The sequence below is a fragment of the Rhineura floridana genome, chromosome 15 (genome assembly GCF_030035675.1).
Source record: "Rhineura floridana isolate rRhiFlo1 chromosome 15, rRhiFlo1.hap2, whole genome shotgun sequence".
Classification (NCBI taxonomy): Eukaryota; Metazoa; Chordata; class Lepidosauria; order Squamata; family Rhineuridae; genus Rhineura; species Rhineura floridana.
Window position 1 is genome coordinate 1,776,729 of NC_084494.1, and position 72,089 is coordinate 1,848,817.

The 72,089-nt window shown below is 44.9% G+C and overlaps 1 long non-coding RNA gene across 1 annotated transcript; it reads left to right on the forward strand.

Annotated features, from left to right (window-relative positions):
* The first annotated feature begins 29,399 nt into the window (after nt 1-29,399).
* On the forward strand, nt 29,400-57,702 carry LOC133370891 (uncharacterized). The gene is made up of 3 exons (XR_009759206.1): nt 29,400-29,500; nt 48,862-48,998; nt 57,427-57,702. It is a non-coding gene; the product is annotated as an uncharacterized LOC133370891 (long non-coding RNA).
* Nucleotides 57,703-72,089: the final 14,387 nt, after the last annotated feature.

The following is a 72,089-nucleotide window of genomic DNA, read 5'->3' on the forward strand; positions in this document are numbered from 1 at the left end:
TAGAGATTTCAAAATTCCTATTATCAGCCGGTATAGGGGCAGCGGGCGATGTCTCGGAAAATTTATATACACAGTAATTAAATGGAACATTAAACTTCATCATGGTCTGATGGGTATGGGAAAAAACTCCCACATCACATATGGTCAACCCCTCTACGTTGCGTTTCCCTGGGCTATTAGGGAGAAGAGTAGGGGATGCTCCCACAGGCACCCCCTGATCACCCATAGACTTACCCTGGGTAATAGGGATAGACAACTGTTGACCCAACCCCCTCCTGGCTTTGTCAGGGGTACACACAACTTTAGGCTTTGTTGATTCTGGTTCTGACGCCACTGGGACTGACACCGGGTCTGACACCGCTAGGTCAGTGCCGGATGAAGATTTCTTCTTTATATAGATATTTACAAGATGTGACTTAAGTTGATCCAATCTTCTTAATATTTCAATTTGGCCTTGAGATGATAAAGAGCCGAAAGAGTCTGTCAACAGTCTTTCTTCCACGTCGAAGGGATTATTGAACGCACTGAAGTTTTGGGATCGTTCCTGTCGGTAGAAGATCTCCTTTATGGGAAGCTGTCTCGGTATTCCCGTTACCGGTATGCAAGTCAACCATGTCCAAATTGACAAGGATACCCTGCCTCGCGATCCCCTCATCTTGCTTGTACTCAGATTCTGAAAGACGGTGGGGAATTAAGGCCACTGGATGGGCCTTATTTTCGAAGAGTCTTAAAATTGCTATTCCACCCTTAGCAAGGTCATCCTTACTATTTAGGATTTGACCCACCACGCACCTTGAGGTGAAAGATACAACAGCTGGAGCTCTTATGCCACTGTAGTATAGGTAATCCACCTTTTCAATATCAGTTATTATAAATTTGTTTAGGGAAAATCTCTCTAAAAGGTCCAGGAGATGTAGTTTATGTTCTGTTTGGGATAATTTCCCTCTAGGTTTGGGATAATTTGCTAGCACCAAGTTATGGCGGTTCAGTATTAAATTCCATTTACTGGCCTGTGAGTTTTCTGCCAATGCTTGTTTTGTGTTCTCCTTTAGCAAGACATCCAACCACGGGTCCTGGCGGGCATTGTACAGATCCTGTCCATAATTGTGAGAGACAGAGTAAAATGAAGGAGTAGTGGAGTCCTCCTGGAGGTTTATAGTAATTTTCCCCTTGGGGCACTTGGAAGGTGTACTCACTCCCTTCCCCTCTTTCTGTGCAGGAGATTTATCCACCAGATTAAATAATTTCTTAAAATTAATTTTTTTACTGCGGGCAGGCTTATGATTTTTCACATTTTTACTCTTTTTCAAGTTGATAAGGCCCCTCCTGGTTTTCCTGCATACCCGTGATCTGGTCATCACCTCACTCGGGGCAGTTGATGGTATATTCTTTTGAATTGTGGGTGATTCCTTGTCTAAAACGAGTGGAGCAACCTTTTGGTGCAGTTCCACTAGCAGCGTTAGTAGATGGTTGCATTGCGACAGGAAAGCCTTTACGTGTTCAATATCCGTTACAAGCATAGACAACCATCCCAGTATTGGAAGCCCATTCCAGGGTAAATCCGCATGTTGTTCCTCAGCCAAAGGTTTTCTTTCTTTTTCCCCAATTGGGGACACTTCTTTACTTGAGGAAGTAGCCAACTCTGTAGGTTGTAACCGAACTGGGACCTCGGACACCCCATACTTAGGTGCGTCTGGTTGTGATTCACCAGCCGTTTCTTCTTCTTGGTTTAAGGAAGTCTCCATATTTGAAATGTTGAGCTGCCCTATGGGCTGTGGCAAAATGGTATCAGCAGGATATAAAGCAGGTATAGTCAGATTTGTTATCTTCGTTGCACATATACCCTCGGCTAGAGCTATTTCTGCGGCCAGACTTAAAGATGAATACTCCCTTGGAACTGGATGGGTGTTTTCCTTGCGGGTAAGAGACCAGTCATGAGGAGAGCATTTTTTACTCACGACACACTCTCGAAAAGACTGACCATACAGGCTTAGGGAATATGGCAATGCACATATTGCGGCCTGCATACTGTTTTATTCTATTGATCTATTTATCTTACATGTACAGAGAACATTACACAGATAAATAATGTAAGGTATCTTGACATGGAACATGCTTAAGGGTTTTCATTGTTTTATTTTTGTTAAGGTTTCTGGTTATTTGTTGCTGTATGGCAGTTACATGAGAAGAAAACCAATAAAATGTATACAAAAAATTGTGCACGGTGTGAAGAAAGTGGATAGTGAAAGTGGATAAAGAGAAGATTTTCTCCCTCTCTCATGATACTAGAACTGATGACCATCCAATGAAGCTGAGTGTTGGGAGATTCAGGATGGACAAAAGAAAGTATTTCTTCACACAGCACATAGTTAAGCTATGGAATTCACTCCCACAACAAGTAGTGGTGACCACCAATTCTGATAGCTTTAAAAGGGGATTAGGCAAATTGATGGAGGAGGAGAAGGCTATCAATGGCTACTAGCCACGATGGCTATGCACTACTGCCGTTGTCAAAGGCAGCATGACTCTGAATTGCTGGAATCCCAAGGCGGTGAGAGTATTCTGGCACTCAGGTCCAGCTTGTGGGTTTCTCATATGCAGACGGGTTGGCCACTGTGAGAATAGGGTGCCGGACAAAATAGGGCCATTGGCCTCATCCAGCAGGCTCTTCTTGCATTCTTATATTTGGGGAAAGGGTGACACGATGGAGGCCCACCCATTTGTATGACACAACCTTCTACCTCCAAACAGTCACCTTTCTCACAGCACTTCTGCTGTGCATCTGATAAAAGAACGATTAGGTTACAGGACGGGGCAAAAGGGGAGCCCTTTCTTTTGCCAGGCAATTACTACGGCCAATTTAGCTTCCTGACCAGAGGAGGCAGCCCAGTGATAGCTGAGAGGCCCTTAGCTGTGGCACCATCAGCCAGCTGCCATAATCAATAAGATACCAAGGATGGAGAAAGGTGAAGATAGAAACCCTCTGAGGGCTCAACAGCAGGTCACTCTTGCAGCCCACTGAGGCCTCCTGTGCTTCACGCTCAGCTCAATTCACAAGCCTTTACAGGGATTTGGGAGAGGTGTATGGAAACCGAATTGGTACACCATGAATGTGAGCAGGAGTGAGTGGGCTGGACTGAGGAGATGCCATTTACGTCTGGGGATGTGAGAGGTGGGAGTGAGAGAGAGAAAGCAGGCATGCCTCCCTCTTCCTCGGAGAGGACATCTTTCTCCTGCTTAACTCCAGCGTCTGCTGAGCTTGCTTTCTTTGCCAGGAACAAGCTCTGGGAACTTGAGTGACTCCTGGGAAGCAACCCCATGAATAGCTTCTGTGTGGAATGCTGGACCAGCCACTCACAAGCCCTCTGCTACCACCCCTGCAGTGCAGACCATGATGTGCCACAAGCAGGGAGCTAGCCCATTAACAAACAGTTCCTGTAGAGGAAATCCCCATTAAGGCCAATTCCAGTCCAATGTGTCTCTCTCTCTCTCTCTCACACACACAGAAGCTACAGCTCACAGGATCACCTGACATAGAGATTACTGTAATACAGAGATCACATGTCGCACCCCCCTGCCTGTCCTCTGGGCAGGAAACAGACCCCTTGTTCTGCAAACCCATGCATTATTAATGCAATAGAGAAGATGAACAGCTACCTTCTCTTGCCAATAAGCCACAGTGGACATATTCTGACACTAGATTTCTTTTCCATTTTTGAGGGGGGCTGCTTGTTGTTTTACCCAGATATGAGCCACATTCTGCTGGAGAATCAACATATGCCCAAACAACGGCTGCTTCGTGCACAAATTACTTCCACCCACCCAGCACTTTGCAGCAACAACTCCCTGCAGGCTCACCTGCTTGTCTTCCATCTTATGAAAGATTCATGCGTCATCATAGGGGCTATTTGTGCTTCCCATGAATGTGGATCTTCCATTAGCAACAGCAGTACTGCCATACAATGGAGAGGGGGAGAAGCGGGCCCTGGGCGAGGGGGAGACGGCTCACTTTTCTTTCCAAGAGACAGACATAAATAGCTCTTTTGCCAATGCAGTGAGCTCTTGCTGGCTGCGCAATTCGTTCTGTAGTTAGCAGCAATGGGAGCATTTAATTATGGACCATATTTTTTCCAGCTTGCTCCTGCTGCTCTTTATTTGTGTGTACACTTTCGCAGAAAAAGGAAAAACACCACACAGCACAGTCCTAGCCATATGGTTCCTTTGGTATTGAGATACCAGCCATGAGAGCAACAGATGCCAAAACAATAGAAATGACAACATTTTGTTGCTTCTCTTCTTGGAATAGTTCAAAGAGCATAAACAGAGCAGAAAACATTCAAGTGTGAGCACAGAATGAAAACCTGGAGCAGGCTCAGAAGACTTTTAATGCCGGTGTGTAGGGATGCCTGGATGAAACACTGGACACAGAAGGACTCCCTTGACCAGGTGGAGAAGAGAAATGTAGACCTTCCTCCAAGAGTGTTGTTGGCCTTTCAGGAGAAGGGGCGGTGGCAGGCTGCCCTTGGCAGGTGTCACAGGGAAGGACCATCGCTCAGGGGTGCACAGCAAGGTCAGTCCCCCGCGGCCTCTCCAGGCAGGGCTGGGAGAGACTCCTGCCTGAAACCCCGGAGAGTGGCTCCCCGCCAGTGTAGACAGTGCTCTGACTCAGCATAAGGAAGCCTCCTGTGTTCTTGTGCTTCAGGTCTGTCACGCTGGAGGTGAAAATGAAAACTGGGAGATAACTGGCAGCAGGAAGCAGAGAAGCAAACCATCCCAGCCGCTTCTCCAGCACTAAGAGCAGCAGCCCTTTGGGGCTTTGAAGGAGCCTGCAGCACTTTCAGCAGCACACAGGCCGGCAGCAACGTGGCTGGGCAAATCATCCCCATGGCTTCTCCAACTGTCACATGCAAGCTCAGGAGGAAAGCCCTTTGAGGCTTTGTGAGAGCCCCCACTGCAGGAAAGGGATGGGGGCAACAATCTCCCCCTTTTTTTCAACCTCACCCCCTGAAGCCCCTGCAGCAGGGGATTCCCAGGCCAACCGGCTGCTGGTCCTGACCACCTTTCCTCCTCCCCTTGTTGCTCATCCTGCTGGCTGACAATTCATCCTACTCCGCCGCGCCCTGCTTCAACAACCCGGATTAATATGAGAGTTTCCTGCGCTGTGCTTCGGGCTGTCAGCGAGGGACCCCTGGGTGCAGCAGCCGCTCTGCTGGGATGTGTACCCGGAGTCAAGCCAGCCGGCCCCCACAGACCCTGAGCGTATCCAGTGTCTCTGTAGCCTCGTGGTGGCTAAGGAACCCGAGCAAGAGGTGAACGTGGGGGCAGAGCACAGGGGAGGAGAGCACCACTCAACGGGCTTGCCAGGATGCCTCGTGGCTTCAGCAGCAAAGATGTGTTTTGTTTCCATGCCAAAGCTGATCCACCCGTGAGCTGTTTCATCGCCTCGGGTGAGTGACTGGCTGCCCTTGCCCTCCCCAGTAGCCACCATGCACCATGCCAGAGCTACCTGCTTCCAGTCCAGCTGGCCATGATAAGAACTGTAATTTAAGCACTGGTGCCCAAGCGTGCTTTTTCCTTGTTCTTCCCTGTCCCTTTTCCCTCATGTGTCGTGCATTTTACATTGTTAGCCTAAGAGCAGTTATTTAACTTTTGTATTGTTTTATTGATGTATTTTGTATTGTATTTTTTATATTTGTGTTTCTTGTAAGCTGCCTTGAGGGCCTTTGGCCGAAAGGTGGGGTATAAATAAATAAATAATCAGCGAAGGCGGCAGAAGGAGCAGATCCCCAGGCTTGCCTGGGTGTGTGTGGAAGGTGGCTAGTAGCAGTGTCAGCTGGTTGGGGGATGTGGATCCTGGAGGCAGCAGGGCCCTCGGCCCACCCTGCCACCTCTGCTTGCCCTGTGACACCTTCCCTCCACCCCTCTTCTCCATCCACCACTTCCGTCTCTGTCTCTTCCTCCTCCTCCAGATCCTACCCTGCTCTGCCTTCCTTCTGTCTCCTTTCTTCATCCAGGCACAGATCTGAGGATTGCCCAGGCAGTGCCATAAATGCAAATTACTTTTGTTTTATATCAGTAAATATTTTTAAGCTTTGTGGTGCACTCATTTCAGCTACAGTTTGAGGTTGTGATCCCTCTGTGGTCCTTATTCCACTGGGTTGCTGCTGAGCAAATTGAACCAGGATGGAAGGATCCAGTGAAGGCTGATGCATAGGTCAGAATTTGTCATGTTATGCATGAGCCCTGATTGAATATCTTGATTCATTGGTCAAGAGTGGCCAATTCACCAAGCATATTGAGGATCAACAAAGTATGGCTGTGGGCACCCTGGTGGCTTCAAAAGCAGCAAGAAGAGTTTTTCTGGCTGTGTTTGGAAGTGACTCTGCCCCCTGCTGGCCACACCTCCCTTCCCCACTGTGGACCTCAGACCTTTCAGGACCACCCACAGCAAAGCATTGGGCCAATCACTGTCTCTGCCTGAGCCTACAGCAAAGTGTTTACAATGGGCACACCTGGAGAGGCAATGGGTTGATCTACCAATTAGGTGGGAAATCTGTTTGAAGCTGGATTTTTTTTACAAAATTCACTTGAGCTGATCCCACCAGGTTTTAGACTAAAAAGGGGTGGAGTTCGACTAGCGTTATGGGCCCCTATTTTCAGACAAGAGAGGTGGAGATGAACAGGAACCGGAACAACAGTAGGTGTTTCTCTACCCTTAGACCCCCCTATTAAACACTTTTTTCTCAATGTATCACAATCCAGACCGTGTCTTGTAATATCTTTGTCCAGGTAGAAGCCTAGTTCATGGATGGATAGAATCATAAAGTTGGCAGGTACCTCAAGGGCCATCTAGTCCAACTCCTGCTGCTGCAGTGAATCTGCTGCCACAGCAGCCCGGTAGGTGCGCCATCCAGCCTCTGCTTCAAATGACCCTTGTGGTTTTCATGCAATACTGGAGTAGGCCAATACGGATTCAACATTACTCTGCAGAGGAGAAGTCTAGCTAACTGTCCACACCCCCTGAACTTACTAGAACTCCCAAACGGAAATCTTTGCTTATCTTTCTTTTTGCTTAGCAGATAAAGATCCCTGCAGCTTATGCTGGGATGGTTGTCCACAGGGGAGCAACAGCCGCATATATGGATTATATAGAAAAAATAAATAAATATTGAATCTGGCCAGAAGGACAAACAGGCAGCCCACCCTAGATGCTTAAAGTGTCAGACAGTGTGGCATGAGCAGAAGGGAGGGGTGCCTGTGAAGCCCAGTTATACTTTGGCATCTAATAAGAGGCAAGGAAGGCTGGCCTTAGTAGAGGGTCTGCCTCCTCTGAACAGACTTGCTTCCTCACTCGCCCATGACTTGGGGGGGGGGATCTTCTGGCGTCTGCCAGGGAAAATGGGCAGTCTGCCTGCCCATGACAGGAGCTCTGTGTCTTTGCCTGAATTGCTACTTCCATGTTTTTGCCCCAAGCATAACCCCCCTTTCCCACCCACTGCTCTTGCTCCATGTGACTGGGAGTTCTGTGACTGGAGCTCTCAATGTCCTATAAAAATCAGCCACATGTGCGGGGAGGGGCTATAGGGCAGGCATAAGGGTGCCACACCCAAAGCAGCTGTTTGCTCCCACTGGTACAGCTTATGGATTCTGTGCTTCACACATTGCATTTATTTTGATGTGCACTGCAGATGGTTTAAGTGCACGTACGTCTAAAATTTAAACGCAACAAATCCATGCTCACAAACGTGTCATCCTTGTTTACTGTGGGACTGTGTAAGTTGTGTGGAGACTGTGATGGGACTGGCTCTTGGCGGCACATTCCGCCGCCGGCTGCTGTGCAATGTTGCAAACAGTCCACAGCCGACCATTCCCCACTAGAAGGGGGCTGTCCCAGGTGGTGGGGAAGGGAGAAACCAGCTGCCCAAAGCAAGCAGACCACCAGTTTGTCCAGTTTCCTCTTCCTACTTCCTAAACAAAAGGGGGAGCTTCAAATACACTGAGCTAATTCTTCATGTAGATGCAAACCCAAGAAAGATCCCCCTTCCGGTTTGCTTGCTCCAGTGACTCCCAAGTCATTTAAAGGCTGCCAGACTTGCTAATTAGGACAGGCATTAAAAAGTGACTTGCAAACGATTTTGCATGCCCTCAAATTGGGTTTGCATTGAGTTAGTATTAGATTATTGATTACATTCGATAAGCAGTTAATTGCTCACTCTGTCTAGAAGGCAGCAGTGATGCACCTTTCCATAAAACGAAAGAGCCTCAAAGTGTGCGCGCGCCTCATTTTGCTTCTGGTGCATCTCTCCACCGAAAGCCCTGCTGTTCCCGGCCTCTCTCTCTCACTCTCTCTTCCTAGCAGCAACTACTCTGACACATAGGGCATGTCTGCACAAGGGTGTTGACACAAGTATGGGGGTACATTTGCATGCCTTTGTCCCCACACAAGTGCTTTTAGTCTTTTGCCTCCAAAATCTATGTAGGTGTCCCCCATCCACACTCGTGAGCAGCACTTGATTTGATGCCTTTGCACTGTGTGTTCTTCTCCCTTCCTGCAACTAGTGCTTCTCTGTCCACCATAAGTTCTGGAAACCAGTAAACTCTATGCAAAGCAATGTTTCAAAAATGGCCTTTGATGTCTCAGATTTGTGCAAAATAGCAGGTTAATAAATAAAGAAGGTGTGTGTGTGTTGCACCTGCCAAGACAATGACTGGCCAGGCCCAGTGGAGGAGTGATGGGGGGGGTAGCAAAAGGCAAGTGGACACTGCTTCACCTATAAGGGAGAGGGCAGAGCACTGAGTGGGTGGAGGAAAGCTCTGTGTTTTCTGACGGCCCCTCCTCCTTCTCAAGGTTTTCCCATTTTTACAGCCTAGTTGGGTTTTACTCAATTGGGAGTAAATCAGAGGTTTAATTTAAAAAGCAAAACAACCTCCATCAGCCGTCTGACGCTGGAGGTGGGCAGGATTGCTGCAGAAAACAAAAATGAATAACAGAGTGAACACAGGGCAAGGAAGGAGGAACTGTTGAGTAAATATAAGTACTTAAAAGGGCCTGCTGTATTAGGCCAGTGGCCCAGCTAGTCCAGTATCCTGTTCTCACAGTGTCCAAACAAGTGCCTATGGGCAGGGCCGGTGCCAGAGGGTGGCCAGGTTGGGCCCTGGCCAAAGGACCCTGTAGCACAGAGGGCCCCTGAAGAGCCTCTCTTTAGGGTGGTAGGGTGGCATTCCCAATCCATGATCTGTGGCAACTTGACCCTGCTGGGGGTACTACGACTCGACCTTGCTGTGGATCACAGAGAGGGAGCTCCCAGGCACTCCCCCGATACAGACAGGGCAGGTGTAAACAAGCCACATGCATGCTCCACCTACCTGATCAATGCAACAAATGTTGCTGGGCTCCGTCTGTCAGCCTCAGTCAGCATTGCCAATGGTCAGAGATGATGGGAGTTGTAGTCCCACAACTGGAGGGTCACAGATGGTGACTTTATCCACGATGGAGTCATCTCCTCAGTGGAATCTACCAGCCTTTCTGAAGGAAGGGGCCCTGATGTTGACATCAATTCCTTCATACTCATAAAATGTGCTGACATCACCTTTCCTAACCCATGTGGTGGTTTGGGATTGAAGGAGGAAAATTATCATCTAAAAAGAGGACCGAGGCAGGCTAAATCCAGCCGTCAGGAAGGAGAAAGAGAAGTGATGAACTGCAGCAGAACCCAGTCACAACTTCCAGGAACTTGGTGAACAACTGATGAACCCAGCCAATTCATCATTCAGTTGTCAGAAGGCAGCAGAGAGCTGCTGATATATTTTACCAGAGGCAACTGGACAGACACCTGTCGGGGGAAGCTTTAAGTTGTTTTCCTGCATTGAGCAGGGGGTTGGACTTGATGGCCTTATAGGCCCCTTCCGAGTCTACTATGATTTATCCCCCTTTGAGATGCATGCCTATAATCATTGGTCTTGCTCCAATCCCCTCCAGCCACAATGCCTCAGTCTCTGTGGAGATGCAGTGCACAATCTAACTGGGAGAAAAGCGTTGCTCCATTCTGTGTGGCTGTCACAGCCCAGCTTGTCCCTCTCACATTCCTTCTTCCATTCCATCTCCTCCTAGGTCTCCAGTTCTTCCAGGCATAGCCCAGAAAAAGCTCTAGTCCAAAAAATAATTTTGCTCATGTCATATTTTCACAGTAACCAAGAACGGTAGCTAAAATTTCACAGATGAGGGCACCACTTTTGAGGAAATATCTGAACTACAGCCAGTATGTTTCTTTCAAAAATGCAACTTCTGAGGGCCACATATTCCCTATCCTTGCTCTGTTTCCTCTTTCAACAAGCCTTTTAAGTTGAGACCTATCCCAGTCTGCATCTGTGTTGGAATTGCTTTTTAATATGTTCTTAAATCTTTTAAAAATGTTTTTAATCTTAGGTGATGTTTTGAAAGCTTTTTTAAAGAAATGTTTTTAAAGAGGTTTTGTTTAAATGTGTTTTAAAATTTTTAGTGTTTTTGTTTGCCACCCTGGGCTCTTGCCGGGAGGAAGGGAGGGATATAACCTGGCTTCAGTTGTCCATGCTCTGGTAAGCTCCAAATTAGATTACTGCAATGCGCTCTACGCGGGGCTGCCTGTGAAGACGGTTCAGAATCTGCAGCTTGTGCAAAATGCAGCAGCCAGATTGATAACAGGGACCAGACGGTCCAAACATATAAAACCGATTCTGACCCGCTTGCTGTATGTATGCTTCTGAGCTCGATTCAAGGTGCTGGTTTTGACCTATAAAGCCTCACACGGCTTGGGACCACGATACCTGATGGAACGCCTCTCCCGATACGAACCCACCCGTACACTACTTTCAAGATCAAAGGCCCTCCTCCGGGTGCCTACTCCAAGGGAAGCTCAGAGGGTGGCAACAAGGGAGAGGGCCTTCTCAGTGGTGGCCCCCAAATTATGGAGTGATGTGCCTGACGAGGTGCGCCTGGTGCCAACACTGTCATCTTTTCGGTGCCAGGTCAAGACTTTCCTCTTCTCCCGGGCATTTTAGCATGTGTTTTTAAATTGTTTTTATATTGTTTTGAATTTTAAAATTGTGTTTTAAATTGTTTTTAAAATATGTTTTTAAATTGTGTATTTGTTTGAATGTTTTTGGTTGCTGTAAACCGCCCAGAGAGCTTCAGCTATGGGGCGGTATACAAGTGCAATAAATAAATAGAATAAATAAATCAAATAATAAAGAAATAAATATTTCCCAAGGTGAGGTGGGGATGGAATCGAATATAACTTACTCTTCTTTGGGATACCCAAAGTGTGTTCTTCCTTAGAGCCCTGTGATTGTTTGGGGAGGCATTTCATTGACCTTGATGCCTCTCAAGTTAGATTGTTCTTGTTCAGTTACATAACAGATAGCTCCACAACAGAAAGTTATCTCTCTAGTCAGGGGGAAGTGGTTGAGTCATCATATGGGGTTGTCATACATTATTCACAGTTTTCTGCAGCAATTCAACAGTGTGTGTACATACCTGAAACAACCTCTTCCTCATCACTAGATGAGCTGACCAGAAGCAAGAAAAGACAAGGCACGAATGTGGTCAGGGGTGGGCAATATACCAAAAAGTCTTATTATTGGGCTGTTCTGCATGCAGACCAGAAGAGGCAAAGAATCTAGGGATTTTTGCACTCTGGAGGCTGTGCACCTGAGGCACATGCTGCTGGGAAGTTCTCTTGTACTGTATAGGCCTCGTTGAAATGCAGTAGTGGAATTTTCTGTGCTTTCCAGGAGATCCCCCCCCTCGGCTCATTTTTCTGCCCAGAGAAGCCCCTCTCCTTTTCCTCTTCTCAGCAGCATGTCAGAAAATGCGGCTTAAGGTGGCTGTCTTTCCAACAGTCTCAGTTTAGCCAGGATTTTCAGAGCCCCCTCCAGCAACATCCTCCCCTTGATTCTTTCATCCTGTTTGACAAAGTTTAACTCTTCCCCCTTTTTTCATTATATGTTTCTATGTTAACTAAAAGAGAAGCCAGGTGAATAGGCAACAAAACAAAAGTTGCATATTAAAAACCTCTGTATAGCTGATATGCTTTCCGTTACGGCGATGCCAATAACTATAAGTCCTTACCAAAGCAAAGAAGCTGGTGTAGAACGTATTCTTTCAAATGAAAATTCTGATTTTCCCCAATGCATTGGAGGAAATTAAATGCTTTCACTGTTGGCTAGTTCTTTCTGCTTCTCCCAGCTCACTGAAGGCTCATCTACCTGGTGGTTTACTGTGTGTTTGGTGCCACTCTCATCTCCTTTTAATTTGCATGATGTTACTGGCAAACAGAAGCTATCATGCAGTTTTCCCCTTGTAAATCCATTGTAATCCAATCTGCTGATAATATGAAAAGTTTAGAACAATACGGCTCCACTCCACTCCACATGTTTTTGCAGATGGTTTGTTTCGATGGTTTTTAGTGGGCAGGTGAATCGTCACTTTCAGCTACTCCCCTTTCTCCACCCACTAACTCTCCCACGAATTCCATTTTGTTTCCGGTGGTTTATCTAGCAACTTCCAACTGCTTTGTCCTCCCCCCTTCACAGTTTGCTGCAGCCCTCCCTTCTTTACTCCCTTCCTCCCCGAGTAAACTTCCTTCACTCCTTGTAACTAGTGATGACAATTGCCATTGGATTTTATCATTCTTTCTCATATTCTCTATCTTTGTGGATAGTATTTTGAAGTAACATCTCTCCATGCCTGGTTTTCGTCCCCCCCCCATAAAAAATCCAAAGTGGATTTAAAAAAAAAAGTTCCCTCAAAAATATTGATATTAATATTGATATTTTCTCAAAATATCAGTATTGATATTGTTATTTTATTTAAAATATCAATATTATACTAATTTGTTTTTCCAGCAGGGAAAAATTAACTCAGAAAAAGCAAGGGGCAGTGGAGAGAAAATGGTTCCTGTGAGTTATCTTCTTTTCAACTGCCAAACTTCAGGAAGTGGTGGGGGCAAGAGGCAGTGGAAGTACTGTGCAGGTCAAAAATATTTGCACATGCCCAGTAACTGAGCAACTGGAAGGCGTAAAAATGTAAAATTCTTCCCAGAGGGATTCCTGCTTGTGTGAATGGAAAACAATGGATTTGAAGCTACCATTGAGCATGAAGTGTGGACCTTGCACATCTATTATGAGAGTAATAGCAGTGTATTTGCTATGAAGAAATGCTCCCATGTGGATAAGCCCTGAGATTGGGAAAGATGGACAGGAGTAGATGGCAGGCTGAGAATGTGAAGGATAGCGTGATTGACTGGATGATGAAGAAAATATGCAGCTCTCTTTTGAAATTTGCACTTCTCTGAATTTTGCAATGCTGTTATCCAGCCAAATAATGTGGACAAAAATGTGCATGGTAGGGGAAAGTGTAGATAAATAGATATATATTAGTGAAAGCACACAAAAATGCATTATATTAAGGAAAATTGCTTGCAGTAGACAAAATTGCATTAAAATGTGCACACTAGAGATGCACAATAAAATATGCATTTTAGAAATGATGGATTTTCATCAGACCTTAAATCACAAACTGATGGGGAAAGGTGAACAACTGAATGTAAGATTGAGAAACTGAAGGAAACAGACAGATTTGTCCATCTGTACTGCTGGTGCTGCTAGATCAAAAGGGGGCTGAGGTGAGATCTGTGTTCCCAGCTACAAGGGCTGCTGTGTTGATCACTGCCTTTACTCTCCACAGTGGATGGGAGGGACATCCCACTTTCCTCAAATTCTGAAACTTTTAGGATGCAATCTTGTACTCATGCTATCCCAGCTGAGGGGCCCTAGAAAGGGATGTTAAGCACTGAATGGCCGAGATGGCACTCCCTTGGGGGAATGTGATATGCTAGCCAGGCTAGCCGCACCCAGCACCAACGTTGCCTCTTCCCTTTCCTGTATATGGTCAGAGCTGCCATGTCAGATATAAGATGCTGGAGACTATGGACACAAACACACTCCTTGTTCTGCCAGTTCCAGTGCGTCTCCACCTCTCTCTTCTGAAGACGGGGGCACACAACCCTAGTCAAACCCCACCCCTTTTATTGTAAAACCTGGTCAGATCAGCTCAAGTGCCTTTTTTAAAAAAATCAGCTTCAAAGAGATTTTGCAACTGATCAACAGATCAACCCGTTGCCCCTCCAAGTGTGGCCAATGGAAACGCTTTGCTCTGGCGACTAGTGTGTTCACTGCCCATGTTTGAGTCACAGTAGTATAAGGAGCGCTGCCCAATTCATTGTGCCTTCTCAACTGGTACAGTCAGTTCTCAAGCCTCAGAAACAAGGCAGACTATTCAATTGCAAAGAAAATGAATAAAGGAAAAAGAAGAGTCTTCAGCAAGGCACAATTGGGAGGCAAGGCTGGAGGCGAGGATGTGAGTTTAAGGGAAGGACACGCACACCAGAGCGTCCCAGTTGTCATCATCTGGGAATGGCTGGAGGCCATGAGTCAGTTCTGGAAAACAAGATCCATAGACTTTGGCTGGGAAGGCGGACACCATTCAGAAACAGGCATGCAGTTTGGGCACCTTATTTGGCATAGCTTCCCTCTATGCACATGCTACTTCTAGCAGCAGAAGCTTGTTAGTCTGTTGCAGCAAAACAACAAAAAAGACCTCGATGCATTTTAAAGGCTAACTATTATCTATATCTATATCTCCCACCCTTCCTCCCAGCAGGAGCCCAGGGCGGCAAACAGAAGTGCTAAAACACTCTAAAACATCATAAAAACAGACCCTAAAATACATTAAAACAAAAAAACATTAAAAAAAAGCTTTAAAAACATCTTTAAAAAAACACATATTAACAAGCAATTCTAGCACAGACGCAGACTGGGATAGGTTTCAACTTAAAAGACTTGTTGAAAGAGGAAGGTCTTCAATAGGCACCAAAAAGATAACAGAGATGGCACCTGCCTAATATTTAAGGGGAGGGAATTCCACAGGGTAGGCGCCGCCACACTAAAGGTCTGTTTCCTATGTTGTGCAGAACGGATCTCCTGATAAGACGGTATCTGCAGGAGGCCCTCACCTGCAGAGCACAGTGATCAACTGGGGATATAAGGGGTGAGATGTTCTTTCAGGTATCCTGGTCCCAAGCTGTATAGGGCTTTGGACACCAAAACTAGAACCTTGAACTTGGCCCAGTAGCAAATGGGCAGCCAGTGCAATTCTTTCAGCAGCAGGGTGACATGTTGGCGATACTCTGCCCCAGTGAGCAGTCTCACCACCGCATTTTGCACCAGCTGCAGCTTCTGGACCAACCTCAAGGGCAGCCCCACATAGAGCACATTACAGTAATCCAGCCTAGAAGTTACCAGTGTGTGGACAACAGTGGTCAGGCTATTCCGGTCCAGAAATGGCCACAGCTGAAGCTGGTAAAAGGTACTCCTAGCCACTGAGGTCACCTGGGCCTCTAGCAACAAAGAGGGATCCAGGAGCATCCCCAGACTACGGATCTGCTCTTTCAGAGGGAGATGACCCCATCCAATGCAGGCAACTGACCAATTGTTTGAACTCGGGAACCACCAACGCACAGCGCCTCTGTCTTGCTAGGATTCAGACTCAGTTTATTGGCCCTCAACCAGCCCACCACCGAGTCCAGGCTCTGTTTTTCATGGCTCGCACGGCCTTTCCTGATTCAGATGTTATGGAGAATCAGTGTGTTTCCATCTTTAAACTACTACAAGACCGTTTATTCCTTTTTTTCATCCAGTGCTCATGTCAAGGTGCAGGAGAGGAGCCCCTGCCTACCTGAGGAAGGAATTGGCTGCTCTCCTCATGTCCCTGCCTCTAGCTCCTAAGAATGGTTTCACTTGGGATTTACTGTTTCCATAAACCTCCAGCTCTGGTCCAAGTCTTCTTTGGGAACATGACTGGTTTCCCCCCTGACTACTTTTTCTCTCTGCAATATTCAGCTGGCCAAGAAGAGCCTGCCTCAAAGGCCACAATATTTTGCTCAGCACAGTGCACTGGAGCCCCCTAGTGATTGAAGACAGCACCTCAACCTTGTGCAGCAGAAGGAAATACTTCCAAGAGCTACACCTCTCACAGAGGGTGCAACTAGTTGAGATAGTGAGAAAGCTGTAAGTTAAAAGCACCCGTATAGTTGGTTGTGCCTCCCAACTGAGGACAAGCAAACCCATGTGAGCCAAAAACATCAGCTTGCAGGTCATACCTCTAAAGTGAGAGGTAAAACATGACCCAAGGTGAAAGTCAACCCAAGTGAGTGCAAAAATGTGAGCTGTGTGGCTCATTGCTAAAGTGAGGGCAGGCATGGGACCTGCAGATGAAACTGCGCCATATGAGGGCAAAAAACATGATCCATGTGGTGAAAGCTATAAAAGTGACTGCAGTCTGTCAATCCTCTGAAGTGAGAGCAAAAACATGACCTACCCAAGTGAGGTTGAAAAACAGAGCCCATAGTATAAGCCAACAGAAGTGAGGACAAAAACGTTATCTCCAGGAGAAGCCAACCCAAGTGAGGACAAATTGTGACCCATGGATCATGTCTCTCAAGTGAGTGTGAACACAGGACCTTGGGGTGAAGCTGGCCCAAGTGAGGATAAAAACGTGACCAGTGGGCACAGCCTCCCAAGTGAAGGTGAAACTTGCAGGTCGTACTGATCCAAGTGAGGGTGGAACATGGCCGGTGGGTGAAGCCTGCTCACATGAGAGTCAATGTCATCCACGGGTCACATCAATGCACGTGAGGTCAAAATGCCACCTGAAATGTGACCCACGTGTCCTGCCAATACCAGTGAGGGCAAAACACCACCGGCAGGTAAAGCTAGCCCAAGTGAAGCCAAAATATGATCTGTGCATAAAGCCAACCCAAGTGACAGCAAAACACCACCTGTGGGTGAAGCTGACTGAAGTTAGCTGAAAAAGTCACCCCTGGGTGAATCCAGCTTCCAAGCCTGGGAGAATTGCCAGGGAAACATGAGCCTGCAGGTTAAACTGATGCAAGCGAGAGCAAAACACCACCCATGAGTGAAGCCAGCCAAAATTTATTTATTTATTTTATTTATTTAATTACATTTTTAAACGGCCCTATAGCAACAAGCTCTCAGGGCGGTGTACAAAAGATAAAAACAGGTTAAAACACAAATAAACATGAAAACAATACAGTATAAATATATATATAAACAAAATTAAGACAAAGACAAATTAAAGTAGAATTTAAAATGCCTGGGCAAAGAGGTAGGTCTTTACCTGGCGCCGAAAAGATAACAAAGAAGGCGCCAGGCGTATCTCGTCAGGGAGGGCGTTCCATAACTCGGGGGCCACCACCGAGAAGGCCCTAGCTCTAGTTATTACTCTCCGGGCCTCCATATGCGTTGGAACCTGGAGAAGGGCCTTCGACGTCAGGCGCAGTGAATGGGCTGGTACATAGCGGGAGAGGCGTTCCACCAGGTATTGTGGTCCAATGCTGTTAAGGGCTTTATAGGTAAGAACCAACACTTTGAATCTGGCCCGGAAACATATTGGTAGCCAGTGCAGCTGGGCCAGGACAGGAGTTATATGATCATATTTTTTAGTCCCGGTAAGAACTCTGGCTGCAGCATTCTGCACTAGCTGAAGTTTCCGAACCGTCTTCAGAGGTAACCCTACATAGAGTGCATTACAGTAGTCCAATCTAGAGGTTACCAGAGCATGGATAACTGTGGCAAGGTTCTCCCTGTCCAGATAGGGTCGTAGTTGGGCTACCAGCCGAAGCTGGTAGAACGCATTCCGTGCCACCGAGGCTACCTGAGCCTCCAGTGACAGGAGCGGATCTAATAAGACCCCCAAACTACGGACTTGCTCCTTTAGGGGGAGTGTAACCCCATCTAGGGCAGGTCGGACATCAACCATCTGGGCAGAGAGCTCCCCCACCAGCAGCATCTCAGTCTTGTCAGGATTGAGTCTCAGTTTATTAGCTCTCATCCAGTCCATTATCATGGCCAGGCAGTGGTTTAGTACATCAACAGCCTCACCTGAAGAAGATGAAAAGGAGAAGTAGAGCTGCATATCATCAGCATATTGCTGGAAACGCACTCCAAATCTCCTTATGACCTCTCCCAGCGGCTTCATATAGATATTAAAAAGCATGGGGGACAGAACCGAACCCTGCGGGACCCCATATTGGAGTACCCAGGGATTCGAGTAATGCTCCCCAAGCGCCACCTTCTGGAGATGATTCTCGAGGTAGGAGCACAGCCACTGCCAAGCAGTGCCTCCAACTCTCAAGTCCGCAAGATGTCCCAGAAGGATACCATGGTCGATGGTATCAAAAGCCGCTGAGAGGTCCAGGAGAACCAATAGAGTTACACTCCCTCTGTCTTTCTCCCGACAGAGGTCATCATACAGGGCGACCAAGGCTGTTTCTGTACCAAACCCCGGCCGAAAGCCCGATTGAAATGGATCCAGATAATCAGTTTCATCCAGGAGAGCCTGGAGCTGGCGAGCGACCACACGCTCTAAAACCTTGCCCAGGAATACAACATTTGCTACCGGTCTATAGTTGTCAAGGTTTTCAGGGTCCAAGGAGGGTTTTTTTAGGAGCAGTTTCACCACTGCCTGTTTCAGACAGAGTGGTACCACTCCCTCTCGTAAAGAGGCATTGATCACCTCCTTGGCCCATCCGGCTGTTCCATTCCTGCTAGTTTTTATTAGCCACGAGGGGCAAGGATCCAGAGCAGACGTGGTTGCCCGCACCTGTCCAAGCACCTCCTCGAGCTGTCCACATCCTCGAGCTGTACCAACTGAAATTCATCCAATAAAACAGGACAAGACTGTGCTCTGGACACCTCATTAGGATCAACTGCTACAATATTGGAGTCAAGGTCCCGGCGGATGTTCGTGATCTTACCTTGGAAGTGTCTCACAAACTCATTACAGCGAGCTGTTGATGATATTATTGCGTTCTGAGGACCAGAATGTAAGAGTCCCCGAACAACTTTATAAAGCTCCGCTGGGCGGTTGGAAGATGACTGAATGGAGGCAGCAAAGTACTGCTTCTTTGCTGCCCTCACCGCCTTCACATAGAGCTTGGTGGAGACCTTCACAAGTGCAAGGTTACAGCCGTCGGGAGTTCGTCTCCATTTGCACTCAAGCCGTCTCCTTTCTTGCTTCATCACTCTTAGCTCCGGGGTAAACCACGGAGCCCGTTGAGCTCTGCAAAGGAGAGGGCGCATTGGGGCGATCGTGTCAGCTGCCCGGGTCATTTCCGTATTCCACAGATTGACCAGGGTTTCGACAGAAGCGTCAGTTTTATCAGCCGGAAAATGAACCAAGCGAGGGTGAACTGCGACCCTGGATCACACCTACCCTAGTGCGTGATGCCCCAGGTGATGGTAAGCATGACCAGCAGTTAAAGCTGACCAAAGTGAACACGACTTGTTACTCATGGGAGAAGCCAGGTGAAATGTGATCAGGTGAAGGCAAAGTGCCATCCACAGCTGCAGCCAGGTGAAACATGACCCATGGCTCATCCTGATCTAAGGGTGATTCTGACCTATGGATGAAGCCGACTGTAGTGAGGGCAAAACACCATTGAAGGGTGAAAGTGGTTGAAACGTGACCTGTGGGTGACACCGGCCCAAGCAAGGGTGAAAGACTACCTGTGGTTGATACATGAACACTGTCCGAATGAAGTGAGCATGCAATGCCACCCACAGGCCTGTACCAGAGCTTCACAATGATTGTGTGCCCACCATTGGCCTGAATCCAGGCCAGTCCAACAGCAGTGTGTTAGGCCCTGTAAAACCATTTTTTTTGTAGTAGATATAGGATGTCTAACATTTGAACATGTTTTCAATTGTGGTCTGCTGGGTCAGAAAGGCTTCCTTTTCTTCCTTTCCAATGTGGCCATGGAATTTGGTTTGTTTGCTATTTTACTGGGCTTGCTGGAAAATAGCCTCACCCATTAGCCACACAGAAAACATCCCACCTGCATTGGCTAAATTGCAAAACACCACAGTGAAGTTGTGTTAGCTTTGGAACATCAGGAAATATTGCTGAATAATCCTCAAATAATTATTTTGTAACTAGTACAAGAATTCAAAAATTTAGCGGTGTCTTAAGAGAGCATATTTACAACAGAAGAACATTTCCTTTAAATCTCATCAGCATGTAACAGATTAAAGGTAAACAGGCATTCATCAAAGGGAGAATTGTATTCCATTGTTAAACCAAATTGACTTGAGACAAATCTGACAGATTTAGCTTGTCATAAAGGCAGGAGCACTCCAGAATATGCCTGCATGCCTTTCATAGAGGAAAACACCTCTGCAAATCAAGGGTATCACATATTCTATCTGAAAGTATAGGCATTAAGGGGGGAAATGGTTTAATCTCAGCTAGTCAGTACCTGAGCCAACAGCTTCATCCTTGCCCCTGGTTCAAGCTCTGTCTGGTTCTTATTGAAGGCAACATCAAGACCAGCCAGCTCTACTGGGCTTGAGTCACCGAGTAGTCCTTATTATCAAAAGGAATATGAGAGCTGGAAGGGAGCCCCAGTTGATGAAGCATCTCTACCCCAATGACAACATGTCAAGGTGAGTCAAGCAGCCAAGCAACAAGAGGGTAAGTAATACCAATTTATTTAATTAAAGCAAGAGGTCATACAAACAAGGGCACATCAAGGGCACAGTGTGCTTAGGAGCCAAAGCCTGAAATAGCTTACAGCTCAGAAGCTAAATTCTAGGGATGGTAAGCATGTAAAAACCTAGCATTCAGCTCTATCCTATGTGGGAAGCTTGAGGGGCCATAGTAAACAGGAAAACTAGACTAAATCCCAGTTTTGGAAAAGGGGTAAAAAGAAACCCCAATAATAAATTGTTCCACACAATGCAGATCTAACTAGTGGGAGAGTCAGCTTAGATTTTAAAAAGGGACTCATAGCCTTTAAAAACAAATTCAGAATAGAGGTCAGTTTTCATAGCTTAAAGGTTTTTCAGACTTTTTTTAGGTGGAAAAAAGCTGAAAGTTTCAGCTTTCAAGTCAGTTGAAAACCAGTTAAAAACTAGTCTATTTTATCCAACTTATAGTGAAAATTACAACTTCAAACTACAAAGTAACTTGCACTTTAAAATGCTTTCAGGTCAGTATAAAATTAGGTAGAAGCTAGATAGTTTTTATTTTTTAAAGTTTTTAAAGAAGTTTTCCACAGAGAGTTAATCCCCAGGCCATTGTCTACTCCTCACTTGATTATTGAAAACCCCTCCCCACTCCACTCTTCCACAGCAAGGAAGGAATCTGCTTACTCACTGGAATTTGAGCCACTTTCCTGACCTCATTAACTGCAGCAGCAGCTGAGTGGAGTTGGGCAGGCATAGAAATTTAGAAGACCCGAGTGAGGGGAGCCACCTCCATGCATTACAGGGATCCCAAGCTGATGAGTGGCTCTGCCCCAGTGACAAACTGTCAAGGCAAGTAGCTGAGCAAATTGGGCAGCGGGCCAGATCACCTTATTCTGCCCCTCCTCTCTTTCACTCAAACAAATCCCAAGTGCCCAAGTAAAGTAACTCAGCAAGCTAATAGAAACCAGTTATGCAGGTGGAAAGCTAGCAAGGCTGTGGGGGCTTTACAGTGTATTGCACTGTTTCATGTATGTCTGTGTGCGTGTTGGACAGAAGTTGTGGGTGTGCCCTTGAAGCAAGGAGCTCCTGGCTCTGCAGGAGCAAGTCTGTTCTCATGAAGTCAAGGTGGCTGATGTGGAGATGCTGGGTGAGGCCTTCGGGGATGTTACATCCGACTCCTGGATGATCGTTTCCATGCTGTCATGGAAAAGGAGGGTGTCCTCTGAGGAAGAGGGAAACAATCCTTTAGAAAGGACCCATTTCTTGGGAAATGAGCAGGTATCTTCTCAGGCGGAGGACACTCCTCCAGGGGCTGGAGGGATTCTAGTAGTGGGTGATCTGATCATTAGGAACAAAGAAAGTGGGGTGTGTGATGGGTGTGCAGGCTGCAGGGTGAATTGCATGGCTGGCTGGAAGATTGCACATTTTGCCCATTGTCTAGCTAGCCCAGCAGATGAGGTTGGGGAGGAGTCAGGAGTCATGGTGTGTGCTGACATCAATGACCAGGGGAAATGTAGTTATGAGGTCCTGGCGGTGAAATTTAGATTGCAAAGTAGGATGTTGAAACTATGAATTTTGCTTCCAAAAAAAGTAGCCACCAACTGATGGCTGTTGATTGAAGGAGCTTGGCTTAATAACTGCTGAGTTTAACTATCAGCAACTGTGTTTGCTGGAAGTTCCATACTTGATCCTGGCTCCTAACTGATCAGAGGAAGCTGAATCAGCTGGTTCAGGGGAAATAACAGTGAGCCAGCTCTTGGAGAGCAAGGGAACAGGGAGAGCTAACAGGAGTTTGACAGCAGAGGTATAGCCAGAAAGAGAGAAGGGCAAAAAGGTGAGTGAGCTGGAGTAACCTCAGAAGGCTGTCTCTTCTGAGTCACTGTGCACTCAGTAGCAGAGCTTGGAAAAGTTAGTTTGTTGAACTACAACTCCCATCAGCCCAATCCAGTAGCCATGCTGGTTGATGCTGATGGGAGCTGTAGTTTAAAAAAGTAACTTTTCCAAGCTCTGCTCAGTAGGTAGAAAGACTGAAAGACTCCATAGCAGTTTGAGTGGAAGGGGTGTGTCCTGATAGCTGTTGATTGAAGGCACATGGCCTGATAACTGCTGTGTGCAACTATCAGTAGTGGTGTGTGCTGGGAGTTTCATTCTGTTTCCTAACTCCTAACTGAGCAGAGCAGCAGAAGCTGCCTTAGCTGGTCTAGAGGGTATACAAGTGAGCCACCTCTTAGACAGAGTGCGAACAGGGACAGCTGACAGGAGTCTGGCAGCAGAGGTCAAGGGGGGAAGGTCCCTAACAAAAACTTGTCTTGCAGTGTGTATCATAGACCCATGGGAGGACAGGACTACAGTTAGAGTTCTCATATTAAAATAATTTAAAATCTCTTTTTGCTGTAGCCACAAGGGCTTTCGTTCTGCCGTTGGTTTTTTAATCTCTATTGCTTTTACAATCCCTTTTTTCCCCTTGTGGAAAAAATAGCTGATGCTCTCTTTGGTTTTGTATTTAAATGTGAATGAGATAGTTAATTGCCCATCAGGCCTGTCTCTTGCCCCAGGCTTTCTGTCTTTTTGAAGACTGTCAACAAACTCTCTACCTCCCAATTAAACAATTTGAATTTATTTTATTTTCAGCAATGTGATGTAAATTTGCAAGTTGAAAACTGAACCACTGCTGAGTTCAACTTCTTGTCCTTACATTTAGCCTGAATGAAGTGTTAAACATCCAAAGCTAACCAGCCAAAAATTGTTATTGCTGGATCCACCACGCAGCAATGAATGATCATGTTTTGAAATAATTTTTGTTTTTTAAAAAACCCTTCTGCTCCCATATCCCCAATTTCTTGCTTCCCTGTGATACTTGCAGCCCTGGATAGTGCGATTTCCCTACTGTCACCCAAGGCAATCACTCTAACTGTCCCAGCCTTAGGGAACTTCTCTATGGAGCTGTGTGATCCTAACCCCACATATCTGGGAGGAAGTCCCATTGCACTCAGTGGGATTTACTTTAGAGTAGGCAGGTGGGTAGTGTGCTGTGGGAGACTTGATAGACCAGTAGTTTAAATGCACAGCTGATGTTTTCAAATATTATTTGTGGGTGGGGGTTATTTTTAATCTTACTAACCATGCAGTACTGTAACAGAAAGCTGTTGCATTGTAGAAAATTGTTGTATAGTACAAAATTTTAAAGTGAAATCAAGCAATAGTTTGTGTTTAGATCTGTCCTGTGTCTGGGAACTGAGAAATCTACATTCCATAGTAATTAGTTGAGGCCTCTCTGCTATCTGGCAAGGCTACTGTATGCAGCAAAAAAACTTACCTCAAAAATACTAAACAAAAATGCCAAGAACACAAATTCAGATTGGATTCTAAATAAATGTTGGGGGCTGGGGGGGGGGAGAGAAAACCTTTGCTGAAAGATAAAGCATTGCTCTTCTACTACAAAATATAATGAAATAACAAATACTTTCTTTTCAGTCCTTTCTAATCCCAGAACAATTCTTATGTGATCTTGAAGTTCTGGCATTAGAGGAATAAGGGTGGGTGGGTTTTTAAAAGAAATTTTATTGTGTAAATTCATACTAACCCAATTTAAAAAATTACCTTCTTTATGTTACTGCAAAACAGAAATAACCCCCAAACGTATTTTTATAATACCACAAAAGTTGTGTTTTGACCAATTTTTCTTAGTAGGAGTGATAGCTGCAGTGGGTAGCTTGGGAACTGGCTGAAAATTAGTGCAAGAACAGTAGACCCTACTGGATACATCATTTTTAATAGTTTTTTTTTAAAAAAAAAACAATGATGGTTGTGCACAAAACCCCCTCTCTGAGATATTGTACTGCCCTTCAAATTTGTAAAAATGCAAACACAATTTGGGTTGGTCTTTCATAATCCAATCCACTTCCTGTGTAGCTTAGAAGAATTTGGGGGGGGGAGGAGATGGGAGGTAAGGGGATAGGAGGGAGGAGGAGGTGAGGGAGGTTGGGTCATTTGCCTCCAGTGGAGAGTCCACCACCTTCCTAGGCCATTGGTCCCATTGTCGTACTGCCCCAACAGTTAGGAAGTTTTTCCTGATGTTCAGTTGAAATCTGGCTTCCTGCAACTTGAGCCCATTATTCCATGGGATGATTGAGAAGAGATCCTAGCTGTCCTCTGTGTGGAAACCTTTCAAGTACTTGAAGAGTGCTATCATATCTCCCCCTCAGTCTTCTACTGAATCTTCCAACATTGGATGTCCCCAAGATCTAGTATTATGAGAAAGAAAAGCTTTTCTCTATCTACGCCACACATAATTTTATACATCTCTGTCATGTCCTCCATTATTTGCCTTTTTCCTAAACCAGAAAAGCCCAAACATTGTAACACTTTACTCATTAGAGGAGTTGCTCTGGCCACTTGATCATTTGGTTGTGAACCTTTTCCAGTGCTACAGAATAACTTTGAGACAAGGCGATGAGAAGTGTACACAGTATTCCAAATGCCATCACACCATAGATTTATACAATGGCATTATGATATCAGGAGTTTTATTTTCAATTTCTTTCCTAATGATCCCTAGTATGGAATTTGCATTTTTCACAGCTGCTGCACGCTTATTCATTCTGACCCCAAGGTCGTGTTCTTGGTCAGTTGCCGCCAACTGAGACCCCATGAGCATATATGTGAAATTAATTTTGTTTTTGCTCTGATATGCATTACTGTACACTTGCTTACATTCAGTTGCATTTGCCATTTTACTGCCCGTTCACTCAGTTTGGAGAGGCCCTTTTGAAGCTTTTCACAACCCCCTTTTCTTTAATGACCCTGAACAACTGATTCTTGGGGGACTCCACTTTCCACATCCCTCCAATGGGAGAACTGTCCATTTATTTGTACTCTGCTTCATGTTTCCTAACAAAATCCTGATCCACGAGAGGATCTCTCCTCTAAGGACTCATCTACACAGGGTTTTACTGTGTGTCTGGTGCTACTTGCATCCACTTTTCATTCACATGGTTCACATGATGTTACTGGCAAACAGAAGCTATCACACAGTTTTCCCCCTGTAAATTCATACTAACCCAAGCCTCTGATAATCCAAAAAGGGAAGGAAAAAAGTCTTCAATCCGTATCTCTAGTGCTTGCAGACGCTTTGCTCCGATGCTTATAGGTGGGAGTGTTAATCCTTCTCCTCTCCACACCCACTCCCTCCTCCTCCCTTCATTCATTTTGTTTCCTGTGGGCTCTCTCCCATTCTGCAAGCCTTTTTTATGTTGCTGCAAACGGTGCCTTATTTTTCTTTCCCCCTAACTTGTGTGCAAAACATAACACTGCTCAAATAAATATTTGTTTCACCTGGATTGTACCAGTGGAAATACAAATAATTGCACTTCTGAGGGTTTTTTTTTAAATGAAACTTACTGGTAGAACAAACAGAGTATGCTTGGTTGCCAAGCAACCGGAGGGAGTAGAAATGTTAAATTAGAGGGTGTGGTCATTAGGAAACCGCATGATTGATCCTTCCCCTCAGTGTGACTAGAAAACACTATGTTTGCAGCTGGGATTGAGCCCTTACTGTGAACAGTGCAAACAGAAAAAGATAAAAACAGCGTCTTTAGTATGAAGTAATGCTCCCGTGTGGATAAGCCCTTATTCTTTGATTGCTACGTGGGCAGAGCAATCCAACTCAGGAGAACCAGGTGGAAGTGGAGCTGGCACGGGAGGTGCTGGTGGAAAGGTCTGCTGCATCAGGTGCCCTTTGGGAGTCTCTGGGCCAGTTGAACATGCAGGGACCAGAGAGCACCAGCCTGGGCTCCCAAATACCCCTACTGGGGAGTTAGAACCACGAGATGCTAGTCCACTCATCCCCAGGAGTTTGCGGGCTGGATGGCAGGGAAACAACAGGCTCCTGCCAGAGCACCTGTTGCCATGGCAGCAGCAGTAGCCACTCCTGGGGGAATACGGGGGAAGCACCCCATGCATCTTGCCAATGCCTGCCACAAACAGCCAGAAACTTCACACACAGCCACTGGCAAGTGCCCCAGAATTAGCAGTAGTGGAATGCACGCGCATAGAGACATGCACCATGGAGTCAGGGTGACTGTGCAGCAGCCACCCTGGCAGCAGAGCATAGCACCCCCCCAGCATGCACACCAACTGCCCGCTCCACCACTTGCATGCATGCACACTCAGCACGACCAGGAAAACAAACACATGTGGAGTCCACCACTGTGCATATACACCCATCATACCTGAGCGCACACATTCTCAGCACCCCCCCCACGCAGCACCCCAAAGAGCATGCACAACACAGGGGAAGATGCAGAAGGACTGAAGGCCCCAGCACAGCCCTGGCACAGAAAGCAGCTGGGGAGGAAACCCCTCATCATACCCCCCCAGACACCATGGCACATCCTCACAGGTGCCTCATGCTGGAATAGCCCCAAGGACGTCACCACCACCTCCTCTCCCCCTCCAACTCAAGCAGTGGCTCCATCCCTCCCGCAGCCAGCCTTCACACATTTGCATGCCACGCCCACAGACATGTCCAGCCCCATCGCCTTGTGCAGCCTCCAGCAAGGCATGGAGGGAGGGTCATCGCAAACACTTGGTGATGCGTGGGCTCCCATACAGGCTGAGGGATCGCGTGCCACCCGCCATCCAAGTAACAGCTCCACCCTATCCACAGTGCCAGCCAAAAGGCCCACTCTGGTCTCCCTTTGCCGCTGCACCTGCCTATCCTCCTGGCTTACGTCCTCAACCAGCAGAGACATCAGAGTGCGCAGGCATCACAACATCCCACTGCATCTGCTGGCCCTGACAGACCTGTTGTGCCGCCAGTTCTTCCATCTGCACAGGGAGGCCATCGAGGAGCTGCACTTGACACTGGCTCCCCACCTGGAAGCCTGGCGCCATGCCCACATCAACATCCCCCCTGGTGCCACTGCTTTCCCCTCTGCCCCTGTTCAACCTCTACCTGCCATCCTCCTGACCCACATCCTGGACCGGCAGTCGTGTTGTAGGGTGAGGAGGCATCACAACAGTCCCCCATGCCTGACAGTCCCGCCCTGACCAAGCTGCAGAGCCACCTGCTCTTCCATCTGCACAGGCAGGCCATCGAGGAGCTGTGCTTGACACTGGCTCCCTACCTGGAAGCCTGGCGTCATGCCCGCAGCAACGTCCCCGTGCGTCAGGAGGTGCTCCTGGGTCTGCCCTGCCTGGCCCAGGGGGACCCCAGTGGGACATCGGCTGGGGCGCCCACCCCATCTCCCAGTCCTCTACCAGCAGGTGCCTGCCAGCCTTCCTGGAAGGCATGGTGGCCCACGTGCAGGAGTTTGTACTCTTCCCACGGACAGAGGAGGAGTGTACATGGCTGAGGGATGCATTCTCCACCCTGGCGGGCTTCCCTGCCACCCTGGGGGCCCTCGACCAGACTTCCATCCCAACACTTCCCAGACTATGGTCTGAAGGCACACGAGGCCAGCACCCTGCTGAAGCTAAGCAGGGTCAGGTCTGGTCAGTGCCTGGATGAGAAACTGCCTGGGAACCATATGCCTTGGGTAGAAATGTAATTAATAATAATAATAATAATAACAATAATAAACAACTTCAGTAACTCAAATTTTAAGAGAAACAGTTGATTGGTCAAGTTTATTGCAATAAAGAAGACACTGATGTACATCAGGAGAGAGAGTCAGAGAGTCTCCGGGCTGGTTTACACAGAGATTTCATGCGGGTCTGGTGCTACTCACAGCCCCTTTTAACTTGCATGGTTCACATGACATGATACAATCAGCAGCTAACACGCACTTTTCCCCTTTAAATCCAAAGTAAAAACATGCTGTTGTAATCCAAAAAGGGAAGGTAAAAATGTCTCCAGTTCTGTATCTCTAGGAGCTTGTAGACGCTTTAATCCGATGCTTCTCCTCTCCACGCCCACTCCCCCCTCCTCCCTTTGCTCTTGTCACTTCCTGATTGGCTGCTGGCTCCCATTCTGCAGGCCTGCGTGGCCATTAGGAAGCTGCATGACTGATCCTTTCCCTTCAGTGTAAATGAAAAGCACTGTGTTTGCAGCTGGCTTTGAGCCCCCTATGTGGACTATGCAAACAGAAAACAAAGGTAAAAGCAGCATTTTTACTACGATGTTTTGCTGCCATGTGGATAAGCTCTCCCTCATGAACCATGGACACGCAGGCTTATATAGTTCATGCATCACACAGAACATTCCAGATCTTATTCCATATCTAGCAAGCGACCCAATACATAGGGTGGAGTTTCCTATACACGCAATGTACCCTATTCAGCTGACAGTCTCATACCTTACCAGTCATACCTGATGCTGGTCTTTCAAAAGTACCAGGAATGATTTGAAATCTTCCTTCAACCCGCAACTTCCCTTTTTCAAGAACTAGCTGGCACAGCTTGCCACCTCCTCATTTCCTCTGTAGCTTAACAAACGTACCTTTAATATGTGAACTTAAGAAAGCCTCTGAGCTTTAGAGACAGATATAAGCATATTGATGATTAAATCCTCCTTTGTGGCAAATGTGAGTCCAGCTTCCTCACCAGAAACCCCACATTTATAGGAACCGCCACCACCAGCATGCTCTCAACAACATGGCCGTGTGAGGTGGCAGCTCCATCTTCACCTGTGTGAATGCCACAATGCCTGGGAGTATTCATGATGCTTAGGTCCTGCACGTCTCCATGCTGCTGAACACCCTGGAGGGATGGCGGTGGCTGCTCTGGTGGTGGAGGGTGCTGGCAGCCATATGGGGGAAGGCTCAGGATCTCACTGGGCTCTGACCAATCTCCTTGCCGTCCCACAGCTGACCACACCTCTCCCTGAGGCCTTTCCTGATGACGCCCGACCCTGCAGACCTCTACTACGTAGTGTGATACAACCAAGCTCACCGCTCAACGAGGATGGCGGCAGGAGGTTTGCCTTGTGTCTTGGGGGCAGGGGTGGGAGATGGCTTGCCTGTTGAAGTTGTGGTGTGTGTGTGTGTGTCAGTTTCTTTCTCCTTCCTCCCTGGGGACTATGTGCTGGGATGCAGACCCTGGCAGGGCTCTCCTCACCTTGTCTGCTCTTGTCTGTTTCTGGGAGTGTCTGCCGCCGTTGCCAGGGCCAGATTATCCATTAGGCTTAGTGGGCTGAAGCGTAGGGGCCCAGAGCTCTTAGGGGCCCGTGGGGCACGGGTCTGAGGGCCCCTGGAGCTACAGAGGGCTCTCCGCTCTCCTTCCACAATCCACGGAAGCAGGACAGGAGCCATGGATCGCGGGACAAGAGCTTCTGAACCGCCCGCCACCCCCCCACTTCACTTACCTTTTTCTCTGCTGTTTTTTGCGGTTTGCCATCAATCAAGATGGCAGCCAAGGTTTCCCTAAGGGGCTGAAGCCTCTGCCGCCATCTTGGTTGATGGCACGCATACATGCCTAAGAGGAGAAGGGCCCCCCAAACACCGATCAGCCTAGGGGCCCTCCTCAGCTTAATCCGGCCCTGGCCATTGCTGAACAGATGAATGGAGGTTGCCAGGGATAGTGCAACCTCCCAGCTCTGTTTTGGTTTAATTGTATCTTTGCAATGGTTTGGATGGCATTGGATGCACTCAGTGGGGCAAGGAAGCCCACTGGGATGCCCCCAGAAGTCGAAGGTTTCTAGGTTTGGGTGGCTGTTGGGTAGCTGGTCCTCAATTGTCCCTCCCTCCCACCCCCAAATGTCCAGAAGATCCCAAGTTTCCTTGGTCACCACAGCAATTGAGTGCATTGCTTGCATTAGCTTCTCTGCTATTTGCTCAATGAACCAACACAGAAACCAGTCCCGATACCTGAGGCCCTCAGCAGCAATATGCCACAGGTCTCCTCAGGTGAGGATGAAGCAGAAGGGAGGGGTATGGCAACAGAGAACACTCAGAAAAATATGATGTCACAGTGCACTGAATTGCACCCACATGCACACTGTACGTGGGTTTATATTGGATTATTTTCACTTATTGGATTTTCCGTGGAAATGGCAACTCCAGATTAAAGAGGGAAATAGTAAGGGTGGGGGCATTTGGATGTGGACACTCCCCAAAACCTTATACAGAAGCAGCACTGAAAGCACTTTCAACTGCCCTGTGGAAGCAGCGCTCAAGTTCAGGCTCTGAGGAGTCATGTAAGTATTAGCAACTCATTAAAAAATTGTTGAAAACTAGTCTAGCAAATGTCTCTTTTTTGACTTGTAGCATGCTATTTAATCCAAACATCTCATTAGCAGCAATATAAATACACTGTGATAATGGATTTTACAATAAGAACAATTATAGACAATTAAGCTGAGCATGAGCTCCCCGTGACAGTTCCTAGACCCATTTTTTTAATGGAAGTGTCTTGATGTGAGGAAATTAAAAGATCCCTTTGCATGAGGAGATTGAAATGATCAGTCTTTAACTGACAATCATATCCACCTTATTGATTATGCCCCACTTGCCTCTTGCTGCTGCCCCCCATGGTACAACCAGCATGTCTTCTCAGCTCAGCAATAACTGGCTCATGCGCATGGCAAAAAGCCATTGGCATGTGGCAAACAGACCTGCCTCAGACAACATGGTCTACAGATTAAGATGCCGTTAAAGGCATAGCAGAAACTAGCAGAAACCAGGAATGATTTGAAATGAATGCTAAAGAGGAAAGCACAAAAGCAGGACTACAGCTGAACGTCAAGAAGACTAAAGGAATGACAACAAAAGATTTATGTAACTTTAAAGTTGACAACAAGGACCTTGAACTTGTCAAGGATTATCAATACCTTGGCACAGTCATTAACCAAAATGGAGACAATAGTCAAGAAATCAGAAGAAGGCTAGGGCTGGGGAGGGCAACTGTGAGAGAACTAGAAAAGGTCCTCAAATGCCACGATGTATCACTGAACACTAAGGTCAGGATCATTCAGACCATGGTATTCCCGATCTCTATGTATGGATGTGAAAGTTGGACAGTGAAAAAGGCGGCTAAGAGAAAAATCAACTCCTTTGAAATGTGGTGCTGGAGGAGAGCTTTGCGCATACCATGGACTGCGAAAAAGACAAATAATTGGGTGTTAGAACAAATTAAACCAGAACTATCACTAGAAGCTAAAATGGTGAAACTGAGGTTATCATACTTTGGACACATCATGAGAAGACATGATTCACTAGAAAAGACAATAATGCTGGGAAAAACAGAAGGGAGTAAAAAAAGAGGAAGGCCAAACAAGAGATGGATTTATTCCATAAAGGAAGCCACAGACCTGAACTTACAAGATCTGAACAGGGAGGTTCATGACAGATGCTGTTGCAGGTCACTGATTCATAGGGTTGCCATAAGTTGTAATCAACTTGAAGGCACATAACAAGAACAACAACAAAGGCAGAGGAGCAGAGGACAGTATAAGAGTTGGCAGTCCTAATCATGGAGGAGGCTGGCCTGTAAATCTTAGTATCCTATGCTCCTCTTGTGCCAGCCAAAACAGGGGAAACCCTCCCGCTGGCCCTGAGAAGGCATTTATGAACAAGCCTCCATCAATGGGTGATCTGAATGTATCACTTTGAAGCTTTTGAAGGTGAGAAGGCTTGGAGGATTTTTAAATAATTGTGGTTTTAGTCTAATTCAGTAACGTTGTGACAATAGAGAAGCTGTTAACAAGTGCCACAGTTTGTCTCTTTCCAGCTGTCTCTCCAAGCAAGAAAGGGCCTTGCTGCCCCTGCGTTCCATGGGTGGCATTGAGGAAACCCTGGGGGTGGGGAGGGAGCCGGGGTATTTCATAAGCATTAAGTGTTTGTTCTGGAGCATGGTGTTAACACCTTGCTGCTAGGTCACAAAGTGGGAAGGAGGTGACTGCTGATCCATCTGGGGATGAGCGATACGGCCTGAAGATCTAGAAAGATGACGACGCTCTCTGCAGGAAAGTGGAGGCACAAGTGGTGTTTTCAGCCCTCCGTTCTGCCAAAGGTCATGATGGCACAGACGGCGAGAGCTGAGCGCTGGAAATGAGAGGCAGCTGGATGCGCTTCAGGAGAGTTTCCCATCATGGGCTGGGCGAGAGCCAGCCACTGAGCCCGCTTTTTTCCTTGGGAGAATTGGTGGGCGCTGCTGCCTCGATGACACCAAGAAAGAAGAAGGGCGAGGGCAGGAGGTGTCCATACGGACGTCAGGTCATGTTGGTTATGTGTCATTTCTGTCCTGCTTCCACTGCCTGCACCTGACAGGGGGCTGGGTGATGCGGACCCCACTGACGGTCTCCCAGAGGGTGCTGGCCTGTGCAGCGCTGTACAACGGCAGCTGCCCGCCTGCCCAACATCCAAGAGCCAGGGCAAGCCTCTCTGCCTCCAAGAGGAGATGGCTGAGAGTAGGAGAAAGCCCCAGCAACACGCACACACCTCCACCTGGCAGCCCGCACTGCAGGAAGGGCCGGAGAGACAAGGGGGAGTGAACTGCAGCCTTCTCCAAGACACGGTCCCAAGAGATCAAAACACTAGCCGAGTCAGGCAGGGCTGAGTAAGAAATCCACAACCTCCCCTCCCTCCTGACTACAAAATGCAAACAAAGAAAGAGAAGGAAAAAGAGGGAAGGAGAAACTGGGAAGGAAAACGAAGGGGAAGGAAAAGAGATGAGACAGAGAATGTCGATGCTAATAATAGCAATCAAAGAAGAGAACCATAAAAGGAAGAGCGGTGGGGAAAGGAAAGAAGGAAAGCAAGAAATCCCTCTTCTCACCCTGAGGAATGTCGGACTTGCTTAAGGACAGGCAGAGCTTGGAGTGGGGATGGAAAGTTCTGTCAGTTCCGATTTTCTCAGTTTCTCATTTTTCCTGTCTAAAATTCAACTCTCCACATTTTCGCAACTATTTGTGAATTTTTTAAAAAAAATCTTCATGAAAATTCACCAGCATTTTAGTGGAAATTCCTCCTAATAAACACATTTTTATAGGCAGTTTTGTCTAATGTACACATTTTTGCAAGCAATTTCTCGACATATGTGATATGGACAAGGTGCTTGCGATGATGCGGCCAGCAACGTGTCCTCTCGACCCTTGCCCTTCTTGGCTTATTAAAGCTTGCCGAGGGCGTCTGACCGAGTGGATCCAGGGTGTGGTCAACACATCATTGCGAGAGGGAGTGGTTCCAGCCGCCTTGAAAGAGGCGGTGATTTGACCGCTCCTGAAAAAGCCCACCCTGGACCCATTGGTCTGCGACAACTACCGACCGGTTGCAAATGCCCCCTTTTTAGGGAAGGTGATCGAGAGGGTTGTGGCGCAGCAGCTGCAAGTACTCTTGGATGAAACAGATTATCTTGACCCATTGCAGTCTGGGTTCAGGCCTGGTTATGGGATTGAATCGGCCTTGGTCGCCCTGATGGATGACCTTTATCGGGAGAAGGACAGGTGGAGTGCAACCCTGTTATTCTTACTTTATCTTTTGGTGGCTTTTGATACTATTGACCATGATATCCTTCTGAGCCGACTTAGTGAGATGGGCACTGGAGGCACTGTTTTACAGTGGTTCTGATACTAACTCCAGGGTTGTTTTCAGAGAATAAGGCTCATCTACGCTGTGATTTAGTCCATGTCTGGTGTTACATCACCTTTTAATTTGCGTGGTTCACATGATGTTACTGGCAAACGGAAGCTATCACAGTTTCCCCCCGTAAATCCGTACTAACCCAATCCTTTGATAATACGAAAAGGGAAGGAAAAAAGTCTTCAATCCGTATCTCTAGTGCTTGCAGACGCTTTGCTCCAATACTTTTAGGTGGGTGTGTCAATCGTTCCCCTCTCCATGCCCACTCCCTCCTCCTCCTTTCTTTCATTTCATTTCATTTCCTGTGGGCTGAAGAAACTTCCACTGCTCTCTCCTGTTCTGCAAGCCTTTTTTATGTTGCCGCAAACAGTACCTTTATTTTCTTTCCCCCCTAACGTGTGCACAAAAGCATCATACTGCTCAAACAGAGATTTGTATTTCAGCTGTACTGTACCAGTGAAAATGCAAATAATCGCACTTCCGGGTTGTTGTTTTTTTAAATGAAACTAACTGGCAGAACAAGTTGAGCATGCTTGGTTGCCAGGTAACCAGAGGGAGTAGAAATGTTAAATTAGAGGGTGTGGTCATTAGGAAACTGCATTATTGATCCTTCCCCTCAGTGTGAATAGAAAACACCATGTTTGCAGGTGGCATTGAGCCTTTACCCTGTTTGTACTGTGGACCGTGCAAATTCAAAACGGCAGTAAAAACAGCATCTTTAGTGCGAAGTAATGCTCCCATGTGGATAAGCCCAAAGTTATCTCCCTGGAAGGACATTCTCGAAAATGCAACATGAGAATTGTTAATATTAAAGAACATTTAGAAGTAGAAATATGATAGAATTTGTGACTACTGTACTCAGGGAGACCCTAAACCTTCCTGAGGACTACAACCTTGAGAGTGAATGAGTGTACAGAGTACTTAGCTTACCCCCACTGCAGGGAACACCACCAAGAGCCATAATAATTAAATTTCTATGCTATGTCGCCAAAGAAAACCTGATTCAAAAAGCATGCAAGGAGGGTCAACAGCCCTGAGGCTCCAACCAAAGCCTTATCTTTCTCTTCCAGGAATTCCCCAAGGCAGTCTTGGATAAGGGCAAAAACTTCCAGCAAAAAAGGTGGCCAAGGTGAAAAACCTGGAGACATTCCTCAGATATCCTTCTGCTTTATATGTGAAGCGTAATAACCAGACCCCAGATTTGAATACCCTGGGAAGGCTGGAAGTTTCAGGCTGTGGCACACTAATAGCTTCAAAAGCAGCAAGAATGTGTTTTCTGGCTACATTTTAAAGTGACTCTACCCTCTGCTAACCTCACCTTCCTTCCCCATTGCTGATTTCAGACCTTTCAGGACCGCCCACAGCAAAGTGTTGGGCTGATCACTGTTTCTACCTGAGCCTGCAGCAAAGTGTTTCCATTGGACACACCTGGAGGGGCAATGGGTTGATCTGCCAATCAGTTGCAAAATCTAAATGCACTTGAGCTGATCCCACCAGGTTTTAGAGTGAAAAGGGATGGGGTTTTACTAATGTCATGTGCTCCCATTTTGAGAAAAGAGAGGTGGAGATGCACTGGAACCAGCACAACAGTGTGTCTTTATCCTTATAAGGACAACTTAAATCGCAACTAATGTAATTTGTATGGAATTGAACAAATATCCTTAATTAGATGTGTTTGGGGGGAGGGTGGGGGAGGGAAAACAGAGGAAAGCATGCCACACCAGCCCTTCCAAGAAAAAAAATGGGGAAAGGGGAAAGGTCCAAAAACTGCGATGCAAAGGGTGGGGGAGGGGGATTTTCTATACTAAATTGCCTCATACGTTGTTTGCTTTTTCTGCTGTTTATGCTGCTGACCTGCATGTATCTCATACCTCCAGGAGCTTCAGAGTGTCAGCTCTACACTGCGTCAGCAGTGCCGGTGGGGGCTGGAATTCCTGGGTGGTTGGCAGGGAGCAAAGTCCTTAGCCGGCAGTCTGGCCATAAATCTGCCAGGTCTAGGAGGAGGGGAGCTGATAAGGGCCAGGCTTGTCCGAAGCGTACTTGCCAAGTCAGGAGTCCAGAAGCGAGGTCAGTAGAGGTCCGGGATCAAGTGCCAAGGGGTCAGTCCAAAAGAGGTTGCAAGGAAACTAGGAACACACAAGCCACGCCTGACGTTGCAGTCAGCAACAAGCTGCAGCCAAGGTGTGCCTTATAAAGAGCAGGGTTGACAGCAGGTGTGAGCCCTCAGCGTTTGGGCCTTAAGGAGACAGGCCTGCCTCTCTTCTGCCTGACCTTCTGCTGTCTACGTTCTGCAGGTGAGGGGGAGTATCCTGTTCACTGTCTGTGTCTGGCTGCAGGGCCTCTGCTGTCCCTGGGGTGCTCTGCAGCTGAGGGGCAGAAGGAGCTGGATTCTCAGGAGGCTCCTCCGTGTCTCCTGCTGCTCCTGGGTCTGCTGCTGTTACTCCCGAGTCGTCCTCATCTGAGGAGTCCTCTGACGGGGCCATGACACAGAGCTGCATCCAATATCCTGATTCAGCCAGAAACCAGCTAGGCCTCCCATGAAAAGGACTACATGTTGTCACCACACTGCTATTCCCATGACGACTCCAGAAACAGGATGTGTGCAACAACAATGCTTTTCCTAACACAAGAAACTGCAACAACTAGAATAGACGAAGCCTTCCATGGCTTGGTAAGCCAAAGAAACACACCACACTGTATAAATCTAACAAGGCCCACAAGAGGGCCAAAATGGCCACCCCAAATTAATTAAGAAAATGGAGGCCCTTGGGCTTACGACCGAGACCTTTAAGGGCTTGGCCACACCACAAAAACACAGGCAGATCTTAAGGTACTTGAAACTCAAGAAAGTTGACATAGTTTTTCTGAAGGACACTCACCTGTCACGAACTGTACTCCACAGATTAGAAAAGGACTGAGTGGGCCAGGCCACACCTCCAAGTCTAGAGAAGTAGCAATTCTGACGCATAAAAGGCTAGCCATCACAACCACAAACATAGACGTTGATCCGCTGGGTAGATACATAATCCTAGACACTGAACTAGGAAATACTAAAAACAGAGATAATGGGGAATTTTATATATCCATACATGTATGATCATAATTATTAAAAGGGCTTTATGTTTTATAATCATAGGGACCTGAGATTCAGGCTAAATTTTAGCATTTTATTCAGCTAACAGTAAAAACCTGTTGCAATGGAAACAGGTCACAGCGATCACCTGGTTCTTTGCCAAGACCTGGCTGATGCATGATTAATTACTTTATTGTTTGGAATCAAGGAGCATTTGACCTGTGAGAGAAGTTGTGATTGATGTAATAAGTAGGGATTGCCAATGTTTGATTCTTGGGTAAAGCAAGAACTCCACCTAGGGGAAAAATTATGAAACGTATTGGAAGTTTTAATGAAGAGAAATAGTGAGATTTTATAATGATTTATAACTTTATATGTGTGTTTTCATTAGGAAAAAGGTACATCTGGGGTGGCCTGCTTGCCTGCCTTTACATTTCTGAGGCTGAAAAATATTAATTAGCCAGAGTCATCCAGCTTTTTCCTTAGTCTGTGTGGTTTCACAAAGTAGCTCAGGGGTTTAAACAAAATGTATATTAGAAGTAAGGAAAAGGGATTTCTGAGAAAGTATAAGGACATAAGAACCCCCATGGCAAAGGAATAGAACTGGGGGTGCTCATACATTCACAAACACCCTGAGTTAAGTTCCCAAACGTAACTCAAGGGAACTTGTCCAAATTTCTCCAATGTACCTGGGTCAGCCTGACTGATCAGAAACAATGAACCAATGGCATATGGAATGTACTGGGTATGCTTGAAAACATTCACAGCAGTAACTGTTCCAACTAGTACCAAAATTCATTAGTCTTGAAGAGACAGTAGGAGAATTGTAACATTTATGATATGAACAGAATTTTGGAATCACCACTGGAGTTAGTTAATGCTCTCTGAGCGAGTCCCAATGTATTCAATGGGGCTTACTCAGACAGAGAAGCATGCACAGGACTGCAACTCAAAGATAAGGAACTTCACTTACGCAATCCAAAATTCAGAATTGTGCCACTTTAAGCTGTTTTGCGACTGTTTTATATTTGTTTTATGGTCTATTGGATTTTAAATGGCTTTATTTCTTCTTGTGAGCTGCCTTGGTTTCCAACCCTAACTCATAGGGTTGTTGGAAATATTCCATATACACACACACTGGAGATGTAAAAGTACATTTGTTGTTGTTATGTGCCTTCAAGTTGATTTCCACTTATGGCAACCCTATGAATCAGCAACCTTCAATAGCATCTGTTATAAACCACCCTGTTCAGATCTTGTAAGTTCAGGTCTGTGGCTTCCTTTATGGAATCAATCCATCTCTTGTTTGGCCTTCCTCTTTTTCTACTCCCTTCTGTTTTTCCCAGCATTATGGTCTTTTCTAGAGAAATGTCTTCTCATGATCTGTCCAAAGTATGATTACCTCAGTTTCACCATTTTATCTTCTAGTGACAGTTCTGGTTTAATTTGTACCATATGATATTTTATTGTCAAAACCAGTTGGCCATTCCAGAACATTTTTTTAAAAAAGTATTAGTTTCCTGCCAAATAAAAGCAGTGACCTAATAAAAGCCCTGCCTAATTTTTCTGGGAGTAAAGCTGCAATTCACGTATGTGGAATTAGCATTGCAGCTTTACTCCCAGAAAAGCTTCATATTGGGAAGGTTTTCAAAACAGGTTATGAATAAGACAATAAACTGCCCTCTTCAACAGCCCAGGGAAATTTAAATTTGTTTGGCTCCTTAATTAGAAAAGTATAACTCTGCAGCATGTACACTTCTTAAAACTTCTGTTCAAAAATTATTTGAAATATAAAATGTATAATATGCCATTTTTGCAAGTAATTTAATAAAATCTTGCATATACACTATTATGCCTACCAAGATCCTGCTGTGATCTTCTGTTGTAGTGCAATCCTATGCATGTTTACTCAGAAGCAAGTCCCAATCCTGTACAGTGAAAGTAGTCTTTATGCTGCTGAAAGCTATATATTTACTGAATTCCTAATCTGAGACAAGCAGGAAAAGGAAACTGTTGTCAGAACTTGAAATGGGGTTCAGGTATTGCTACTGACAGTCACAACCCTGACTTCACTTATTGGCCAGAAACCTGAGAGGGCAGGGATTAGAGCAGCTGGTACTAACAGGAGTTGGGGGGAATGACAATTTGGTTTATATCTTTTGAACCAGACCACCTAGAAGCATAATTTTTTTAAAAAATGAAAGCAAAGAGTCCAGAGATTAAGGTGACTCACCTGGAGACCCAGAAAGGACCCCAAAAACTGGAGTCTCTGGGCAAATACCGGACACCTGGCAACCCTACTCCAAAGTCAAACTAAACTATGAATTAAATACAGTTCATGCCAGGCAAGCATATTTCCTGCTGACATGTACTTAAGCAAAGCTATTGAGAATCGGGGGGGGGAGCAGGCAAATTGCTGGCCTACAGATTGAAATGAATTATGAACAGATCTAACATAGTAGGGATTAGATACAAACAAGGGAAACTACAATATGACCCCTAAACAATGAACCAGCTCTTTCACAATTTTCATTTGGAACTGTATTGCAACAACAGTTTCCCTGAGTGAAGAGACCATAGGTAAGTTCCTACAAAAAATCTAGAGGCCAAGACTGACAGAATCTTGAAAGCATCCCTAAGCAAACCTGAAATAGAAAACACAATTGAAAATGGGAAAATCACCAGGCCCAGATGGGTGCCTAGTGGAATGCTACAAAACATTCTAGGAAATCCTAGTCCCAAAACTCTTAGATGTAGCAAAGAAAGCAAAGGTTCCCCAAAAGCATGTATGATGCCACAATCTCATTCATTCCCAAACCAGACAAAGATCCACTTGAATGCTCAAACTATAGAGCTATATCGCTAATCAATGGGCTCGTTCACATGGCGACTTACTGTGAGATTGGTGCTACTTGCATCCCCATTTAATTTGCATGGTTCACGTGAGATTGCAGGTAATCACACAGTTTCCCCGTATCAGACCAATCCAATTCTAATGCTAAAAGGAAAAACGTCTCCGCTTCATATGTCTAGGGCTTGCAGAGGCTTTGCTCTGATGCCTTTTGGAGGGTGTGTCAATCGTTACCCTCCCCATGCCCACCCCTCCTCCCTTTGTTCATGTCATTTCCTGCTGGCTCCCGTTCTGCAAGCCTGAGGAAAATGGCGCTTTATTTTTCTTTCCCCGCTAACTTGTGCAAAAAAGCATAACACTGTTCAAACAAATATTTGTATTTCAGAGTTTTTTCTTTTTTTATAAAACTTACTCTGGAACAAACTGAGCATGCTCGGTTGCCAAGGTAACCAGAGGAAGTGGAATTTTGACCTTAAGAGGGTGTGATCATTAGACAGCTGTGTGATTGATGCTTTCCCTTCAGTGTGAATGGAAAACAGCAGATTGGAAAGTAGGAATGTGAACCTTGCAAATCTATCGTGATGGGAAAAGCTGGGTCTTTAATCTGAAGTTTAGCTCCCGTGTGAACCAGCCCAATGTGGACTGCAAAATCCTGACAGCCAACTTGGGAGCATGATTGGGTAAATACTTACCCAGTATAATCCAAACCAGCCAAGTAGGATTCATATCAGGACAACAGGGAGCAGATCACCTTTGCCTACCAATTAACATCATGGCAGCAGTAAATGCCAAGACAGTCCCCAGGTGCAGAGGAAGCCTTTGATGGTGTGCAATAGGACTTTCTATTAGCCACTCTGCATAAATTAAATTTCCCCACCCAATTCCTTGCATAGACCCAGGCAATTAACAAGAAATCGACAGCCCGAAGTACAAGTAATGGCCTATATTCAGAACCCATACAACTAAAACAAGGCATGAGGCAGGGCTACCCCCTTTTGCCAATGCTTTTTGCCATAGCCCTAGAACATGCCTAGCATGCCTAATTGAACAATCCCCTGAAATTAAGAGTATCACAACAGCTAGCTCTTTTCACAGACAACACACTGCTTTTTATAACAGACTCACAAAACTCCATCTCCAAATTGATGACAATTATAGACAACTTCAATCACTTGTTTGAAAATCAGCTAGCAGAAATCTAAGGTAATGTCCATAGGACTGGGGGCAGCGGGTGACTGTCACACCGACTGCCCCCTAAAGTACAAAAAAGATGGCTTGACATACTTACGTCTCCGCATCCCCCATCATATTGACCAAACAGTAAAACTCCATATGGAAGAAATTCCTCTCAACATAAAGGCAGACTTAGAGCACTGGGCAGGACTAATAATGAGCCTATAGGAGAAAATAAAAATAATTAAAATGAATATCCTGCCCAGAAATACATCCTCCAGAAATACTTCACATAAATTGACCAGCTCTTTAGAAACTTTTTGTGGGGTCCAAACAACAGGTCACACTTCACATATACCTAACTGCACCTCCCAGTGACAAAAGGTGGCATCAACCTTCCAAACCTATGAGTATATCACAACACATACCTAAATTGCACAAGTTAGATACTGGTAGCAGGAAGCAGACTATGAAATTCCACAGTGGGCACAGATGTCCACAAAGCTCTCCTCCAACACCACATTTCAAATGAATTGATTTTTCTCTTATCCGCTTTTTTCACTGTCCAGCTTTCACATCCATATATAGAGATTGTAGAGATACATAGAGGTCTGAATGATCCTGACTTTAGTGTTCAGTGATACATCTTTGCATTTGAGGACCTTTTCTAGTTCTCTCACAGCTGCCCTCCCCAGTCCTAGCCTTCTTCTGATTTCTTGAGTATGGTCTCCATATTGGTTAATGACTGTGCCAAGGTATTGATAATCCTTGACAAGTTCAATGCCCTCATTGTTATTTTTAAAGTTATATAAAACTTCTGTTGTCATTACTTTAGTCTTCTTGATGTTCAGCTGTAGTCCTGCTTTTGTGCTTTCCTCTTTCACTTTCATCAGCATTCGTTTCAAATCATTACTGGTTTCTCCTAGTAGTATGGTATTGTCTGCATATCTTAAGTTATTGATATTTCTCCCTCCAATTTTCTCACCTCCTTCATCTTGGTCCAATCCCACTTTTCATATGATATGTTCTGCATATAGATTAAACAAATAGGGTGATAAAATGCATCTCTGTCTCACACCCTTTCCGATGGGGAACCAATCAGTTCTCCATATTCTGTCCTTACAGTAGCCTCTTGTCCAGAGTATAGGTTGTGCATGAGGACAACCAGATGCTGTGGCACCCCCATTTCTTTTATAGCATTACATAGTATTTCATGATCTACACAGTCAAAGGCTTTGCTATAACCTATAAAGCACAGGGTGATATTCTTCAGAAATTTCTTGCTCCATTCCATTATCCAACGTATGTTTGCGATATGATCTCTGGTGCATCTTCCCTTTCTAAATCCAGATTGGACATCTGGCATTTCTCGCTCCATATATGATAAGAGCCTTTGTTGTAGAATTTTGAGCATTACTTTACTTGCATGGGATATTAAGGCAATAGTTCGATAATTACTGCATTCCCTGAGATCCCCTTTGTTAGGAATTGGGATATGTACTGAATGCTTCCAGTCTGTGGGCCATTGTTTAGTTTTCCATATTTCTTGACAGATTTTAGTCAAAATTTGGACAGATTCAGTCTCAGTAGCTTGTAGCAACTCTATTAGTATGCCATTTGTTTCTGGTGATTTGTTTCTTCCAAGATTTTAAGAGCAGCTTTTACCTCGCTTTCTAAAATTTCTGGTTCATCATACGGTTCCTCCATGAATGAACATGTCATCCTTGCACCTCTTTTATATTGTTCTTCAGTGTATTGTTTCCATCTTCCTTTTATTTCATCTCGGTCAGTTGGTGTGTTCTCCTGTTGGTTTAAATTTGCCTTTCATTTCTCTAATCTTGTGGAATAGGGCTCTTCTTCCTTTTTTGTTGTCCTCTTCTATTTCTATACAATAAGTATTCCAATAGTTCTCTTTGTCCCTACGTATTAGTCGCTGTATTGTTGCATTTAGGGTTCTGACCATGCTTCTATCTCCTTTTGCTTTTGCTTTCATCTTCCATTTTAAGAGTTTCATCACTGAGGTCTTTCTCTCTTTTTAACGAGAAGTATTGTCTTTTTGCATTCTGCCCTGATAATGTCAACTCCATAGTTCTTCTGTTTCTCTATCAGCTAGGTTTAAAGCCTCAGATCTATTTCTTATTTGATCTTTAAATTCTTCTGGGATGCTATTGAAATCGTATTTTGGCATTATGATTGCTTTGTTCTTCTTCTTTAGCCCTACTCTAATTTTCAATATCACCAGCTCCTGATCTGTACCGCAGTCTGCTCCTGGTCTTGTTTTTGCAGAAAGTATGGAACTTCTCCATCTTCTGCTACCAATTATATAATCAATATGATTCCTATATTGACTATTTGGTGATGTCCACATGCACAGTCGTCTTTTCGGTTGTCCAAAAAATGTGTTTGCAAGAAACAAATTATTGGCTTCACAGAATTCAATAAGTCTTTCTCCTGCTTCATTTCCATTTCCTAAGCCCAATTGTCCCACAATTTCTAGTTCTTCTCTGTTCCCTACTTTTGCATTCCAGTCCCCCATGATTATCAGCACATCTTGTTTTGGGGTGTGTTCAATTTCTTCCTGTACTTCTGCGTAAAATCTCTCCAATTCTTCTTCTTCTGTGTTTGCCATTGGAGCATAGACTTGGATGATGGTTATGTTGATAGGTTTCCCTATTAATAGGTGGGCTGCACCTCACGAGGACTGGGAAGAATCTCTTTGGCAGAAGTATGGCAAAACTCATCAAGAGGTTTCCTGTTAAATCTCATTGATATCACTTGCTCAGACCTTGCGTTATAGCTCCTAATGGCTTTTGCTACATCACTTCTCACTATTAAAGCAACCCCATTTCTTCTTAATTTCTCATTTCCTGCATAAAATATTTTGTAGTTTCCTGACTAAAAGTGTCCCATTCCCATCCATTTTAATTCACTCACACCAAGTATTGTAATGTTGATACATTCCATTTCTTGCTTGACAATTTCTAACTTTCACTGGTTCATGCTTCTCACATTCCATGTTCCTATTGTGTGTGTCGTACAACTCCGGACTCTCCTTTCACATCTGTGTGCATCAGCCTCTGGGCTTCCTTTTGGCTTCGGCCCAGCTGCGTCATTAGTCACAGTGCTACTCGTACTTGTCCTTTGTTCTTCCCTAGTAACTCAGTGAGTGCCTTCTGACCTGGGGGTCTCATCTTCCAGCACTATCTCGTGTTGCATTTTGAATACTCTCTTCATAGGATGTTCATAGTAAGAGGTATTCAGAGGTGGTTTACTATTGCCTTCCTCTGAGTTTGGATGCATCTTAGTCTGGTGTTTCAGCTTTGACCATTCTGCCTTGGGTGCCCCTGGTAGGAGTCTACCTCTTGATCTACTCATGACAGCATTGCTCTTAGCTTCAATACTCTCACACTCCCTCACCACATTAAGGTGTGCATCCTAGAGGGGGAAGGTGTGCATCCTAGAGGGGTGATTAATGAATTTAAAACCTCTGGGGCAGTTCAGGAAGAATTTGATCTTCCTCCTGCAGCTTCCTGGCACAGCACAGTGGCAAATTTGGCCCAGATACACTTAATGCAGCAGACACACCAGATCTCTTGGAAACAGCACAAACTCTCACCTTCTCAAGAAAACTTAGTAAGTGCCCATACATATCAGTATGTAACATACTAAGTCCCGATCTAGACCCAATTAGACACAAATGGAACAAAGAATTAGAAGCCCACCTGTGCAATGGAATAAAGCTCTATGCAGTATTAAACTAACCACCCATGACGTTAGACTGAGATTAATCCAACAGAAAATACTCCTCCAGACCTACTGGACACCAGTATGTCTTAAGAGCAGAGGCATTCCGCCGACGGACGATTGCTGGAGATGCAAATAGCCACAAGCAGATATAACCCACCTACTATGGAACTGCCCAGGAATTAAATTCTTCTAGAAGGAAGTACAGACTATAACTTAACTTGGTTCTGGACTAATCCCTATTAATAGGAGACACCAACATAGTAAATGGCGGTGTCACTGCCAGGTGGGTACTATCAAAAGGGCCCACTGAGCCACGCTGACAGCAAAACCAGTGTTTCTTCAACATTGGAAAGCCCAGGCCACAACCAGCATGGAACACTGGGCACAAGACTCCCTGCAACCAGCAGCCAATGAGGAAATTCTTCTCCATAAAACATAAAAAGTCAAATGTCCAAGAGATTTGGAGTGCATATCTGGAACTCTTCACTGAGTAAAACCCATAACTGGAAGAAGTGGGAGGCACAATGCAATGCAGGGATGGAAACTTTTCCAACCCCAAAGCTGTTGATCTGGACCCCAGCAGAACATAGACACACATTTATCTTAACCCTGATCTAAGCATATGAACCTGAACACTACATAACATGCCGAACAAGTGAACATCAGGAAAATGGGGAGGACAGGTATATAAGGGAATTTATTGTAATAATATGACCCCCCTAAAAAACGATACATGAAAAACCCTAGAAATGTTCAAACATATTACTCATGACGTGTCTGGATACAATCACACAGCTTTAGAGTGTTGCAATAAAGCCAAGGTATTGAGGCTAGCATATAAACATGTTGCAGAGCCAGGTCTGGAAACAGCAAAGCAGCCTGCCATTTTTATGATCCCTTTTGCCGGATCCTGAGGGTGTGATGTGAGTGAAAAGCCCAAGCGTGTATCCCACAGCATCCGTTTCCAACATCTGCAGCATGGAGAAGGCAACTCTGAATCATGGTTCCTTTTTTGGTTCAGAAGAGGTTATCTCACTGGATCTTCAAATAAGAAATAATAATAATAATAATTATTATTATTATTTATTGTGGCCGATGGCCAATACAGTATCAAGATACAATTAAAACCTTTATACAAATTAAAACCATTATCAGAATTCTTTATATGGACTTACGACTTAGCAATGTTCTGTGGGTTATGATGGCCCTGGCACAGAATTTAGCGACGGCATATGTGGTCTGTGGATGTAAATCTTGTAGTAAGTATCTAGTATAATATAAAGAGTCACGTCCGGGCATCGATTGAATAATCGGGGTGATGATTAGGGTACGGATATCCTGATAAATGTAGAAGGACATGAGATATTGTCTCAATTTCTCCGGATTTCTCTGGACCTGCACAAACACTGTCTTTCTACACGCGGGACTCCGCGGCACCTGCCCTCGCATAAAGCTGACGGCATCACATCGAATCTCGCCATAGTAAAGGCTTTCCCATATCTGACAATAGAAAGGTTACTAAGGTAGTGTGCTGGGGCGAAGCCCCTGGAGTAGGTAACAACGTCGAGCTTGATGGATGGCACAGTTAAGTGTGTTCGCAATTCTGTGTCCATTATACATTGGGACATGACAAGCCATGCCATGAACATGGGTTCTCAACAAGGGGGGAATTTTAGGGTTCCAGGGGGGGAATTGGGACCACTATTCAGCAAAGTGTGATGTCCTGTAGATTATGTACAATCTGTAAAATTGTAGTTTGTTTTTAATTTAATCTGCGACATTCAGTAAAGTTTATTGAATGTCACAGATTAAAATCGATTCTTGAACATGCAGCATTATTTTCATTTGCAAAATTAAATTATTATTTAAAGACCAGAAAGTGCTCCAAGAAATTCTGTTATAATATAAACTAAGAAAATTTTTCTCTCACGAGAAACACCACCGTCACTCGCGAAACGTCAACATGCTATGAGAGACTATCTTGGGAAGGGGGGAATTATATTCTGAACAATGGTGAAAAGGGGGAAAGGAGCAAAAAAGGTTGAGAACCACTGCCTTAGAGTATCCCAGCTTCAAGATGTCTGCAGGTGAGAAGCCAAGGGACATAGAAATCTGCAGAACTACCTTGGGAAAATGACTACAGTATTTATGTATTTTTTTTTAATATTCCAGCTCTGTTTTTGCCAAGAGTAGCATAATGAAAAACTGAATTTCTGTGTGGCATTGTTTTGTAGTTCAGACAGTGGGGTTCTTGTGTGAATGGATGGCTTAAGTTACAAATTTTACTTTTCCTATGGTGCACTTGTATGCCACCGTTTTCTATCAGGGTCCCTGGGGCAGTGCTTGGCACAACCTGGGGCCACACTTCAAAAGCCCCCGCTGATAAATGATACCTGGAAACAAGAACACCAGCCTGCCTCTTGTTTAGGGCCCCAAACAGTGTCTTGGTTGAGGACGCTGCCACCGCCTCTTCGTTGTCCTCCTCTGAAGCTGAACTAATGGCACTTATCAGTGGCTGTGGTGATGCAGCTGCATGAGAAGAAATAAACACATGCATGCAAATTTGACTCAAATTACCGGCCTCTCTTGCTGACTGAGGACGGGGCTTGTCTCTGAAGACTAGCAATTTTCTCTCTCTCCTTCTGTCCCGCTCCCTCTTTTGGGAAACTCTGTTTCTGTGTGTTAGAGCTGCCATTGGGAACCTCCTCATTGCACAAGCAGCATAACCTTTGAACTATATACATTTTTCTTATTACCCTCCTTTCCAATCCCAAATCAGCCAATTATTCTGCACCTCCCTCACCCCCTCCATCCCCCCCCTTGCTCTGTTTGCAACGTAGCATGATGGAGAGAACTGAAGGTTGCCCAAGAGGGCGGTTGAAGCTGCCTATCAGTGAATATCTATCAGAAAATTCAGGTCCTGGAGGGAGGCGGTTTGGCTAGTAAGTCTCCTGTTCTGCACACAGAACTGGGTGGTTGGACGAATTGCTGGAATCCAGGGTTAGAACTGGAAACATCCCAAGCTGCTGGTGTCATTGTGAGTTGAAGTGCACAAGATGTACAGTGTATGTTGCTGGGGTTAAAACTGCTATGAAGGGCTGGTTCATATACTAAAAAAACCCTTGACAAATTGCCCGGTTCAGATGGCATTGACTTGAAAGTCATCAAAGAATTCAAATGTGAAATCACTGATCTTCTAACAAACATATGTAACTTGTCCCTCAAATCCTTCTCCATAGTTGAGGACTGGAAAGTGGCCAGTCTTGAAAAAAGGATCCAGTGGCAGATCCCTGAAATGACAGGCAGGTTTGCTTAACCTCTGTCTTGGTAAAACTGGTAGAAAGCATTATTAAAGATAAAATAGCGAAGCTTATAGAAGAACAAGCCTTGCTGAAGCACAGCCAGAATATGGCTCCTGCAGGGGTAAATCCTGTTTCAGTAACCTATTAGAGTTCTTTGGGAGTATCATCAAGCATATTGACTGAGGTGATCTAGTGGACATAGTGTGCTTAGAATTTCCAAAAGTTTTGCTAAGGTAGCTCAGCAAAGACTCTTGAGTAAGTTTAGCAGTCACGGAGTGAAGGAGAGGTCCTCTTGTGGATCAAGAACTTGCTAGGAAACCAAAAGGAAAGAGTAGTAACAAATACAGTTCTCCCTGTACCTTTAGACCATCTGTGTATAAATTAAAAGCTAGGGGTGAGCAGTGAGGTGGCCACGTTTGCTGATGATACGAGATTGTTCAGGGTTGTTAAAACAAAAAGGGATTTCGAAGAGCTCCAAAAGGTCCTCTCCAAACTGAGGGAATTGGTGGTAAATGGCAAATTCAATTCAATGTAAACAAGTGTAAAGTTATACATATTTATTTATTTATTTATTTATTTGTATATTGGAGCAAAATATCTTAATTTCACATATAGGTTCATGGGGTCTGAACTGGAGGTGACCGACCAGGAAGGAGACCTTGGGGTCATAGAGGATGGCTCAATGAAGATGCCAACCCAGTGTGCAGCAGCTGTGAAAAAGGCAAATTCCATGCTAAGGATCATCCGGAAAGGTACTAAAAAAACACCTGCTGGTATAATGCCGCTGTACAAATCTATGGTGCAGCTGCATTTGGAATAGTGTGCACATTTTATTTATTTATTTTATTTATTTATTTGTTTCATTTATAGACCGCCCATAGTGAGTGGCTCTCTGGGCGGTGTACAAAAAGGTTAAAATACAAAATATCAACAATAAAATCAGACAACAAACAATAAACACAAGCAGCAACTAAAGAAAAAAAGAAAAAAGAAAAAATGTAAATTATAACATGAACGCTTAAAATGCCTGGGAGCATAGCCAGGTCTTAACCTGGCGCCGAAAAGATAGAAGCGTAGGCGCCAGGCGTACTTCTTTGGGGAGGCTGTTCCACAGTTCGGGGGCCACTACAGAAAAGGCCCTAGATCGAGTAACTGTCCTCCGGGCTTCTCGATGGGTTGGTACCCGGAGGAGGGCCTTAGATGCTGAGCGAAGTGACCGGGTAGGTTCATAGTGGGAGAGGCGTTCCACAAGATATTGCGGTCCCACGCCGTGTAAGGCTTTATAGGTCAAAACCAGCACCTTGAATCTGGCTCGGAAACAAATAGGTAGCCAGTGCAAACGGGCCAGAACAGGTGTTATATGTGCTGACCGGCTGGTCCTCGTCAGCAGTCTGGCTGCTGCGTTTTGCACTAGCTGAAGCTTCCGAAGTGTCTTCAAGGGCAGCCCTACGTAGAGCGCATTACAGTAATCCAGCCTAGAAGTTACCAGAGCATGAACAACTGAGGCGAGGTCATCCCTGTCCAGATAGGGGCGTAGCTGGGCTACCAACCGAAGGTGGTAGAACGCATTCCTTGCCACTGAGGCCACTTGCGCCTCAAGAGACAAGGAAGGATCGAAAAGAACTCCCAGACTACGAACCTGTTCCTTCAAGGGGAGTGTGACCCCATCTAGAACAGGGTGAACATCCACCATCTGGGCAGGGCAGGCACTCACCAACAGTGTCTCAGTCTTGTCTGGATTGAGTCTCAGTTTATTAGCTCTCATCCAGTCCATTATCGCGGTCAGGCAATGATTCAGCACATCCACAGACTCACCTGTAGAAGATGAAAAGGAGAAATAGAGCTGCGTGTCATCAGCGTACTGGTGGCTGCATGTAGATGTTAAAAAGCATGGGGGACAAAATCGACCCCTGAGGGACTCCACAATGGAGAGTCCAAGGTGTCGAGCAATGTTCCCCAAGTACTACCTTCTGGCGACGATCCGCCAAGTAGGAGCGGAACCACTGCCAAGCAGTGCCTCCAACTCCCAACTCCGCGAGTCTCCCCAGAAGGATACCATGGTCGATGGTATCAAACGCCGCTGAGAGATCAAGGAGAATCAACGGAGTCACACTCCCTCTGTCCCTCTCCCGACAGAGGTCATCGTACAGGGCGACCAAGGCTGTTTCAGTGCCAAAACCAGGCCTAAAACTGGATTGCAACAGATCCAGATAATCGGTCTCATCCAAGAGCACCTGGAGCTGATTGGCAACCACCCGCTCCAGAACCTTGCCCAAAAAGGGGATATTTGCCACCGGTCTATAATTGTTCAAGTTATCTGGGTCTAAGGAAGGTTTCTTCAAAATAGGTCTCACTACTGCCTCCTTGAGGCTACTAGGGACTACTCCCTCACTCAAGGAGGCATTTATCACTTCCTTGGCCCAGCCGGTGGTACCAGTCCTGCTAGCCTTGACCAGCCAAGATGGACAAGGATCTAGAGCAGACGTGGTCGCCCGCACCATTCCAAGCACCTTGTCCACTTCCTCAAGCTGCACCAACTGAAACTCATCCAATAATATCAAAAATGATATTGTAGAGATGGAAAAGTTCAGAAAAGAGCAACCAGGATGATCAAGGGAATGGAGTGACTCCCCTATGAGGAAAGGTAGCAGCATTTGGGAATTTTTAGTTTAGAGAAAAAGCAAGTCATAGAATCTAACCTTCCACTCAATGCAGGAATTCAAATCAAAGAATCCTGACAGATGGCTGGCCAGCTGCCTCTTGAATGCCTCCAGTGCTGGAGAGCCCACTATCTCTCTAGGTCATTGGTTCCATTGTCATATGGCTCTAACAGTTAAGATGTTTTTTCCTGATGTTCAGTCAAAATCTGGCTTCCTGCAACTTGAGCCCATTATTCCGTGTCCTGCACTCTAGGATGATCAAGAAGAGATCCTGGCCCTCCTCTGTGTGACAACCTTTCAGGTACTTGAACAGTGCTATCATATCTCCCCTCAGTCTTCTCTTCTCAAGGCTAAACATGCCCAGTTCTTTCAGTCTCTTCTCATCAGGCTTTGTTTCCAGTTCCCGGACCATCCTTGTTACCTTCCTCTGAACCAGTTCCAGTTTATCTGCATCCTTCTTAAAGTGTGGTGTCCAGAACTAGACGCAGTATTCAACATGCCTAACCAGTGCTGAATAGAGGGGAACTAGTACTTCATGCGATTTGGAAACTATACTTCTGTTAATGCAGCCTAATATAGCATTTGCCTTTTTTGCAGCTACATCACACTGTTGGCTCATATTCAGCTTGTGACCAAGAACCTTCTTGCATGTTGTATTGCTGAGCAGAGTATCCCTCATCTTATAACTGCATTTGTTTTCTTTTTCCTAGGGGTAAAACATTGCACTTATTCCAGTTAAATTTCATTCTGTTGTTTCCAACCCAATATTGCAGCCTATCAAGATCTCTTTGAATTTTGTTTCTGTCTTCCAGGGTATTAGCTATCCCTTCAATTTTGTGTTATCTGCAAATTTGATTCGTGTTCCCTGCACGTCCTCATCCAAGTCATTCATAAAAATGTTGAAGAGCACTGGGCCCAGGATTGCACCCTGCAGTACCCTGCTCGTTACCTTCCCCCAGTTTGAGAAGGAACCATTGAGAAGCACTCTTTGAGTATGATTCTGGAGCCAACTCTGGATCCACCTGATAGTTGTTCTATCCAGTCCACATTTAGCTAGCTTGCAAATCAGAATATCATGGGGCCCTTTGTCAAAAGTTTTGTTGAAGTCGAGATATGTCCACAGCATTCCCACAGTCTACAAGGGAGGTTACCTGATCAAAAATTGAGATAAGATTAGTCAGGCAGGATTTGTTTTTGACACATCCATGTTGGGCTCTAGTAATCACTGCATTGTTTTCCAGGTGCTTACAGATTGGCTGCTTTATAAACTTGTCCAGAATTTTCCCAGGAACTGATGTCAGGCTGACTAGTCTGTAGTTCCCAGGTTCCTCCTTTTTGAAGATAGGGACAACATTAGCCCTCCTCCATACATCCGGCACTTCACCCATCCACCATGATTTCACAAAGATAATAGACAGCGGTTCCAAGAGTTCTTCAGCCAGTTCCTTCAATACTCTAGGATGCAGTTCATTGGGCCCTGCAGATTTGAACTCATTGAAAGTGATTAGGTATTCCTTGACCATTTGTTTATCAATTTCAAGCTGCAATCCTGCCCCTTCAACTTCACATTTCATAGACCCTCTTTTGGGAGAAGACTGAGCCAAAGTAGGAAATAAGCACCTCTGCCTTTTCTTTGTCATCTGTTATCATTTTGCCATCCTCACTGAGTAGCTGTGCCACCATTTCTCTTCTCTGTCTTTTACTGGATTGCCTTCAAGTCAATCCCGGCTTATGGCTACCCTATGAATAGGGTTTTCATGGTAAGTGGTATTCAGAGGGGGTTTACCATTGCCTCCCTCTAAGGCTAGCCCTCCCCACCTGGGCAGGGCCTGCTCAGCTTGCCACAGCTGCCCTTCCTTGTCCGCAACTGGCAGCTGGGGGGGCAACTGGGCTCCTTGGGACTAAGCAACTTGCCCACGGCTGCACAGGTGGCAGGGCACACAACCTGAGCCACTCACTGTGGGGGTGATCTTTAGCTGGCCCTTGACACCCAGGAGACACGAGGGGGGGATTTGAACTCACAGACTCTGGACTCCCAGCCAGGTTCTCCTCCCCACTGTGCTATGCCACACTTGAAGAAAGCTTATTTATTGCTTTTGGCATCTCTCGCTAACCGCACCTCATTCTCATCTTTAGCCTTCCTAATGCCATCCCTGTAATTCTGTGCTGCCTCCCTGTACTCTTCCTTTGTGGACTGGCCTTCCTTCCTGTATGTGTCCTTTTTTGTTTTCAGGTCATCTCTAAGCCTTTTGTGATGCTACATTGGCTTCTTCTGCTGTCTTCCCCCTTTTTTCATTGATGAAATTGTTTGCAACTGTGGCTTTAGAAATTCCTTTTTTAGAAACCCTCACCCAACTTGGACTCCGTTTCTCATTTGGGAAGCTCAACATGGGACCCTACTTACCATTGTTCTCAGTTTATTAAAATTGGCTTTCCTGAAGTCCAGGGTACAAGTATGGCTACTCTCTGCTTTTGCTTCCTTTAAAATCAAGAACTCAGGTATAACATAGTAACTTTCCCCCAGAGTTTCCATAACTGCTACTTCATCCATTAAGTCAGTTCTGTTGGTTAGACTCCTGTGAAGGATAGCTAATCCTCTACTTCCTTCCTACAGTTTCTATAGGAAAAAGTTATCAGTAACATAAGTCAGAAATTTCTTGGAGTTGCCATGTTTGGCAGCATTTGTCTCCAAACAGATACCAAGGTAATTCAAGTCCCCCATTACTATTACTTCATGTCTCCTCAAAACATTAGCAATTTGCTTTTCAAAAGTTTCATTCTCATTTTCTCCTTGATTGGGTGGTTGGTAATAGATTCCAATTACCATTTTCCTTTTATTCCTTGCCCCATTAATTTTATTCCAGATACTCTCAGTGTACCTACCAAGCTAATCCTCCTGTATTTCTGTGCAGGGATATATTTAACATATAGTGTGACTCCGCTTCCATTTCTGTTCCTTCTGAAGAACAGAATCGCTGTATTCCAGTCATGGGAGTCCTCCCACCAAGTTTCAGTTATACCTTAAGATTCAGTTTAAAGTTCTCCTGATGAAGTTCTCCCTGCTGTGGCCAAACACATTCTTCCCAGTGCTTGTGAGGTGCAACCCTTCACTTGCCAGCAGTCCATCTTCCAGGAAGCATAGCCCGTGGTCCCAGAATCCAAATCTCTTGCGTCAGCACCGCCTTCATAGCCAGTCATTCACACAGAGTATTTTTCTTTCACTTTCCAGTCCTCTTCTAAGTATGGAAGGATGGATGAAAAAACTATCTGGGCCCCAACGTCCTTGTATTTCCTTCCTAGAACTTCAAAGTCTGATGTGATTTCTTTGTAGCTCTGCTTGGCAGTGTCATTTGTTGATACATGGATGAGAAGAAAGGGACACCTGTCAGTGGGCTTTATGAGCAATGGCAGCCCTTCCGTCACATCTCTAATCCGTCCTCGAGGGAAACAGCATACCTGTTGAGTCCACAGATCTTCTTGGCATACTTGGGTTTCAATCCCACGCAGTAGGGAGTCTCCCACTCCTCCTCCTCTTCTTTTTGTTTTGGGGCATGGTTTCATTGCCTCTGCTTGACTGAGCTTCAGCCTCTCACTCTCTCTTGCACAGGGTCTCCTATAATTCTGTCAGAGGTGACATGATAGAATTTTATAAAATTATGCATGGCATGGAGAACGTGGATAGAGAAAAGTTTTTCTCCCTCTCTCATAACACTAGAACTCATGCACATTCGATGAAGGTGAATGTTGGAAGATTCAGGGCAGACAAAAGAAAGTCCTCCTTCATGCAGTGCATAGTTCAACTATGGAACTCACTCCCACAAGAGGCAGTGATGGCCACTAACTGGGATGGCTTTAAAAAAGCATTATACACATTCATGGAGGAGAAGGCTATCATTGGCTGCTTGGAACGATGGCTGTGTTCTGCCTGTGTAGTCAGAGGCAGCATACTTCTATATGCTAGTTGCTGGAAACTGCAGGAGGGGAGAATTCTTTTGCATTCAGGCCCTGCTTGCTGGCTTCCTATGGGCAACTGGTTGGCCCCTGTCAGAACAGGATGCTGGGCTAGACTGGCTATTGGCCTGATCCAGCAGGCTCTTCTGATGTTCTGATGCCTTTTCTGGAATACATGATTCTGAAGAGCAGTTCCTTCCTCCAGTGTTGTCTTCTGTTGAGAATTGTGACAAAGATATATAAAAAGAGGCAAACTTTACTAGGAGGGAAAACACATGTGCCTCACTTTCCTCAAGTGGAATGGTTAAAAGTGGTGACTGTTTCAGTCAGCTGTTTGCCAAGGTAATTATCAGGATTTGCACATTTACAGGCAAAAAGAACTGTATGTTTTAAAAAGAAGGTGTATGCACACAGGTGATGAAGTGCCTGCAGGCATGTCTGGACAGAGAAATGGCAGGGTGCAGACAGTGGAGAAAGGGGCCCCCACACACAGGATAAACAAATCCCACCAAGGACTGCCCATTGGTGGTGGTGGGGAGATACAAGATACATATGAGAACTACAACAGTAAAGTGTCCACATGTGGATCGTCTCATGCCAATCCAGCCCACAGATAAATCATGTGAACATGACCTGAGTGGATTATAGCCTCCATGTAGAAGGACTCCTTGACAGGTCGCCACGAAGGATCACAAAAGCATGTCGGCTTTCTGGCTGCCTTTGTCGTGGGGGGAAAGGCCGACTTCTAAGGCAGTTTTCCAAAACATCACCATAAGAGACCATCCAACTAATTACTGGGGGCAATGGGGCCTCTGTGTATGGGAGAGTGAAGAGGGGGGAGCCACAGCCTTTCCGCAGAAGTGTGCTTGCATGCGTGTGGGGGGGAGGGGGATTCAGGCTCATGTGAAGGAAGGGAAGAAGGCGGGAGGTTCTTTAACATGAGCTTTTCTCAGTTCTTAAACTTGTTCCAGGACTGAAGAAAATTCACAAATCAAGGCAAGGCAAATATTCACTGTACAATTTAAAGCACGCTGTTCCAAAATCAGGACCGGCAAATCCATCCCTGTTACTGCCAGCTACGATGAAGTTCACGTGGGTGATCTTAGGCCATTTATCTCTCACCACAACCTATTCCACAGAATTATTGTGAAGTTAAAATGGGAGAGGGAATTTACTATACACCACCTTTCGCTCCTGAAGACAATGTGAAGTATAGCACCTCCTCTTTCTTCAAGTCAGCTGGGAGCAGGGCTGATCTTTGGTTAAATCCTCTCCCCCCACTTCAGGGTTGTTTGTTTGTTTATTTTTGCATTTCTAACCCTTCCCCTTTCCTTCAAGGAAGGAGCTCGGGGTGGCATCTGTGGCTCTCCCCCTCTCCATTTTATCATCACAACGATCCTGTGAGGTATGTTAGGCTGAAAGTTAATGACTGGCCCAGGGTCAGCCAGTGAGCTTCATGGTTGAGGCGGGATCTGAGGTCTGGTGTCCCAGGTCTAACTAGCAGTCCACAATGCAAAGGTCTTAGGTTGCCTATCCAAAAGTTAGTATTAGGGCTCAGCTAGTGAATAGATGAAGTCATAGTCAAGTGTGCATCTGGACATGAACAGTGCGGTTATTTTTCCAGAGGTACCACAGCTTTCATATCAGATTATGGGGTGAGGATTTCAGATTCAAGGGGAAAGTATTCAGGCAGGCATTGAGCCCAGACAATTTGGCTGCCTTCCTGCAATACTACTCAACGGAGCATCAGCTACTAGACTATGGGGCCTGGGCAAGGGCTGTGTCTGCCTTGTGCCAGCTGATTGGACTCAGTGCTGTTTTGATCACTTTGCAAGCAAAACTTTTGCTGAGCAAGTGTTACCATGTGCACAGTAAGTAAGTAATAACCTTTATTGCTCAAAGCCATTAGCCACCGCAAAAAACCAAAAATGCATAAAATACACGAAACACTACAGAATACACCAAAAACATCCAAAAATAAATATATACATTCATACATAAAAACCTACGTTAGTAGACGTATGCATGTAAATTTAAATCAACGAAAACAATATCAAACCGACTCTAATTGTTTTACATAATTAGCCCTGATCTTCCCGGCTGCCAAAGCAAAGTTGGCGACCCGAAATGTTATATGAGTATCCGTACTGGCCAGAAGAATGGATATTAGTTCCGGCACAGGCCTATCCGACATAGGGTGGATTATGGGAAATAAAATTTTAGACCTGGGATCTTTATAAAGAGGGCATCTCAGAAGGTAATGAGCCACATCCTCCACCTCACCCGAATGACATATACAAACTCGAGAGTGGTGGGGAAACCATGTGCACAGTGTGTTTGTGTGTTCCACTGTAAGGCAGCAATTAAGCCTCAAAGTCAGGGTCAAGGTGTCATATAGTCTTGCATCTGGGTTTGGCCTCACTGTCCTGGTTCAGGAGAGGCTCTGCGCCATTGGCAACAACTGATTCTGGATTCACGAAGCAAGAAATAACTGCCTGTTTGCATCTCCAAAAATTTTCTCTGCAATCTGGAGGGAGACAGTTAATTTGTTTCTGTTTGCAAAAATTAGGAATTGCTGGAGGTGGTTTTCAAGGAAGAAGATCCTGAGTAGGTGAACTTGGGAGGAGTATGCATGACTTCATCAGCAAGGAAGCAGAAAAGATGAATAAAACCTCTTGAAGCAGCTTATACAAGGGGAGAAAAATTCATTTTCTGCCTTGTCACAAGAACTTGGAGGAAGCTGAGTGCTCAGTTTTATCACTCACCTTTTTGCAATAAAACTAAAACTAAACTGGCATCACTAATTTAGTAGAAGAGGCTTCTCTTCGACATTACACGGAGCTGGTTAATTGAGGGTGGGTTGATATGATTGGGAGACAGACATAAAGTCGTTTGGCTTCTAAGGAATGATTTATTTGAAAAAGAGAAAAAAAGAAAAGTCCCCTTAGTAGGCCTGTCTTTCAGTTCCAGGTGTCTGGGGCAGTGGGGAACTCTGAACATGCTCAGAATAACTCTGCTATTACACCAGACACTCCAGGGCTGAGCCTTTCCATTGAAAGCTGGAGTCCTGCCGTGCTCTGTTGTTCAAGGATGCAAGTTGCACATCATGTTCTAGTCTGAAGGCTAAGCTGAGCCAGAACTAAGCCCCAGGAACAATGCTTGCAGAAAATCGTTTGGTGTGTCAGGTGGTGGTGGCTGAGAGACATTCTGGCAAAACCTGCAGACATGATTTCTGCAGATAAATGCCTGAAGGTTTGCAGAGAAGGACCAGCTGTGGCAAGAAAGACCAATGCTCAGTGGCAAACTGCGTGCTTTGCATGAAGCAGTTCCAGGCTCAGTCCCCAATAAATGGCATCTCCTATTTAAAAGAATGAGGCAGAAAGTGATGCTCAGGAGGCCTCTCTGCCTTGAGACTCCGTAGTGCTTCTGTCCCTTAGGGAGCATGTGGCAGGAACGAGCAAACAAGGTTGGGTTTCTGAAAAGATGACTGCAGGTGGGATGGGTGGGAAGGAGGAGGGAATTTCCATGCTGAAATTATAAAGTTGTGCCAATATACAGTATCCTCTTAGCAAGCACTATTTTATAAAAAAGCTGGAAGAATTGTATTGGATGGATGAAATGAATGTGTTGCTTGCTTCAAATACTCTGTCATATCTATCTATATATGGAAGAGATAACATTTTGCAGAGGTTTCAGCATTCCTGAAAAGATGACTTTGCTTTGCTGCCATTATATTGAAATGCCAAGAAACTGCATATAAAAAGGGAGGAAAATGAAACCAACAAGTGTTTCTGTGTTAAACAGTTGAACAGAAGGCAGACATGGAAGGGTTCCCCTTGCACAGCCTGCTTGTATTCTGGACTGGGCCAAGGCAGCCGCAGATGTCAGAAAAAAGCCCTTTCCTTTCAGCTGAAGACAACCAACAGGTGGCAATGTTGTGCTTCATAGAGCTTCTGCAGGAGCGCTGCAGTTCAGACTTCAGCAGAAACTCAGGCAGGCTTGCACCAGCCCCTCATCACATCTTTAATATGGGTCTCTGAAAGTCACCTTCTGGCCTCTAAATTGTAATGGCTGCACAGAGTGAGAGAAAGGTATTCTAGACATGCTCAGGCACTCTAGTCTTTATTAATCCATATGTTCTGGGGCTACCTTGTATTCTGGAAGTAAGGTTGCCAGCTCTTGGTTCCTGGGCAGAGCTTGGGATGGGAGAGAAAGGACGGAATCCATAGAAAAAGCTCTTGGGTGAGTCACTAAAGCAGGGCACCAGAAATCTACCTAATAAAGTCTCTTTGACACTAAGCTATTTTTGCTCAGATTAGCTTCATTGTACACTCTGGTAGATCCACCACGGTGTACAATGCCTCTCAATTCCTATGGGATGGTCAGGAAGGAAGGAGGAGCTGCACCCTTTCTGGGCAAAGGAACATTAAGGTTCTTCTCGCCCTTCACCAGGTTCCCTCTCCATGGAGGAGGACATCGTCATAGCTCATTGGTTTTGTAACAAAATGACTAGGATTGATGTGTTTTGTAGTTTCCTTTTATTTATCATTGGGCCATCCTTGTTTTCTGTTGGTGGCCATTCCTCATCCCCTACAATAACTGGCAAATCAGTGACTGAGACAACAAGCTCTTCCCAATACCCAATAACATGCACTTGCATGTTGCACTTCAGATGAGGTACCAACTGTTGTATTTATTTATTCTGTATTTATTTATTTTGCAGACCTGTTTATTTCATCCTTCTAAGCCCTGGTGAACAGAACAGCTGAAACAAATACAACAAAAATCTGCATGACCTTGAAAAAGTCTCATGTGGCTGACTACAGTAGGGCTAGGGGTTCCCTTCTGTGTCATCAAGTATTAGATGAGCTTGGGGGAAGTACATTAGGATCTTCCTTTCCAACAGCCAATAAACCTGAAGTGAGACTTGCAAAAGGGTGGCATCTAAAACTTGTATTCCTAAGGAATGCAGACTTCCCCATGATGCATGAAAAAATGTGCATCACCCAGGGTCTAACACTGCTTGCCCACACACCACGCTGTTTGTGGTGTCACCAGAAGACCAGCATGGCAGCATTTGCATTCTTTGCTCTATGCATAGTGCCCTCATCTAGCCTGCCCAGTGCCAGGCTAAAGGTGCCTGCTGTCCAACTACCATGGGATCACCTGGAATACAGATCATTGTTATGACTATTCACTGTCTCTCACCACCACTTTCTTCCGCCCCAGTCAGCTTGATTTCTTGAGTTGAGAGTCAGCCCATGCAATTTCTGGGAAACAAATTGTCTAAATAATGGGTATTTTGTTCCCATGTTTATACTGTGTTATGCAGACATTAAGCAGGCAGCCTATCTCTTTTAGGTCTGTACACTTGGATAATGTTCCACTTTGCAAAACAACTACACAGATTTGACAGTTACAGAGAAAATAAAGATTCTTCCCCCCTCCCCTGAGGTGCTTTCCCAAACTAGCATAATGGAAAGAAACTCCTTTGGGCATAAGCGTGATTAGGAACAGTTGCCTATTAGAGAACTGATAGAGGCAAAAAGCTTTGGCAGGTGTCACATTCCAATGTTTTAAGATACTTATGCATTAACAGAAAAAAATAAATTGGAACAAAACATTGGTGTAAATGGAAGCAAAGGGGAAAACATGGTGTAAAAACTGGTATAAGCTTACTTTCAAGTTAAATCATACAAAACACAATAGGACTGGGAAATTGCTTTGAACCCTGGGTTTTACTCTTTATCTTTATTCAGGCGCTGTCCCAACTCACCTATTCCTTTGTCCAATATTCTTTCACTAGGAGATTCCCACAGTGCCCCCCCGCATCCTAAGCATCACATATGCATCCTTTTCATTCCTGAATTCAATGTTTGGCAGGTTGGAAGGTGAGAGACTATCGTCCTTGTGCGCCTGCGCCTTGATGACGGACTCTCTCCTTCTCCTGTGGCTACCCAATTACCATTTTGGCACAATGTTACAGAACTGTAAGAAGCACCTGATGAATAACTGAGCATTCAGACTATCCTCCAAATTTGGCTAAGCAGAAAACTGTTCGTTGAACAGCAGGGAGCAAAGTTGGAAGCAGGTTTTAGCCTGCATCAAAATATTTGGGTGGGGAGATAATGTTGGAACATTTTGCATCTTGTTTCAACTTTTTTTCGCACAGTAGTGAAATTAAATCTGCTCCTTCTTTTCCTAGAATTACTGATGTTTTCATTCTTATAAAAATATTTTGGCTGTATTTCTCAACAGTCCAAATAATGAGGGTGACTCCATAAATCTAAACGTGACAGAAAATGCAAATGAGGGAGAGTGTTTTGCAGGACATTCAATGAAGCCCATTACATTTTAAGCTGGAAATCGCCCATGTTGAAAACCGATGTATCCAATTTCTTTTTATCTACTGAATAAAGAAAGAACTCATCATTTTAACAGTATATAGAAATTCCTTATACACATATGCCTGCATATCATTGAAAATTTCCCACGGAGAAGTCCTTGTGTGCTACCCTGACTCTCCTTCATGCCTGAGGAAAAGTAAGCAACAACCACAGAGCATATGGAAACTGCTAGGAGGAGGGGGCAATTGGAAGAGACTCTTTGGTGGCTTGGCCTGTTGAGGTTGGGCGGGTGCCCGTAGGCAAAGGTCTCCCTCTACTCAGCAGTCAGCTCTGAGCCTTGAACCTGCCCATCTGGTACCCCTGCAGCCTCTATCTCTGTGACCAGATATCACTGCTAGATTCAAGGGACATGCCATGAAGTCTCTGCAAGATTCCTCCTCCCATCTAACACCATCATAGTATGGAAGCAAAAGCCACCCATAGGAATCAGTAAAAGAAATCAGGATTTTAGCATGCTGTGATTGGGCAAGCAGCCCCCACCCCACATGCATAAAAGCAAGGCTGAAGACAGAAGCAAAGACAGGGGTTCCTGTTCTGAATTCATGAGGAACATGTGAACTTTTAGAGTTATTAAACGTTTTAAAAATTCCTTTGCTGATGAACATGAAAATGCATTTCATCATTGTTAACCCTCCCTGTATTGCAGGTTCAAGGACTGTGGCTGAGGTTAGACCTGCAATGTAGCAGGTGATTTTGATCAGCAAAACACTCTGCTGGGAAAGGGTGAATAAATACTTCCCTCCCCAAGTGCTGCTGTTTCTGCACTCAACATTACAATCCACCCTCATTCAAACTGGATTGATGTAGAGAAATAAAAAACCCATTTACAGTTTGAGCCTCAGCATGATTAAGCAATGCTTTAAAATGCTCCTGCCCCCCCCATCTCTGGGCACCTTCTAGTAGAGGGTGATTTGGCTTTCCAGCTGAAAATTCCCTATCCAAAACTGGTTGCAGCAAGATCAGTCTAGTTAAATTGCTCCTTTAGGATGCACAATCAAAAGCCAGTATTCAACTGCATGCACAGACCTCACACTATTGCATTTTCTTTGCATACAAATGTGATGTTGTGCTTTTGACCTAGCAAAGTCTCAAATGAAAATGAGTGCATCCAGAATTTTGTAAATCTGTGGGGCCAGCAAGCTGTCTGTTCAGACTATTGCTTGCTACTCTTCAGTGATGCTTTGATTGGCTCTTGCAAATTTTACAGTATCTGGACACCCCTTGTAGAGAGATGCAGGCATATAAATTTGCACAGACATTCTCAGACCTGACCCATGCTTTAGCCTAATTTTTTTCTGGACTCACAGCCCAGCTTTGGCCTCCCTGGGTCTCCAAGCCCTGGTAACGTGTACCTGTTTCCGCCTCCACAAGCACCTGTGTTTTTCTTGCCAGCAGCTTCCTTGGCAAAATGGCAAATGCTTACTTTGCAGACTGTGTTGTGAGGCTGCTTGGGCTGGTCTTGTTGCTCTGACCCCACAGGGGAAGACTGTAGAGCTCTCTTGAGTTTGAGAGGCAGTGGGCTGGCAACACAGGAGAGCGAAGGGTAGAGACACCTCTCTTTTAAGAAAATGAGTGCACACAACACCAGTCAAACTCCACCCTGTTGGATCAGCTCGAGTGTGCTGCTTTTTAAAATTCACCCTCAGGAGATTTTGCAATTAATTGGTAGATCAACCCATTTGTCTTCCAGGTGTGGCCAATGGAAACACTTTGCTGCAGGCTCAGGCAGAGACAATGACTGGCCCAACACTTAGCTGTGGGTGGTCCTGAAAGGTCTGAAGTCAGCAGTGGGGAAGGGAGCCAGCCAAGGGCAGAGTTACTTCAAAATGCAGCCAGAAAAAAAGTGTGGCTGCTTTTCATATGACTACTGTGCCCACAGCCTAAGAAAAGCCCAACCTCCATCTAGTGCAGTTTGTGATTCATCCAGAAAGAGAGGAGAGCTATGATCCTCTCCCTCTCATTTTCTAGAAACAGCTGAAGATTCCTGTGTACACATAGGATTTTATTCTAGAATAAATGGTGATTTGAGTACTTGTTTTTTCTACATAGTCCACATAAATCTAGATCTACTGCATATTTTTTTGCTCATGCAAAGCACAAACTGAGAAACTGGTTTCATTCCAAAAATAAATGCTCATTGCAAAATTATTCTGCCTTGCCCTGCAATGTATCCACTTGAAAACAGATATGGGCAGTCCCAACAATGCAGGGATGCATCATAGCAGCCCAATGACATTGTGGCTGGACAAATACCAAGAGCGTAAGTACCACTCCTTCAATGACCTGCAGCAAAGGGGAGGGAAGAAAAGGTGTAACTAATCAACTTTTTGATTGATTAGGCTAATCTAATCAACCTCTTTTAGGATCTACACCTTAACGTGGTGAAGGGCTTTGAAAGTGTTGAAGAAGCTGAGAGCAATGCCGTCAGGAGTCTAGACCAAGAGACTAGACTCCTAGCAGGGGCACCCAAGGCGGAATACTCAAAGCTGAGATAGCAGACTGATGCATCCGAACTCAGAGGAAGGCAATGGTAAACCACCTCTGAATACCTGGTACCACGAAAACCCTATGAAAAGAGTATCCAAAATGCAACACTAGTGCTGGAAGATGAGACCCCCAGGTCAGAAGGCACTCACCAAGCTACTGGGGAAGAACAAAGGACAAGTACGAGTAGCGCTGTGACTAATGACGCAGCTGGGTCAAAGCCAAAAGGAAGCCCAGAAGCTGATGCGCACAGATGGGAAAGGAGAGTCTGGAGTTGTACGACGCACACAATAGGAACATGGAATGTGAGAAGCATGAACCAGGGAAAGTTAGAAATCGTCAAGCAAGAAATGGAATGTATCAATATTACAATACTTGGTGTGAGTGAATTAAAATGGATGGGAATGGGACACTTTCAATCAGGCAATGACAAAATATTTTATGCAGGAAATGAGAAATTAAGAAGAAACGGGGTTGCTTTAATAGTGAGAAGTGATGCACCAAAGAAATTAGGAGCTACAACACAAGGTCTGAGCGAGTTATATCAATGAGATTAAATGGGAAACCTATTAACATAACCATCATCCAAGTCTACACTCCAACATCAAACGCAAAAAAAGAAGAATTGGAGAGATTTTACACATAAGTACAGGAGGAAACTGATCACACACCAAAACAAGATGTGATGATAATCATGGGGGACTGGAATGCAAAAGTAGGGAACAGAGAAGAACTAGGAATTGTTGGGAAATGGGGCTTAGGAGACAGAAATGAAGCAGGAGACCTACTGAATTCTGTGACTAATTTGTTTCTTGCAAACACATTTTTTGAGCAACCGAAAAGACAACTGTACACGTGGACATCACCAAATGGTCAATATTAGAATCAGACTGATTATGTAATTGGTAGCAGAAGATGGAAAAGTTCCATACTTTCTGTGAAAACAAGACCAGGAGCAGACTGCTGTACATATCATGAACTGGTTGTATTGAAAATCAGAGTAAAACTAAAGAAGAACAACAAAGCAATTATAATGCCAAAATACAATTTAAATAACATCCCAGAAGAATATAAAGATCTAATAAGGAACAGATTTGAGGCTTTAAACTTAGTTGACAGAGAACCAGAAGAACTATGGAGTGAAGTCAAAGACATTATCAGGGAAGAATGCAAAAAGACAATATCTCTAATTAAAAAGAAAGACCTCAATGGATGACTGAAGAAACTCTTAAAATGGTTAAAGAGAGAAGGAAAGCAAAAGCAAAAGGAGATAGAAACATGGTCAGAACCCTAAATGCAACTATACAACGACTAGTATGTAGGGACAAAGAAAACTATTACAATAATTGTATAGAAATAGAAGAGGACAACAAAAAGGGTAGCACAAGAGCCCTATTCCAAAAGATTAGAGAAATGAAAGGGAAATTTAAAACACGAGTAGGGATGTTGAATAATGAACAGGAGAACACACTGACTAACCGAGATGAAATAAAAGGAAGATGGAAGCAATACACTGAAGAACAATATAAAAGAGATGCCAGGAAGACAGATTCATTAATGGGGGGACCGTATGATGAAGAACCAGAAATTTTAGAATGCGAGGTGAAAGCTGCTCTTAAAATCTTGGAAGAAACAAATCACCAGAAACAAATAGCATACTACTAGAGTTGCTACAAGCCACTGAGACTAAATCTGTCCAAATTTTGAATAAAATCTGTCAAGAAATATGGAAAACTAAACAATGGCCCAAAGACTGCAAGCATTCAATACATATCCCAATTCCAAAAAAAGGGGATCCCAGGGAATGCAGTAATTATCAAACCATTGCCTTAATATCCCATGCAAGTAAAGTAATGCTCAAGACTCTACAACAAAGGCTTTTACCATATATGGAGTGAGAAATGCCTGATGTCCAATCTGGATTTAGAAAGGGAAGATGCACCAGAAATCATATCGCAAACATACGTTGGATAATGGAACAGACCAAGGACTTTCAGAAGAAAATTACGCTGTGCTTTATAGATTACAACAAAGCCTTTGATTGTTTAGATCATGAAATACTATAGAATGCTATAAAAGAAATGGGGGTGCCACAGCATCTGATTGTCCTGATGCACAACCTATACTCTGGACAAGAGGTTACTGTGAGGACAGAATATTGGTTCCCAATCGGAAAGGGGGTAAGAGAGGGATGCATTTTATCATCCTATTTGTTTAATCTATATGCAGAACATATCATATGGAAAGCGGAATTGGACCAAGATGAAAAAGGTGTGAAAATTGGAGGGAGAAATAGCAATAATTTAAGATATGCAGATAATACCATACTACTAGCAGAAACGAGTAATGATTTGAAACTAATGCTGATGAAAGTTAAAGAGGAAAGCACAAAAGCAGGACTACAGCTGAACGTCAAAAAGACTAAAGTAATGACAACAGAAGATTTATGTAACTTTAAAGTTGACAATGAGGACCTTGAACTTGTCAAGGATTATCAATACCTTGGCACAGTCATTAACCAAAATGGAGACAATAGTCAAGAAATCAGAAGAAGGCTAGGATTGGGGAGGGCAGCTGTGAGAGTACTAGAAAAGGTCCTCAAAAGCAAAAATGTATCACTGAACACTAAAGTCAGGATCATTCAGACCATGGTATTCCCGATCTCTATGTTTGGATGTGAAAGTTGGAAGTGAAAAAAGTGGATAAGAGAAAAATCAACTCATTTGAAATGTGGTATTGGCTTTGCGCATACCATGGACTGCGAAAAAGACAAATAATTGGGTGTTAGAACACATCAAACCAGAACTATCACTAGAAGCTAAAATGATGAAACTGAGGTTATCATACTTTGGACATCTAATGAGAAGACACGATTCACTAGAAAAAACAATAATGCTGGGAAAACCAGAAGGGAGTGGAAAAAGAGGAAGGCCAAACAAGAGATGGACTGATTCCATAAAGGAAGCCACAGGCCTGAACTTACAAGATCTGAACAGGGTGGTTCATGACAGATGCTCTTGGAGGTCACTGATTCATAGGGTCGCCATAAGTCGTAATCTACTTGAAGGCACATAACAACAACAATCACCTACATTTACAGGCTACGAATAGGTTAGTGGGTGATGTATGCAGCTGGGCAAGAAGGAGGAACCAGGGAACAACAGACCAGTCAACCTAACATCAATCCCTGGAAAAATTCTGGAGCAGATTATAAAGCAGTCAATCTGTAAGCACCTTGAAAGCAATGCAGTGATTACTAGGAGCCAACATGGATTTATGACGAACAAATCCTGCCAAACTAATCTTATCTCATTTTTTGATCAGGTGACCTCCCTTGTAGACTGTGGGGATGCTGTGGACGTAATATATCTTGACTTCAGCAAAGCTTTTGACAAAGTGCCCCATGATATTCTGATTAGCAAGCTTGTTGAATGTGGGCTGGATGGAACAACTATTAGATGGATCCACAATTGGCTCCAGAATCATACTCAAAGAGTACTTATCAATGGTTCCTTCTCAAACTGGGTGGAAGTAACGAGTGGGATACCACAGGGCTCGGTCCTGGGCCCAGTGCTCTTCAACATTTTTATTAATGACTTGGATGAGGAGGTACAGGGAATGCTTATCAAATTCGCAGATGATTCAAAATTGGGGGGCATAGCTAATACCATGGAAGACAGAAAGAAAATTCAAAGGGACCTTGAGAGGCTGGAGCATTGGGCTGAAAACAACAGAATGAAATTCAACAGGAATAAATGCAAAGTTCTACACTTAGGAAAAAGAAACCAAATGCACAGTTATAAGATGGGTGATACTTGGCTCAGCAATACGACATGTGAGAAGGATCTTGGAATTGTCATTGATCACAATCTGAATATGAGCCAACAGTGTGATGTGGCTGCAAAAAAGGCAAATGCTATATTAGGCTGCATTAACAGAAGTATAGTTTCCAAATCGCGTGAAGTACTAGTTCCCCTCTATTCAGCACTGGTTAGGCCTCATCTTGAATACTGCGTCCAATTCTGGTCTCCGCACTTCAAGAAGGATGCAGACAAACTGGAACGGGTTCAGAGGAGGGGAACAAAGATGATCAGGGGACTGGAAACAAAGCCCTATGAGGAGAGGCTGAAAGAACTGGGCATGTTTAGCCTGGAGAAGAGAAGACTGAGGGGAGATATGATAGCACTCTTCAAGTACATGAAAGGTTGTTCAAGTACATGAAAGGAGGGCCAGGATCTCTTCTCGATTGTCCCAGAGTGCAGGACATGGAATAATGGGCTCAAGTTGCAGGAAGCCAGATTTCAACTGGACATCAGGAAAAACTTCCTGTTAGAGCCATACGACAATGGAACCAATTACCTAGAGAGGTAGTGGGCTCTCCGACACTGGAGGCATTCAAGAGGCAGCTGGACAGCCATCTGTTGGGAATGCTTTGATTTGGATTCCTGCATTGAGCAGGGGGTTGGACTCAGTGGCCTTGTAGGCTCCTTCCAATTCTACTATTCTATGATGACTCTGTTCTTGTATTCTTTCAGGTGTAAGAACCTGTTCTCCATTTCTGGGTCCCTCCTCCATCTAACACAGTGGTGGTGGGCAACCTTTTTTTTCTACTGAGGGCTAATGTCTCACAGGGGCCATCCATCAAGTGCCACATACCAGCAATGTGCAGGGTCAGAGCCAAAGTGGGTGAAGTTTGCAGCCCCCACAGTGCTCTCTCTCTCTCGACATTTTCTGCCTCCCCTTTGCTATCTGTTCCAGCTTTTCTTGTTCCTTCCTCCTCCACCGAGCTAATTGTTTGCAGACAACTTTCCCCCTTTCCATTGCATTGTCCTTTTCAGTCATGCCCCCCTTCTTTTCTAGCACCCCTTCCCTCCTTCCCTCCATCCTGGCTCTGCTCCTCCCATCCTGGGATTCAGAACAAGGCTCCCCGCACAGTACCTCTCTTTTTCATATGCACACAATGCTGTAGACAGAGCGTTCCCTTGTATCTACCCTCCAGAAAGGCTGTGACCATCGTCTGGAATCTTATCCCGGTGAAGGCTCTACGTACAGGAGCGCTAGTTAAATTAGTGAAGTATGATGGGATGGCATGATTTACTTTTACAAGGGGGAACCACTGTGAAAAGGGTGATGCCACTATGGAAGCCCTATCTTGATCTGTGTCAAAGTTCAGAATCCAGTTACGGAGCTCCAATGGGGAAAAGGATATAAGATCACCAGGGGAGAGATTATAAAAATCTATTAGAGCTCTAGTGGCTTGACCCCAGCCTCCTTTCAGTAATTGTTCTTGCCAACAGAGTTTAGCGATGGAAGTCTCGTCTGCCATTGAGATCTTCTTCCAGAACCTTAGCACAGCCAGATCTATTTTGGCTGTCAGAGATGGAAGGCCTAGTTCGGTCCTTACATGAGCAGATGGGGTTCCCTGAGGGAGCCCCAAAATCTGTCTCATGAAGGAATTTTGAAGGGTCTCAAGACTGGCTTTAAGTGAGTGGCCCCAGAGTTCTGCCCCATAAAGTAATTTTGGTAGGGCTTTGGCAGTAAAAATTTTCAACATAGGTAAAATCAGCTGACCCCCACGGGAGTAAAAAAACCATTTCATTTGTCCTAAAACTCTTGCACCTGCTAGTTTGGTGTCTTCGAGGTGGAGTTTCCATGAGAGTTTGGAGTTAAAAGTTAAACCGAGATATTTAAAGGACTGCACTTGTTCTATTGGTTTCTCATTCAAAGTCCAGTTTGTTTTGGCCTTACTGTGTTTCCTGGAAACCATAATTTTAGATTTTGTATGGTTGACCTGCAAATGCTGGGCATGACAATAATCCCCTAGGCAGATTAGCATTCTTTTTAGGCCGATTTTGTTTAAAGAAAAGAGGGCTGAATCATCTGCATATAATAAAGCTGGTATTTTTTTGGAACCCACAGAGGGGGGGGAAATCTATTTGAAGTCATTGCAGGGATGATGTCATTTATGAAATAGTTAAAAAGAAAGGGGGCCAGTATACATCCCTGCTTGACCCCTTTTGAAGCAGGAATTTCACGGGAGAGAGCACCATTCCTACCAAGATGGACACGTAGGAAATTTGAATGGTGAAGAGATTTAATTAACCATAAAAGCCTTTTATCTATATTAGTTTTATCCAATTTATTCCATAACAACTCTCTATCCACCGAGTCGAAAGCTGCAGCAAAATCTATGAACGCAACATATAAGGATGAGCTTGGCCCTTTTAAGGATTTAGATATTAAATGGTGTAAAATGTAGGCTTGGTCCATTGTACTCTTGCCCTTTCTGAATCCCGCCTGTTCCTGGTGAATAATCGAATGGTTAGTGTCCCAATCCATAAGTTTATTCAACAGGAAGCGCCCATATAATTTGGCGGTGATAGCAAGGAGGCTAATAGGCCTATAATTACAGGGATCTGAAGGGTCCCCTTTCTTAAAAATAGGCACTATTATACTAGTACGCCATCCCAGGGGAACGGCACCTGTGGTATTAATATGTGTAAAGAGAATAGCAAGAAGTGGGGCCCACCATGAGATTTCTGCCAAAAAGATCTCAGGGGGCAGCATATCCTCTCCAGGCGCTTTATTTGCACGGAGAGCCAAAATCAACTCTCCAATCTCTGAACTGGAGACTGGGGGCCACACTGGAAGGGCTAGTAAATCGTCAGAGAAAAGGGGTGGAGTTAATGACACCGACCCAAAAATGGCGCTAAAGTGTGATACCCAGGTTTCGGGGAGGATCGGCGGAATAGGGACGAAATGGCTTTGGGCAAACCCACCCCGAATAAGCTTCCAAAATTCCAGATCGTTTCCTTGTAATAGGGCCTGGCCTAAGTCTCTCCAGTTATTCGCAAAGAAAGCTTGTTTTTTCTCTTTGAGGAGCTTCTTGTAAGCCCTTTTCACTGAGAGTAATTGAAGAGTGGCTTCCTCTGAGGCATCCTGACGTGTGTTTTTTATTTGGGCGCACAACTCGCTCTTCTTTACTCGGCATTCCCTGTCAAACCATGTTTTAGGGCCCCCTGCTGGTCTAACAGGGGTAGAGTAGGTCACCAATTGCTTAAGTGCAGTGGCAATCAGCTCATATATTTCAAGAATGTCCTCTGGAGTAGAGGTGGCCTGTTGGCGAAGATTTAACAAGGCTGTTGTTCCCAAAGACTGGTTTACTGCCATTGCAATGTCTACAGACCACTTTAGACGTTTGGTTCCAGTCAAATTATCTAGTACTACACTAGAGGAACCTAAGGAAGTGTGATTTATTTGGCCTCGTAGGGTAAGGGAAAGGGGAAGATGGTCACTATCTGGTCTGCTTATGTAATCCAATAGTTAGTATCAGCTAAGAGTAAATGCACGATCTGGACACGCTAAGGGATTCTCAATAATAATTAAAATGTTAAGAAACTTAGTTCTTGGGTGGTCGTAAAGGGGGCACTCTAAAAGATAATGAGAAAGGTCTTCCAGCTTTCCCCACTGGCATATGCATTTCCGCTGTTCCAAAGGAGACTGAAGATAATGACCAGCTAGGAAAGCGGTTGGCATTGTTTGAAATCTTAAGGCTGTAAAGGCGAATCGTAAATGTGTTGGTAAAGGGATTGACAAGTAGTTCGCTCTTATATGATCTAATTTATACAGCCTAAACCAGGTGGAAAACTTAGAATTAATAATTGTCAGTCTATCCATCCACTCGCAATAATCTTTTATCTGGGTTTGGGTTTTTGCTTTGCATAGTAATAAGGGCATGTGTAGTGGGATGTGATAATGTAGATGGATAGCCTGTAATTTTGAATTCCATTTGTCATCCCTGACGACCCTATCAAAACAAGCCTTCGCCAAGACCTTTGAGGAGGAATTTATTGAGAGGTACCAATACGTTAACAGTGAGTGGTGAATCCGGGCGCTGAGCGGGAGGAGCCCTGCTTCAGCTCTTAAGAAAGCAGCCAGTGAGGAAGGGGGGAGATTCAGGAGCGCTCTAACAAATTTATTTTGTATAACTTCTAAAGAAGGAAAGGAAGGTACTGACCATCCCCAAATAGTTGCCCCATAGGAAATCTGGGGGAGAACCTTGTTCAGGAAAACTTTCAATGCAGGGGCCACTAAGTGGCCACCCGTAGACCTATAAAAACGGAGGATGTGACCAACTGATCTTACCGCTAAAAGTTTTACAGCGTCAATTTGTTGTTTCCATGACAAGGTATCTTGAAAGAGGATGCCAAGATATTTAAAGGCATGACATTGGGCTATGGGTTGGTTCCCTATATACCATTTATGTTTAGAGTATTTTTTCCCAAAGACCATGATTTTGGGTTTCTGGTGGTTTACCTGAAGAGACTCTTTTTACAATATT